This window comes from Adiantum capillus-veneris, chromosome 24, assembly GCF_014529385.1.
Source record: "Adiantum capillus-veneris isolate H3 chromosome 24, ASM1452938v2, whole genome shotgun sequence".
Lineage (NCBI taxonomy): Eukaryota > Viridiplantae > Streptophyta > Polypodiopsida > Polypodiales > Pteridaceae > Adiantum > Adiantum capillus-veneris.
In genome coordinates this window covers 96,842,503-96,914,591 of record NC_140954.1, presented here as the reverse complement: position 1 = coordinate 96,914,591, position 72,089 = coordinate 96,842,503, and the positions used below count along the sequence as shown (strand labels likewise).

Genomic DNA, 72,089 nt, shown 5'->3' with positions numbered 1-72,089 from the left:
TTTCAATGTTTCATGACCATTTTTAATGGGAGGAAGTTATTAGAGCCAATAGGCCCAACCAATTTCAGGTGTGGAGAGAGAGAGAGAGAGAGAGAGAGAGAGAGGGAGAAATATCGGTGTGTCTATTTTGGTTGGATTGTTCAATATTTTATAATCTTTCGAGAAATTTAACCTCGTAACAGAGCAGTCAGGGGTATTTTTGGAATTTTGAAAAATTTGAAGGGCATTTGAGATCCGTTTTGGGGAGCTTACCATGTAATTTGTAGCAAATCACTAGGCAAAAAAAGGGCAATTCATCTTCAAAGCCTACATAACCGACTCAAATTCTAGTTTTAGCATCTTATTGATAAACAATCAATCCTCTTCTTATGAAAAGCTACAAATATTTTTATCATCTTTGGAGAAATTTAACCTCGTAGCAGAGCAGCCAAGGGTATTTTTGGAATTTTGAGAAATTTGAAGAGCATTTTGGGAATTTATCACAAATATTGGGGGTAGTTTGGGAATTTCCACTCGAATTAGTAGATTGGCACGTGGAGGACGGAGAGACTAATGTGCCTTGGTGCGAGGGTGGGATTTTTTGATTATTCGCCATGATGGTATCTGACAAGCCTACGGTGCAGATCTTGGACCCAGTGGGAGGGGCAGAGAGAGAGAGAGAGAGAGAGAGAGAGAGAGAGAGAGAGAGAGAGAGAGAGAGAGAGAGAGAGAGAGAGAGAGAGAGAGAGAGAGAGAGAGAGAGAGAGAGAGAGAGATCCCAGTGGAGCGATGTCTTTGTCTGGAGGGGATCTCTCTTGCAGGCGGATGGGGGAAGTGTTGAAACCAGAATGGGGCAGCTGCCACCAACGCAGCAAGAGGGATGCGTCTCTCTCTCTCTCTCGTGCTGAGAAGCACGATGCTGATCCTGAGACAAGCCTCCCTCTATTTCTCTCTATCACCCTTATATGGGGAGCTGCAGGTTTGTGTGTCTGTTGTGCTCTTCATGAGTAACAAAATCTCTCTCTCTCTCTCTCTCTCTCTCTCTCTCTCTCTCTCTCTCTCTCTCTCTCTCTCTCTCTCTCTCTCTCTCTCTCTCTCTCTCTCTCTCTCTCTCTCTCTCTCTCCCCCCCCCCCCCCCCCCCCCCCCCCCCCCCCCCCCTCCTCTCTCTCTCTCGTTTGCTCGGAGGGTACAACCTGCTAGACATCAATCAGGGGACTAGGAGTATCACTATGCAATAAGTTGTTGTGCCATGGTGGAGGGGGATAAGAGGACCTTTGCTACGTAGATGCCTATGCAGGTTTGAGAAGAAAAGTGGGAGATATGGCACCTAGAGGAAAGACACAAAGAGAGAGAGAGAGAGAGAGAGAGAGAGAGAGAGAGAGAGAGAGAGAGAGAGAGAGAGAGAGGTGTCGGGATGAGTTGGAGACAGGGCTGGCACTGGGGCTACAAGGAGATGGTGGAGTTGGAGCTCTCTCGAGCACATAAAGCAGAACAAGGTGAGGGGTGTGCGTGAACAAAGGGTCCAAGCTTTTTGCTTCGATATTTGGTAGATTCCGTGGGATCTCCTCGGGAAATTAATGGGCTTTTTGAAGAGTAGACCGAGTAGGTAGCGATATGAGTGTCTCTTTCAATGTGTAGTGATCATTTTTAATGGGAGGAAGTTATTAGATCCCTTAGTGGATGGACAAGGACCTATGGCCTATGACTCCACCATCTTTGTAAATCTCTCCTTGTATGAGATGAGTACCATGAGCATGATGTATGCACATAGCTATGTACCATGAGGTATCCACTATAAAAAGGTATCATAAGCATAATCAAGAGTCCAGATAAGTCCCCTAGAAGATTGGGGAAATTTTTCTAACTTGCCTTGATGATGTCATCCTATGAGTAACCCCTATATGCTAGTTTCTCTTGGATAAAGACATTTGTCAGGCCAAGGGCCACCCTGGAGGTCAAGGACCTTGACCAAGGGCAGGCTGCCTAGTGGAGAAGGGATCCTGCAAGCCAAGGGGCTATAAAAGGGTGGTTGGGTGGAGGATTGTTCACAGAAGCTCCCAGGGTTCTACACTGGTATCATAGCTAAGTTTAGGCAGAGGGCATGGTCTTTTTGCATGTTGCATGTGCATGAAAGGCCATGGAGCTCCTCTTTTACAAGGCGGGGATGACGATGTAGGGCACCGTGGGCAAGGCCTCTTGAGGCGAAGGGAGTTGATGGTTGACCTGCTCAAAACCCAAAGTTGTGGAGCTTTACGGGACCGCAAGGGGCGACTGTACAAAATGCATCACTGAGGCGGGCAAGCCCGCACAACGCAGCGACAGGGTCTCCCTCTTTCTCTCTCGGCGGATTTGTTACGAACACCATCGTCAAGCTTGACGCCCGTTTCAAACTACAGCGCCCTAAGGCCTTTGGCCTTGGGAAATTTACTTAAGATAGGGTGCATGCCCACCCCGGCATAGACCCCATAGCATCAAAACACAACCCCGGCATCCACAGTACGGCAAGGTTGTGCATCTTGGCACATCCGACAACCACAAAATTCAAGGAAATTGTAGAGCTTTGAAAAACCGAGCTTGGGCAAATAATTGGCAAATCGTCTTCTTCCAACATTGCTATTGAGCAAGGGCTCGAAGAGAAGCTTATCGAATCACATCCCGCGTGTAATTGCCTACTAGCGGGACAACCACAAATTCAAGAATGACTTGTTTTGAAGGAAATTTTATTCTCGATTGAGCTTACGAATCTAATTAGCACGGCTAATTGTCACCGTTTGCCGTGCATACTACGGCTACGAGCCTTTCTGCAATCCAAGGTATTGTTTTCTCTTTTGTTCGCACAACACGTTTTTGCCATCAATGCAGAAACTGGTGATCAACACATGTTTGAATTCGAATACTTGGAGTCTGCTCCACTTGTGGATACCACTTGGCCGGATACTCTCATGGAGGGTATTGTCGTGGCAACAGGGACGGATGATACAAACTTAGGTGATCTATCTCTCTCTCTGCGAATATCTACCCCTCCTCCTCAGAGCGTGTTTGATATTCTGTGTTGGAATTAGGGTTGCAGAGAAATGCACACAACTTGGAGAAGATGAAGGAAGCTCAAGGCACACAATAGAGAGTGTATTACTTAGTGTGAAATGGAAAGATAGATAGCCCTAGAGTGATGGGCGTATATACAATGCTCGGGGAAAAAAACCTCCTAAAGAGGGAAAAATGCGGTGGTCCTAGTGTGTTCACACTCATCACTACCACATGTATATGGTACAAATCCCCCCTGGAGTGATGCGGTGAACGAGAGCTGGCACATAGGTAAAGGGAAGTGCCATGCCCTGAGGTCATGATCAGTCCACAAAGGGGAGTAAGCCCAAAGCTTTGCGGAAAGCTTCAAGCTTCTCACCAGACAATGCCTTTGTGAAAAGATCTGCAAGGTTGTCCCGTATTGGCACATAAGCCAAGCTAATCTCTCCTACTGAGAGCCTCTCCTTGACATAGCGGTAATGCACCTCAATGTGCTTTGTGCGAGCATGAAAAACTGGGTTCCTCACAACTGCCAATGCACTCTGACTGTCAGTGTAGATAGTGTTGGTAGTGTCCCGTCCAACGCCCAAATCAGCCATAAGGCGTCTGAGCCATACACACTCAACCGTAGTTGTGAAGACTGCCCTATACTCAGCCTCACAACTCGAAGTGGCCACAGTAGGTTGCTTCTTGCTCAACCATGATATACATGAACGAACCCAATCCGAGTTCAAAAAGCATGTAAGTCTGGCAGCAATGATCTCCCCTTGGGATAAAACAAGCCAAGATGTAAAGTGCCACTAAGGTAGCAAAAAATCCTCTCAACAGCCTGCCAATGCTTAGACCCTGGGCTATTCATAAATCTGCTGACCAATGAGACTGCAAACTGAATATTTCACCTCGTGTTGCATACATAAATGAGGCAGCCAACAACAGTTTGATAAAGAGTGACATTAGCAGGATTGCCAACACCATGTAGACTGAATTTCAAAGCTATTTCCATGGGAGTGGCAATAGGTTGCAATCCTCAAGTCCAAACTTACATAGAAATGTCTCTATGTAACTTTTCTGACACAAGGCAATACCACCATCACACTGCTTAAACTGCATACCCAAGTAGTGATGCGACAGCCCCAAATCTTTCATCTTGAAAGTAGCATTCAAATCACCCTTAAATTCAGCAATATGTCTCTCATTTGGTCCAGTGATCAACAAATCATCGACATAAAGAACCACAATGAGAAGTACATCACCCTCACGCTTTACATACAATGTGATTTTTGTTGGACTGTTACGAAAGCCTGGTTTGACCAAATGAGTGTCAGTTTTCTCATGCCAAGCACGAGGAGATTGCATCAACCCATACAAAGCCTTCTTACATCTGCACACTTTGTCCTCTTGTCCTTTTATGACAAAACCGCGAGGCTACGTCACATAAACTTCCTCAAATATGTCATCATTCAAGAAAGCAGTAACAATGTCTGATTGATGTACATCCCAACCAAAATGAGCTGCCAATGCACATAGAAAACGCACAATAGTCATACGACAAGTGGGAGCAAAAGTCTCTTCATAATCTATGCTTTTTGCTGTGCATAACCCTTTGCAACAAGTCGAGCCTTATGGCGATCGATCTCACCATCCAGCTTGCGTTTCAACTTATAAACCCACTTTGTAGCAATGGCATTTTTGCCAGGAGGCAAATCACATAAAGTCCATGTGTCATTTTCTATAAGTGCATCAGATTCTCATTGCATGGTAGCCATCCAATTTTTTGAATTTTGTGCTTCATCAAAAGACAGAGGCTCCTCAACATCATGTAAGCTAGACACAGCCAAAGCATAACAATATGATGCATAAGATGCATGGCTAGAGCCTGAACGAGTTAGACTAGACAAAGGTGCATCCAATTTACTGTCATGCAAAGTGTGCACCAGCAATTTTGGCATACCTCTAGCTTGCTCATTTTCAGCCCTTTCCTGATCAAGTACATTATGTACATCTGCATCAATAATAGGCTGATCTGTAACATTTTCAGAAACCCCCATAGGTTGTACATTTGCCTCATTGGAACTTACATTCGTATTTCCACCACTGAAAAGAGGTAACAAAGTGTCATAAATGTCCTGTGAGCTTACATTATTGTCTCTAGTACATGACAACAAGGGCTGAACAAAATCTTCCACAAACACTACATTCTGTGAAACCAGAATACGTTTTGTTTGCGGATGATACAACCTGTAACCTTTGCTTTCAGCACTATAACCAACAAAAATACATTTGACAGCCTTATCATCCAATTTTCTGCACTGTGTTTGTGGCAGCAAAGCATATGCCAAACAACCAAAAACACGCATGTGCTCAATAAAAGGCTTTCTATCATGCCATGCTTCATATGGAGTAATAGACTGCAAAGCTTTTGTAGGACACCTGTTTAGTACATAAGTGGCACACATAATGGCCTCAAGCCAAAAACAATGCGACAAAGCTTGAATTTTGACCATACATCGTGCCATTTCTGTAAGTGACCTATTTTTCCTCTCAGCAACACCATTTTGTTGAGGTGTATAAGGCACTGTACATTGGTGTTTTATCGCACGACTAGCCAGAAATGCATTGAATTCATGAGACACCCCTCGATCGGAACGGAGGGTGCCCATAGTACATTTCAAGACATTTTCAGCCATAGCTAGAAATTGTTTGAAGCACATAAAAACTTCGGACTTTGCTTTAAGTGGAAATACCCATGCATGCCTGGAGTAATCATCAATGAAAGTCACAAAGTAAAGGTAATTGCCCAAGGACGGAGTTTGCATGGGCCCACAAACACCACTATGCACAAGTTGCAACCTGCATGTGGTCCGAACTGAACCATTCTTTGGAAATTTAAAATGCTGCATCTTACCCAGAATACAGCCTTCACAAACATTTTTGACGAGTGCTTCAAGAGGCGGCAAAGAAGCAACCATATCAGATTTCTGCAAACGCAGCAAACTCGCAAAATTCAGATGACCAAAACGTGCATGCCAAAGTTTTGCATCTGAAATAGCCCTTGAATCTGCAACTGCATTTGCAAAATTTTGTCCACACTTGTCACACAAAGTGAGCTTATACAGCCCATGGCACAAAAGGCCAGATGCAACAATTTCATCACCAAAACTGAGATCATGAACTGTACAATTGTCATCCACAAATTTGACTACAAGTCCAAGTCTAGCAAGTGCGGATACAGACAAAAGATTCTTCTTGATCCCAGGTACATAAAGTGCATCAACAAGTGTGAAGGAACTGCCATTTGCAGCAGTAAGCACAATCTTTCCAACTCCCTGAACCGGATAAGAGGCAATGTTGGCACAAGTGAATGAATTCCCATGAGGGACAGACTCAAGAGAGGTGAACAATTCACGATGTGAGGTAATGTGCTCTGTAGCACCACTGTCAAAATACCAAACATGTGAATCTGCAGCAACTGACAAGCATGCATCATGGACAACAGGATTGTAAGTGCACTCTGTGCTAAAAGCCCATTCTACATCAACATCAGCAACACACTCTCCTTTCACAGAAGACTCAACAATGGTGCATTTGTAGTGGAACCAGCATTTGCAGCGGAACCACCCTCTTTCTTCTTAGCCTCTTTGGCCTTCAACTTAGGACACTGCTTGATCAAGTGATCATTAGCTTTACAATAATGGCAACGCGTCTTCTTTTTGCCCTTATCACCAGAATTTTCAGACAAATTGCTGCCAGCAGAACCATTAGGAACAGAAGTTTTTCCACTCACAACAAAACCATAAGAAGTGGCTGCGTTGTTGTTACCACCCTTTCTTTGAGAAGCAATAAAAGCCTGTTCAACTGCACGCTGTCTAGTCCTGTTTTTTGTGGAAAGTGACTCTTGCAACAGCAATGTGCATAATGCATCAAACTTGACAACTTGTAGATTTCCTTGGGTCATAAGCCTCCAAGTACTAGCAAAAGTCTGGTAAGAATCTGGTAAGGCATCAAGAACATTTTGCACAAGGGAACTGTCTGAAATGACTTCACCTGCAGAAATAAGATGCTCATTGATATCCTTGACACCAGTAAGAAAAGCGTCCATATCATCTTCCTCATGTATAATCTTCGACTCCAGCTCTTTACGCAGCAAAGCAATTTTATCCTCATTGCGGCTTGCCTAACGACCTGCTAGAATATCCCAAGCCTGTTTTGTAGATTTTGCTGAACGGATGTGAGGTACAATGGTGCGCTTCACAGACAATGCAATCAATGCATGAGCCTACACATCCTTTACATCCGAACGAGCTTGTTATGTCGTAGGCAAAACAACTCTAATAGCAGCAATCCTTGCAACCAGACCTGCAACATCCTCAACATCGTGTACATCATCAGAGCCAGGACGTACATCAATGCCCTGCACAATTTTCCAGACGTCCTTTGACACAAGTACGTGTTGCATCATATAAGCCCACATAGGGTAATTGTCCCCATCCAAAACCTGTCTTTAGCAACATCTTGAAGAAATCTGTGTTGTTGTCAGCCATGTTAAATGCTGCATCTAATGTGAAAACTGCCAAAAATAGGAGAAACGGAGTGGGAACAACACGTGCTATATAGCACAAACCATAGAAGACTGTAAGGCACCTCTTATGCAAAAAAGGTACTGACAAAAATTCTGCACAAAATGATGAAATTGCCTATGCAGACCTGTCTATAGTGGAAACAGAGGCCGAAATGAGCCCGAATCAAAAATTTGAGCAGACTAAGCTCAACGAGCTTTCCTGAAATATTTGTCGATCTACGAACGCTTGCCAAACGCCACTGTAATCGGAGAAAGTGAGTAGGAGTATGCTGGAGCAGCTGGCTACTAAGCCCAGGAGGACGTAACTTGCTCTGGTACCAATTTTTGGAATTAGGGTTGCAGAGAAACCCACACAGCTTGGAGAAGACAAAGGAAGCTCAAGGCACACAATAGAGAGTGTGTTACTTAGTGTGCAATAGAAAGATAGACAGCCCTAGAGTGATGGGCATATATACAATGCTCGGGGGGGAAAACCTCCTAAAGAGGGAAAAAATGCCCTGGCGGCCCTAGTGTGATGTGTTTACACACATCACTACCACATGTATATGGTAACATTTGCAAGCTAGCCGTACGGGTCCAAATATTGGCTACGCAAGTGGAAACTCTCACACTCTTAATTTACAATATGTTACCAGAATCAACTTCTCAATTGCTAGCAACCCAAAGGGTCGTCTGCCCACCAGTTATGACCAAAGAGGTCCAGCCGGCACAAGAGAAATTGGTTGTAGATACAGATCTGGTCATGACCAACATGGTCAAAAAGAGACTATCACAATCCGACTCGGTTGTAGATGCAAATTTGGTCGTGACCAACGTGGTCAGGAAGCGACTATCACAATCCGATTTTCAATGGGCAAAGAGTCAAAAATTGTGCTTTTATTGCTTAGGAACGCATCAAAAAAAGCAGTGTCCACATTTACGACAACGTAAGCATGATGCATGAGTTCGTGAGATTCGACATAAACTCCAGTTTTGGTGCAGGGCACAATAGTTATATGTCTTTTGAAGATGTTATGCTCAGACATTTTCTCATACTTGAATGTGGATTCTTAGAGTATTGTACGTTTTTTGAATTGGCTAAAGTTATGCCCCGATTTCTTTCATGGTATAGTAATTTTTGGTAAGACCAGTTACATAATCTCGGCTTATACGATTAGCCAAACACATCATGAGGTGCATACAAAGATCACTGAATTAGGGTGTATATGATACATGTGTCACACAATTTTGCGTTCCGCATTTACTTTGGACAGTATTGGTTGTTGTGCAAAGCCAAATGCTTGGCCAATTTCATGCGAGGCAAGGCTTCTGATTTGTGCTACAATTGACTCGACGTCAAGAGTAGTGGCAACCAAGTTTGGAGCACCTACATTAATCGGGACATCATCTCACTAAATCCCTACCAGTCTAGCCGGTGCAAGGGACTTATGGTGTTGACTTTTACGATTGTCACGGTAGCCAAGGGCTTCCACTTTTGTATGCAAGGCATGCTACCCATGTGGTATAAAGTATGCTTCTGCTCTCACACAATCACTCTATTAAGGACACTATTAGTTATGAATTGTTTCCCATAATTTTCTTTTCAGTTGTTGTCATCACATACCAACACTAAAAGGAACCTAAATTTAGGACTTAATTCATCGGAAAAGTGCCATATTTAAGTCATTTTTGTACAATCATGACCCCTGCAAGCTCGGTGGGTTGGGATGTCTTTTGTGTTTTTCTGTTCTCAGCAAGTCATACCAGCAAACTGTGGAAGGCTTAAGCTGCAAGTCAGGCATAAGATGCGTAAGAGCACATAGATTGGGTAGACACTCTAGAAACTCAAGGAAAGTTTCTTAGCCCAACATGCTCTCCTTCTCTCTCTCTTTTTTATTTCTCTCGAAGAATAATGAAAACTTTCTAAGAAGCTTTTGATACATGTTTTGCTCGTGAGTCAGCTTGAGCCACGATGCTCTAACTCTCAGCTAGCAAGTGGCCAAGACACCATCCAAATTAGTCTTCATCAGTTCGTCGATTGAACACTAATTGACATAAGGTCTATGAGCCACATAGGCTGGCTAAGGACCATAAGGGATGGCCAAAGTGAGATAGTCAATCTTACGATTCTCGATCGGCAAAAGACTTATGTTATATAAGTAGATCAACGCTCACAATGGGAAAAGTACCTACCCCTTGTAGGGTATGCCTACAATAATACTGTCCATACGTCTACGGGCAAGGCACCTTTTAAGATCATTGAGGGAAGACCTATAAGTCTCTTGCTACTTAAAGTACATGGCAAGATCTTCCTTACCGATGAGTATAGCGGTGACATACAAGAATATTTACAAAAGATTAAGGAGGCCATATCCATTTCTCAACAAAGGCAAAAAGCTGTTGCTGCTGACAAGCACAAAAGGGCCTTAACAGTCAAAGAAAATGATTGGGTCTTACTTAAGTTTCCCAAGGCTCGATTGAGGCAAACGATGGGCAAAAATCCTACGGGCCATCAAAAGTATTATGCTAAACTAGCAAAAAGATATTATGGTCCTTTTCAAATCTTGAAGCCAATCAATGAGATGGCTTATCAACTCAAGCTTCCTAACCATTGGCTCATAAACAATGCTTTTCATGTGAGCCTACTTAAGCCCTACAAAGGAGAGCCCCCAAGTGAACCAATTATTGAAGACCCTCTAGAAAGCGAAGACCAACAAGAGGTGCTACAACCCAAAGCTATCCTTTGACATGAAGACAAGGTACTATGACATGATAAGATTCTCCAAGGGTATCTTATTGAATCCAAAAATTATCCTTTAGAAGATGCTAGATGGATGCAAGGAATACAGCTTAAGAATAATATGAACATTGTCAATGCTTACAATGCTACATTAGAGTAAGCAAATGTACATGTCTCTTCTAAATGATCAAATTTTTTGTCTTATAAGACTAATTCTCTTTTTAATGTTCACAATTTAAGTAGTATGCATGCTTAGAATCATGTTTGTGATGACGATGTCTCTCAAACACCAAGTAGAATTTGTCACTCTACTTGGGAGAATGAAATGGCTAAAGAGCAGACATGCTTGCGGTAGCTACGTCTCCCAAGCCCCAAATGGAATATTCATCCATCTTGCAATGATGTCGTAGGGTAAAAAGGGATCCTCTACCCTCTACGAACTATTGACTAATGACTAAGGATTTATCTGTTCTACCGCATAGTCAAGGACGACTATGATTTCAAGAGAGAGGTAATGCCATAAAATCTAATATCTAACCAGCCCAAATGCTTTTCTCATATTAAACTGATCATTTAATATGGGAGAATAAACGAGAACAAGGGTTAGAATATAGACATGTGCTTACAAATCTATCTGAACATGGGGCCAAAGGTAAAGGGGTCCAAATGAGAGATGGTCTATCAAAGAGAAAGGCTAGCTAATGGAGCTTAAAGACCTTAGGGTTAGCTTCATTAAATACCTCCAAAGGTTAGTGTTAAAAGTCCTTTGACCTTAGGCAATTTGACCTTAGGCAAGCTAGGGCTGTGCTTGAGGTGGGAACCCGGCCCAAGCTGGAGGTGCTTGTCTTGCTTGCTGACTATGGTGCTTGAGGTGCTTAACCACTAAGGTGCTAAGGTGCTTCATGACTAAGGTGCTTGAGGGGTTAAGGTATTCAAAAGTCAAAGCACACCCCTACACAAGGGGGGCGAGCCCTCATTGTAGGAGCTAGAGAGAGAACACACACACTCTCACACAAGGCAACCTGGGTGTAAAGAAAGCAACTAGGACACTTGTGAAGTTCCTCTTCACGTTGCCCTCATGGTGTGCCTAAAGCCTATTGGTTGGCCTCTCAAGGGGTCCAATGATAAATTAACTAAATTAATTAATTGTGTATGCATTTATCAAGTCTTCTCTCTCAAAGTGAAAAGGGGGAGACTTGTCCCAAGGCTATCATGCTTGCTTGATATGCACTCTACATGTTATTGGCCAAGCTTCAAGGGGTCCAATGAGCTTCCATCATGAGCTAGAAGAGGGGGTCGACCAAGGAAGCTAGGGGCTTGCTTGCAGGGTATACTCTCCCAGACACACACACACACACACACACACACACACTCTCTCTCTCTCTCTCTCTCTCGTTGTGTGAAGTGCAAAGTGCAAGAGCTCCATCTCCTTCTCCAAGCTTGTTGAAAAGTTGAGAGCCTACACCAACACTCTTGGCTATGGAATGCAAATCCAACCAAGAGCCATGCTCCAATGCTTAAGCTTTCCATCTTCATTACTATGGTATTATGTATGCTAAGCAAGAAGAGTGATGATAAGTGAGAAACTATTTCTTCTTCCTCTTCCTTACCCTCATTCCCCGCTAGCTCTCTCCACCTTTGAAGGTGTTTGAGGCCTTGGGACTGAGGTCGGGGATGGTTAATGCTTTCTACAAAGTCTATGTTATGCTTGTGATGCATGAACTTTCCATATTCATTGCATCACCTAGGTCACAAGGAACACAAAGATTGTATTGTTCCAAGTCTCTCTTGATGGGAGAATCTATAATACAAAAGCCTATTGGAGGGGGGACCGGCTCCACATAAATCCGGCCCTCAACTATTGTCAAGTTCTCTAAACTCTCTCTCTCTCTTGCAAAAGTAGTGTCCATGCCAAGTTAATTAAGTACTATGGTTATGTTGCTACTACTAATTAAGTTCACCCTCTTTGTTTTCAAAGTAGTCTCACAAAAATGATCACTCTAATTCTCTTAATTCCGCTATTCTCAAAGTTCATAGGCCAATTCCATTACAATATTTATGGCGCAACATTCTCTTGTAGATATTTAACCCCAAAAATAATCGTCCTTGGTAAAGGGAAAAGTTCTTTCAAAAGAAGGGAAGACTATAGTGCACTACATGATAGTAAAATAAGCACTAGATTGAAAAAATGAGAGTGAAAGTGTTTACTTGTGTTAGACGAGTTAAGGGAATTTTATATTAATCCTAGGCTATAATAATTATTTAATAATTTTTTGAAATCCAAATAAAATTACATTTTTAAAAATTGCATTCCCCCTCTTTTCCCCAACGGCCACTTCTTGCACCCCCACGCCACCCCCGTTACCCACCACTCTCTCTCTATCTCTCCTCTCCCCTTATACTCTCTTGCTCTCCACTTCTTACACCCCTCACGCCAACCCCCATTACCCATGACTCTATCTCTATCTCTCCTCTCCCCTTATACTCTCTTGCTCTCCATGCCCCCCCTCTCTCTGTTCCCACCCCCTCCCCCCATGGGAACCACTTCTCTCTCTCTCTCTCTCTCTCTCTCTCTCTCTCTCTCCCCCGTCCCCCTCTCTTACTCTCTCTTTCTCTCTTATCCCCCGCCATGCCCCCCCCCCCCCTCTCTCTCTCTCTCTCTCTCTCTCTCTCTCTCTCTTCCCTCCATCCCCCTCTCTTACTCTCTCTTTCTCTCTCATCCACCACCACCCCCCCCTCTGTGTGTGTGTGTGTTTTCCCCCTCCCCCGTGGGAAGCGTCCCCCTCTCCCCCCCTCTCTCTCTCTCTCTCTCTCTCTCTCTCTCTCTCTCTCTCTCTCTCTCTCTCTCTTCCCATCCCTCCTCCGTGGGAAGCACCCCTCCCTCTCCCCCTGTTAGGGTTTTAAACCTACATCCATCCTATACCTATATGAACTACCCCTAATGGTGCTCCTCCCACACACTCTTGTGGGAAGCAATCCTACACTTTGCATGACTACCTATGAGCCACCTACATGCCACTACCTCTCACCTAAGAGTGCCACTTCCTATGCCATGTATTAGGATATGTGGCTCAATACGTGGCTTAAGGCTACACTCTCCTAGTGCTATATAAGCACACAAGGCATTGTATAAATATGCATATGATCAATTTATCTATTTTGTATTATTTGCACTTTGATTGCTTACATCAATTTTAAATTAGCGTGTTAATATAAATCCTAATTATGAACATGACTAATTATTATCCGCCTTAATTGAGACTTACAAGTGGTATCAGAGCCGATGGTTCTACCCCTAGGCCAATCAACTCCCATTACATTAGCATACCTAATAATCACACTCTCTAATCACCACTTAGGCATGATCCAGTACCCTTTGGTGATTAGGTGACGAGATGATTGTGCTTTACATTTTAGATTACAATTAGCGTGTGTATTTCATTGGATTTTCATTTCTTGATTTCATTTGTAAGTGATTTTGCATGTTTTTTATTTCCTAATTATTTGCTACTTAAACGTCAAACCATTGCATTAATTGTGTGTAGAAGAAGTGCTGCTCAAGGGCTTTTCATTGAGCCCCTAACCTTTGCATTTGGAAGACTCTAGCATGATTAATCAACTTGCAAAGTGTGTTTTTTTAACTCTCTAGATCTTTTGCTACAGTAGTTTGGCAATTGTGTGTGTGTGTGTGTGTGTGTGTAGCTTTGAAAGCTCCCAAAATCGTATGTTTTGAATGATGGAGTTATTCCTCTTGTTAGTTGTAGATGGTGGTTGGGCACCCTTAAGATAGGTCTTTGTAGTCCATTCCCCGAGCATCCCAACGATGTGTGGGTAGAGTTTGAGAGAGAGAGAGAGAGAGAGAGAGAGAGAGAGAGAGAGAGAGAGAGAGAGAGAGGAGAGCGGGATCTATCCCGATGATTGGATAGAGAAGCTCCATGGTAAGGAAACGTGGAGAGATTGTCCATGGTTTTTGGACTATGTGGATGGCGAGTTTCCCAAAGATGAAGCTAAAGAATACAATGGTAAGTTATGTTTTTCTTGTTCAACTAATGTGTTTGGTTTGCTATAGTGTCCTCAACTTTTTTTTGGACTTGCAACATTGCACAAGAAGGTTAGGGGAAAGGGCAAAAGCAAAAGTGTCACCATCAATCAACCTCCCACTGATGCTATTTCCCTTAGGATGACCAAGGGATGTCGAAGCTCAAAAACTGCAGTGGGCTGACTTAAACAAGGTAAAAAGAGAGAACGACTAAGTCATCGAAGATTTTTTGAAGTCCTCAGAGGAGTTTTAGAGTGAAAGGAGAGAGCATCAAGGTGGCGGGTCAGATTATGAGTAGGGTGACTTCGAGCGGCACTTGGAGTCACAAAGATCTAGTCCATCCCAGGCTTAAAGCTCCCAGGGCCACGAGTGAACCATATCCATTGCTACTAGGAAAAGTGAGGGTAGCCACCCAATTTCATTCTGGCCACTTGAACCACTTGCCTCCTTTCCACTAGGTGAGGAACACAACCACAAATCAATGCTGTTTTTTCAAAAATAACATTTGATTAAATTTTGCATGTGACACAGTTTTGACTCGCTCTAATGCAAAAATGGTAGAAATCATATGTGTTGGAGTAGTCCTTGTATATCTTACAGTACTTGCAGGCGCTCATGGATCCAAAAAAAAATGTTGAGTAAGTGTATGACACTTTGGCATCTAATTTCAATTTTGAACTTTATAAGCACTCAATCAATCTTCTTTTGCATGGTATTGTGTAATGCAAGAGCCTTCGAGTGATCCAACATTTGATTGTGTCTCTCTCACACTCCGGCAAAATGGAGCCTGATCAACGGCATGGAGGGGTGTGACTTGTGTGAGTAGACCTTCCCACACATTGAAAACTTGAAGCCAGCATCGGTGACATACCCCAATGGAATGTATTCTCTATCGAGCTCATTGCCAGTGTGTTCACCCTAGCTACAAAGTTTTTACTACCGGATGGCGCATGGATCCACAATATGCACCTCTATGTAAGCAAAGAAAAACCAATACACAAGTCACAGAAGAAGGAAAAGGAAGACTCAGAGTAGAGGGTGCACAACATGTAGACATTTGGACACATGGTCCCTCTATCTTCTTAATCCTGAGATGAATGCATCTCCTACATTTACAAATCCTATTGGTCTATTGACATTTGCTGGTGATGGAGAGTATGGGTTGCTTGGATATTACAAAGCCTTAACTAGCCAAGATGAAAATCATAGATGCATGCTTCATGCTCAAGAAAAGGAGATACTACGACTCTTTGATTTGCATTGCAATGGCTAGAAAACCATATTGCAGCACGTAGATGAGTTACAGGTCCTGCGAGAAAAGTTATAGAGGTTACATAAGAAAGATACAAGCTTGAGTGCTCGTGTGCGAAAGAAATCTTGAAACCTTGAAGGTTGGATCTAGTGGTTTGAAAAATAGAATCCAAGCACTGAGGTGAGGAGCTCAATCTTTCTATGTATTGGTTTAACTTATGCATTGATTTCTTTGTAGACATGCTAATCAATGTATTGGTATGACTTATTTATGATTTCTTTGTAGACATAATAATCAATGTATTGCTTTGGCTTATGTATTACTTTCTTTGTAGACAAGTGTAGAAGGCAAGGACAAACAGCAGGTGGGAACTGCCCCTTAGAAGGCCAAACAGCGGGAGGAGTCACACTAGCAGTAATTATTGCAGGCAGTTACTACAGTAAATCCTAGGAGCTATAAATCGGACCCGCTACATTGTAATTGGGGTTCTTGGCTTCTTAGTTTCTTGACTTTTGGCTTTAGCTTTTTAAGTACTTTTCGGTTTACGAGCTCTTCGCCTCTAGCTTCACCCTGTAATCATTGCTTCTGTAATCATTTGAGCTTAAACCCATTATACAATGTACTGGTTATCCTTGAGCTATTAATCTGAATTTGCAAATACTCTTTCCAGTTTTCTAGTCATGTCTCTCGTTTCAATATAACATTCCAGTTCAGTTCCCTATTTCAATTCAGTACTCTGTTCCAGTTTCACTAACTAAACTGACGATATAACCAATAGCTCTAAATTCTAACACTGGAATTAACTGTTTGAAGAGACCAGCTCCAATTCCATTTTGTCGATCACGGTGGTTAAAGCTGTTCGCTCTTCGACCAGAAAACTCTTATCTCCTAGTTAGAATTTTCAGCTGTACACATGGAGCCCAAAGCCAATCGTGGTCGCAAACCGTCAACCCAGTTAGGCACTGATTCCAACTGCGTCGACCCTATTCTTGAGGTATCAGAAAGAGATTTTGATCCCAAGAAGGACCCTGAGAGTGAGACTGAGGCTCAGGAGGAGCACAATCATGCTGAAGAGTTCAGGGACTCTCAACACTCCAGTCATTCCAGGAGGAGAAGGGTTGAGCGGGAAGAACACAAAACCAGGAGTTCTCGGTCCACACACAGGGTAGTTGAGGCCAAGGGTAGCAAGGGCAGTCATCACAATTCCAGCAGGAAATCCAGAGAAGAGACATAGACTGAAACTAAAGAAGAATTTGACTGGGATGCTGACACAGATCACTACAAGAAGTCTTCAAGATGAAGTCAGGCTCCCAAGGTTAGAAGAAGCAGAGACAATGTCGATCGACATGATTATACTTCTTCATTGAAGATCTCTTTCCGAGTGTTCAAAGGAGGGAAGAAAGAAGATCTAGATGTTCATATTCAAACTTTTGAACAGTATGCTGAGTTGAAGAATATTGATGAAGATGACTGGGGAGAATATTTTCCTCAGACACTGAAAGATGCAGCAAGGAAATAGTATTACCATTACCCGGCTTGCCAACTCAGATCATACAACAAATTGCTCAAGGCTTTTAGATTGGAGTATTCAGACAACAGGGGTGATGAGGACATCCTCTGCGAGCTAGATAAGATTAGAAGCTATGTTGAGAAGGTCAAGGAGTTAACCAGGCAGTTGAAGGAGCCACCATCAGAAAAGAGGCTACGTGCATGGTTTCTAAATTGGTTCCGAGTAAGAAGCTCAGAGAACATGAGGTACCTGCACCAAAAAATATATTTAATGATTTGGTGCAGAGAGCTCTGAAGCTTGAACAACAAGCTAAGAAGGAGAGAAGTCACAAGAAGAGGAGGTCCAATAGTAGCAGTTCTTCCACTGAGAATTTGGATTCTAGTGAGACCTCCAGCAGCTTTGACAACAGCTTAGATGAAAAGAGCAAGGACAAGGCCAAGAAGGGGTCTTAGTCCAGGAAGATTGATGAAATGGCCCGGTAGATTGCTGAAATCAGCGAGACCAGACAATCAATTAGGATAATGGAAACCTGATGCTCAAGGTGCAAATCTAAACATCACGTTTCCAATCAATGTCCACAATGTACCTATTGCAAAGCATATGGTCATTTATAGAACAATTGTGGCATTCGAATTCATCACTTTAAGAAGGCAAAAGGATCTGTCTCTAGTGGCATTTACCAACGCTTAACCAGCTAAGGTAGAGACAACCAGTGTACCCCAAGAAGAGAAAACAGGTACCAGTGGCACCGGTACTGGGCGTGGCAAATACCAGGGTGGTACTGGCTGAGGCCGGGGTCGTGGTAATTTTCAAAGTCGAAGCCTTAATTGTTATACTTGTGGCAAGTATGAGCTCTTTTCGACTCAGTGTCCAAAGGCACCCAGCACTGCGGCTACTGAGGCGAAAGCCCCAGAGCCAATTCCAGTACGAGCAGTTACATGCAGTAAAGGGGTAGTCATTGAGGAAATCCCAGATGAGCCGGCAAAACCAGTCAGTCCTGAAACTAGCAAATGGGCTCAGCAGAGAGAGGTATGGAAGGAAAAGGGCAAGTGGAAGGTAGTCGATGAATGGTGGGAGCAGAGAGAATTGGCATCTAAGATCACAGAAGATCTAGCCAAGAAGCTACCAGAGCAGCCAGAAAGTTCTCATGCTCGGGTCATTCAGAAGATACGAACCCAATCTTCTGAGAAAAGACAACCAGATCAGTTAGAATCTGGAATTTCTTAGACTCTGCTGGCTAGAGTCCAAGGACTGGTGGAAGATCTAGGAAATGTTAAATTAGATCTAACTGCAATGGGAAATAATGAAGAGGGCAAAGCAGACACCAGAACAGAGGAGTGGCACTGTGAAGATAGTCTCGATTCCTCCAGTTCTGATAATAACTCTGATTAAGAGAGAGAAGAAATTGATGTTAAGATTTGTGGAAGAATTCAGAGAAAGAATTTAGAAACTGACAGTTGAATTAGAAGACATCAGAAACACTTTTCCTGAAGCAGCAAAATCCATCAGATAGCAAAGAAAGGCTGAAGCCGATGCCAAAGCAGTTTACTTGGATGCTGACAAAGATGATGAAGTTCCGGCGATCCTAGTAGACTACAAAGTCAGGAAACAATGGGAGTCACTATTCGGTGTCATACTGGATGTAGGGGCAGATGTAAACATCCTGGGGGCACACCTTCAACACAGAATGGGTATCGCAAACTAGAAACCAACACCCTTTAGAGTTCAAATGGCCAATCACAGAGTTGTGTAGGCAGCTGGGATGATAGAGAGTATACATATAAGAGTGGGAAAAGAAACGTTCACGACCAGCTTCCTAGTACTGGATGTGCAAGGCGCATATGGGATGCTACTGGGACGCCCATGGTTACGAATGGCATAGGCTGTTCAAGACTATGCCAATATGACTCTGACAATACAGGGCACCAATAGAAGAATTCAAATCTAGACAAGCAATACTAGAAGTTGGAGGAAGGCACTATGACCAGAAGAGCTTTTCCACAAGTATGGGGTAAAGAAGATTGAGAGGATGCTGGCAACAATGAATATTTTTCCATTGGCCGAGATAGACCTAAATGCAGTATTATTTGACAAGGATCAAGCTAAAAAGCAAAGGAAGCAATTTCTAGATCAGTTCATTGAACGAAATCCTGGAAAACAATCAGTTCAGCTAACTGGACGGCCAGAGAAACCAATTGACTCCAAAGAAGAATTCTCAGATTCCAGTACACCAGCGGCCACTGAAGAGGTGCACTCTGAAGAAGTTGCTGAATTTCAAAATGATAATTCAAAACTAAAAGGTTCGTCTTGGGATTATGTTGAGGAGTCAACCAAAAGGAAGGGAGGTGGGCCTATTTGGTTGCTTCTAGATGATCAGGAAATCAAAGAATGGAACCTGGGTTTTGAGGAAAGTCCTAGATTGATCAAAGTAAACAAGCACTTGAACTTAGGAATGAAAGAAAAAGCAAGACTCATGTTCCAGAAGTACAAAGAAGTATTCGCATGGGAACATACTGATCTAAAAGGTGTAGATCCAGAGGTCTGTCAACATAGAATACCTCTGGATCCGGATTCCAGACCAGTGCGTCTGCAATGGTACATAATGAATCCAAATTATGCTAAGAAGATCAAAGAAGAAATCGACAACCTCTGAAGGCTGGATTCATCACAGAAGTTGCCAATAGTGACTGGCTGTTCCCTATTGTGTTAGTGCCCAAGAAGAATGGAAAGCTCAGAGTTTGTGTGGATTTCATCGAAAGCTGAATGCTCAAACCATCAAAGATTCTTTTCCATTACCTTTTACGGATATGCTTCTCGATGAGATTGCATGCCATGAGATGTATAGCTTTATGGATGGCTATAGTGGTTATAATCAGCTAAAGATTGCTCTTGAAGATCGGAGTAAAACCACTTTATTACTGAATGGGGTGCATTCATGTATCTGGTCATGCCATTTGGTCTTTGCAATGCTCCAACAACCTTTCAAAGGTGTATGATGGAGATATTCAGTGAATTCCTCCACCGATTTCTCGCCATATTTATGGATGACTTCATAGTATTCTTGACTAAGGAGAGGCATTTGCTCTTTCTGGAAATGGTTTTTCACCAGCGTTATAAGGAGAAGAGAATCTGTTTGAATCCATTCAAATCTGTTTTCTTGGTCTGGAAGGGACAACTACTGGGACATATAGTGTCCAGGAATGGCATGGAGATGGCCAATGAATAGATCCAGTGTGTCTAACAGGCCAAGGCACCCCGCACAGCATCAGAGTTAAGTTCATTCTTGGGATATATCAATTTTTATAAAAGATTTGATCATATGTTTGCTTCCAAGGCATTACCTTTATATGAGCTCACCAAGAAAACCAACAAGTTCATTTGGACTGCTGAATGTGAGGAGAGCTTCCAATGTCTTAAAAATGCCATTATCAGTAAGCCAGTGTTCCGACAACCGGATTGGGATGTTATTTTCCATGTGCATGTCGATGCTTCAAAACTGGAAATGGGAGTAATATTGGCTCAACCAGAAGGGATGGCTGATTATCCAGTGTATTTTGCCAGTCGAAGATTCAGTCAGGCTGAACAAGGATATACTACTACGGAGAGAGAAGCCTTAGGAATGGTTTTCAATGCTACCAAGTTTCGACATTATTTACTGGGCAAGCTATTTCATTTCTATGTGGATCATCAGGCATTATTTTTTTTAATTAACAAAGTCATCATCCAAGGAAGATTGATTAGATGTATGATGTTCCTGATGGAGTTTGAATTCCGCATATTTCACAAGCCCGACAAATATCATTGTGGTGCTGATTTCTTATCCAGAAGTACTGACGGCTACTCAAAAATATCCTTGAGAGATGAGCCAGTAGTTGCAGAGCTGTTTCAAGTGACAGCTAAGGAAAACACATATGATGTATATCAGTTCCTTTCCAAAGGATGATTCCCAAAAAATTGGACTCAGAATCAGAAGAAGGCTCTGATTATTAACACTAGGTTGGTAATGGGACACTTTTATGTCCTGGGACACTTTTATGTCCTATTAAGTGACCATTTTCCTTGAATTATGTCAAGAGTTTCAAAATGGATTTTGAGGTGCTATCTATCTAGAAAGTTGTATCATGAGCTGAAAAAAACTTGACATTTTTTTGGAATATCAATTCCATCTTTAACATTGTCCTTGCACAACATTTCACAACCTAAACTGTGTGAAAAAACGGGTCCTGTTTTTGGCTTTTTCCAACTTTTTGCAGCTATACCACTCTAGAATTCATGTTTGTGAGGTCTATAATGCTAGAGAACTATCTTTAGTAGTCCTCAATATGTCCTAATGCTTCTAGGGAGAAATAAATATTATAGTTATAAGTTATGGCCAAATTACAAAAATTGTCAAATCTTGTTTTTTAGCCAATTTTAGCTCTTCAATGATTTTTTTGGTGGATTTCATGATATCCAAATGCATTTTTGATTTTCTATGTCTCATATTGTAACATAAAGCTAACATTCCTTGAGTTTTGGGGAACCTAATACCCTATTTTGCATAGTACACAACGATGGTTGTTTTTTTCAATTACATAAGAAAATGAAACATTCTAGTATATCAAGTATATCTTTTTCAATATTGTTAGTTTCTTGTGACAACTACACGCATTTTGTAGGTAGCAACCATATATAGTCATAAGGATCAAATTTGGCTAGATATTGAATAGTTTCTACGGGATTCTACAACTCATAATGTTGAACCCAGTTTTTTCATGTTGGCTGTATTTAACACTTCATCTTTGTCCCCAAGATTCCCCTTGGTAAGAGATGTATTATTCTTTTGAGATGCTCCATGGCTCCTTATGAACATAAATTACAATAGGGAACTAAGAAAACATGCATATATTATTTGTATTGAGCGTGGCTATAGAAACTTTGATGATAGGTTTGCAGAATGGTAAAAATTCAACTTTTTTGTACCTATTTATTTTGGAAAAACAAAAAATAATGAGTGAGAAGCAATCATATGTTCTGATCACCAACCCATTGAAGTTAACTAGGGAATTTATCTGAAGTCCTACAAAAATCCCTAATCTTATTTTTATGCAACAAAACGTAAGAAATGACTGTTTTGAGGAAAATTCACTGGTCCATCAACTTTGGAGGCTTCGTGTGACCAAAAGATGAGAAATTTTACAAGTTTCTTATTTTTTCCATGTTTAGTAGGCCTTGAACTATAACCTCATGAAAGGATTTTACAAAATGAGTGGATCTACTATGGTTTTGGAGGTTTTTTTCAAAACCTTGAAAGGACACTTTTATGTCCTGTTAGGTTACCAACCTAGTGTTAAGAGTTTGAAGTTCACCATCATAGGAGGATTGCTCTATAGACTAGGAGTAGATGGGGTTCTTCAAACGTGTGTGCCAATGGAAGGAAGAATGCAAGTTATTTCTGAAGCACACAATGGGGATTCTGGAGGACATTTCTCCATTGATATTACTTATAAGAAGATTTTGCAGGCTGGATTATGGTGGCAAACTCTGATATTTGATGTTAGAATTTTTTGCAAAGCTTGTGATATATGTCAAAGAGTGGGCAGACCGACAACAGCTGATATGACTCGACTTACTCCAGTTCAACCATTGGGAGTATTTAGGAAATGGAGTCTGGACTTCATGGGACCATTCAAGAAGGTCACTCCAAGGAAGAACCGATATATCTTAATGGCTACCTATTATGTCACTAAATGGGTAGAGGCCAAGGCTCTTCCAAATAATACTACAAAGTCCACTGTTGTTTTCCTATTTGAAAACATTATTTGCCAATATGGATGCCCCATTGAGATTGTGTCTGATCAAGGGACACATTTTATAAATGATACCATGGAAATTCTGATGGAAATGCTCTCAATTAAGCACAGGAAATCAACTCCTTATTAACCTAGGTGCAATGGTCAGACATAGAGCAATAATAAAACCATCATGAACATTTTAACCAAGATTGTTTAGAAGGAACCACATCAGTGGGAAATGGTGTATGGTACAGAAGCTGTAGTGCCTATTGAATTCATGATTCCCAGTCTCAGAATGGCGCTGGAGCTGGTCTCTTCAGACAGCTGATTTCAGTGTTAGAATTTAGAGCTACTGGTTATATCGTCAGTTCAATTAGTGAAATTGGAACAGAGTACTGAATTGAAATAGGGAACTGAACTAGAATGTTATATTGAAATGAGAGACATGACTAGAAAACTGGAAAGAGTATTTGTAGATTCAGATTAATAGCTCAAGGATAACCAATACAATGTATAATGGGTTTAAGCTCAAATGATTATAGAAGCGATTACAGGGTGAAGCTAGAGGCGAAGAGCTCGTAAACCCGAAAGTACTTAGAAAGCTAAAGCCAAAAGTCAAGCAGCTAAGAAGCCAAGAAGCCCAATTACAATGTAGCGGGTCCTATTTATAGCTCCCAACATTTACTGTAGTAACTGCCTACGGTAATTACTGCTAGTGTGACTGCTCCCGTTGTTCGGCCTTCTAAGGGGCAGTTTTTGCCTGCTGGAACTATCCTCGCCTTCTACAACAAGCTATCTATCCAGATAAGGAAAGTATTGATCCTACACCCAATGTAGGGAAGCAATTGAAGCGTTTGATAAATATTAGCCTTGCAAAAGATATAATCCATGACAAGAAGTTTAAGGTTTTGTAGAGGGATGTTGTGGAACAATTTATCTCTCATAATGTAGTGCCTACAAACAGAGATACAAGGCTCACTTAGCTCCCTTTGGCGTGAGAAAGAGAGGGTATTCAACTATTCAAATCTATCTCCTCCATATTTGTGAAGAAGGGAATAAAATCCAAGCTGCTACCAACAACATCAAGTGTTTGGAGAGAGAGACTTTGGCTCAACAATGCACAAAACAACTTCCTTGGTTGTCCCTTTCATATTCAAAGTACTTACAAAGGTGAAGGAACAACTACAACTTATGATGAGCACAACAATATCTTCATGGACCTTATTATGTTGCAGGTCAAAATTCTACAATGTAACATTTGAAGAGACTGGAAATGTGCTACATTTTGTCTTGAAGCTAGATGAGTGTGAGCTTCTAAAAGAGAAGAAGCTAGAGCAAGTAACAATGACACTGATGAATAGGGCACTTTCAAAATGTCCTATGAACGATCCTTTATACTAAGAGGGCAAGGAGGGGTAGTATGCATGGTTAAGAAAGGACTGGAAGATTTTGTATCAACTGTGAAAGATGACAAGTACAGAATTATGTATGGTTGACACCAAAAAGAGCACCCATTTTGTATCCGGTTGCTACATTCCTCATCATGATTCCCCCTTTATGTTTACAGGGATAGAGATCAACCATTTCTTGATTTAGAAGATGACATTGCTTATTTCAAAGTGAAGGTGATGTTATTATCTTTGGGGATATGAATGCTTGCACAAAAACATTGAAATATGATACTCAACAATTTGATATGCCATACATTTCAAGAGAGTTGGAGGAAGTTTACTTGTATGATCGTACGTCAATGGATGAGAAAGAGCCGGATCACTATGGAAAGTTACTTTTACACATGTGTAATAGCATGGGTATGCTCATTGCCACTAGTGTATCTTTGTGGAGTGGAACCAATGGATTTACATGTAGAAAACATAATGGGGATAGTGTGATTGACTAGATTCTACTCTACGAAGCCATCATGTATCGCATAAAGAGTTTTATGTTTGGTCAATGAACCATAATCAAACCATTGGACCTTATGTATTGACCTTGCATGTGGAGAAGCAACTAAGCATGATAATCTCAGCCAAAGGAAAAAGAAGTTATCACTATGCATGGATTTCAAACGGGCACTAATGTACATTGAAATGGTTGAGCAAAAGTTATAAATGACAAGGCTTCAATATGACGCACCATTGGAAACTAAATGGGAAGCTTTCAAGAAAGTTATTTGTTCTCGTGCTGAAAAATGCTTTGCCATAAAGCATGTCTATGGATCAACAAAGATAGATAATGCAAAAGGTGGTTTGATAAAGAATGTCAAGATTCTTGAAAATCAGCTTGATGCAACTATGGACAAAGACAACTATCAAAGTCATTTGCATACATACAAGGCATTGATTCAAAAGAAGAGAAGAAGATGGGAAGTAAAGCAACAATTTTTTCAAGTCCAAGAAAAGGCACGTGCATGTGGAGAAACTTGAGGGGCAAGTCGGTTGAGAATTTTTGTGATTTGAGCCTTATGGATATGTACACACATTGCAGGCAACTATATGAGCAACCAAATGCTAAAAAAAAACTATTTTATGGTTCACTCCCATGTATGCCCTCTTTTTTTTTTACTATTGAGGATGTATGTGGTGCGATGCGATAATCATGATTTTGTTGTATGTGGATGATGCAGTTCTAGCACACACTTTAGAAGACGCACAAAAGCTTGTGGTTGTCCTTGAGAACTTTTGCTTGCATTGTGGGATGATTGTGAATGAAGCCAAAACAAAGGTTATGCTTGTGAAAACCAACCATAAGGAGAAGCCATGCATTGTGTACAACAATGAGATAGTTAAAGTTGTTGAGAGATTTAAGTACCTTGGCCTTGAGGTTCCGGCCAATCACAAGTGGCATGAATGTGCTATGTGGCATTGGAAGTGGGAAAGAGAGCATACTATGCATTTGAGAACACGTGTAATGCAAGAAACGTCAAGTGTTGGGTTCTCAAGATGTACCTTTTCAACACATTGGTGACACCGGTTCTTCTTTATGGAGTTGAAGTGTGGGGTGAAAGCATCTCAAAGTCTACTTGGAAAGAGTTTGAGAATGTTCAAAAGCATTTTCTTACGAGATTTCTCCAAGTTAAGGCATAGACACCATACATGCTCCTAGTTCTGGAGTCGGGATATCTTCCTATTGAGGTTATGGGCATGGAAAGGATCGTGGATACATGATAAAGATGTGTCAAAACCCCCACATCGACTTCCTACAATTGCATAGGAAGCAAGCAAAAAAGTTCAAAAGATGCATGAAAGCAAAATCTTGAGCATAGGATGGATGCAAGACTTAAAGAAGTGGTTTGGGAGATGGAATGCAATACACTTGCTGCATGATGCCTCAATTCACTCGCAAGTGAATAAAGCTTTTCTACAACGCCAATGTATTATGGCTTGGTAGGAATCTGGTGGGTCACACTTTATATATTATACCACCCATATTTCCCCCAACTACAAAACCATGTTCTTCACTGAAAGGGAAAATCGTACTTGCACTTACATGCTTAAGCATATCCCCTTGTCAGCGATACGCACTATCGAAGCCATTCCGCTTAGCTCCCACTCCCTTTGATGTGAGATAGGGCGTTGGGGCAATGGAGAAGAGTCAAAATGATTGTGCACATTATGCTCACTGCAAAGTTCAAGAGTCTAAGTACCACACACTACTAGAGTGCTCAGCTTTTGGTCACATTTGAACTTGCTTCCCTCACATTTTTAGCCATGACTCAAACCTACACACTTTCCTCTCACAACCACAATGTGGGCTCTCACTGTGACTCTCATCACCACAGTTTTAGAGCATCAAGAGTCACTCATCAGCCACACACATACTACATCACATGTAACTTTGGTCCCATAAGTCATATTTGACCTCCGAGAATGATAATAAAATCTCTCTCTCTCTCACACTCACTCACTCTCTCTCTCTCTCTCTCTCTCTCTCTCTCTCTCTCTCTCTCTCTCTCTCTCTCTCTCTCTCTCTCTCTCTCTCTCTCTCTCTCTCCACCACAAGAAATGATTGGACCGTTTGCGCCATGCACGATATCATATCAAATTAAAATTTCACGTGTGTCAAGGATGCTAATTATATCCATGTACCATTTGATGTTGACAACACTTGGTTGATAGTCGACACACCACAAAAGGGTTTACTTAATCCACCGGGCACAACTCTCTCCCCACCCTCATTTGACGGGCATGAGTATGACTTCTAAATAGAGGACATTTTGATCCTGAATCTACAAAATTTGTAGTACAGCCCATTGACTGTTTTAGAAATTGTACTTACAAATACTCTTTGAAATGCTAACTATGTACATTAATATGATTCTTTGTACCTGTCGATGTGGTGCCAATTATGTGTGTGTGTGTATGTGAGAGAGAGAGAGAGAGAGAGAGAGAGAGAGAGAGAGAGAGAGAGAGAGAGAGAGAGAGAGAGAGAGAGAAATTGTACATAAGACATAAAACTCTACATATGTTGTACTGAATGTAAAGAAATGACACATACTTGCACAAAGAGAGACACAGATAGACAGACAGACTCAATTAAAATAAAGATACAACCAAATGGTCGGAATCGTTTCACTGTTGAAATAAAAGATTTCAATTGAAATAAACATTACAATGGAATTCATGAATATAGATTTCAATTGAAGGAAAAGTTACACCCAATAGAATCCATCCAAGTTACGTTGGCACGATTTGAACTCGGCCACTTAGCTCTCTACAAACAATCTCTTTTTCCCTTCATTGCATTACTTTGCGTCCACCTAGTAAGAAATAGAACTGTGAGGGCTCATTGTCCGCAATCTACTCCACTATGTCATGGAGGAGTTGAAGAAGGTTGCAACTCCCTTATTGTGATCAATGTCACAAGGTTGAGCTCTTTGTCCACCACCTCATAGATAACTCAGAGCAGCCCTGCAACAAATTGAGAGTGTTTGTACTAGAAAGAGATGAGGAGTGCCTGTGTGTCGATCACGTACTTGGCCTCCAAAGTGTCCAACACAACCTCACAATGTATGCCGTCCACCTCTTTAACATACCATCGTCTATCAAGAAGCTTGTCACAGAAGCAAGAGCCTAGAGATTTACATACTAGCATAGTCTTCCCAACATGTATGTGGCAAGTGTTAAAAAGCTCCACAAATAAAAGTACAGGATAGAAATTAGCAATCTTCACCAATTTGGTGGGTACATAGTTTCTTAGGGACCTCTACACATCCCTAAATAGCTTGCTCCGGAGAGCTTCCTTCATTATCGTGTTCATGATTGGCCAATCCATGGAGTTCTAATTGGTAGGGAGAGGGAATTTAACCAACGTACTTTTTTTATTTCTCTCGTTGAGCTGAGAGAAGTGCTCATAGTAGAAGAAAATTCCCTCATCTACAAGGCTCTTGCTAGATCTTCCAGCATAGTGCAAAACACCAATGTGAGTGTAGATTACATATATGAGCCCTACAATACACTCCACTGGTTCCCATTCCTCATATGAAGAAGGATAGACATTTGCAAGTGTAATAACCAAATGTAAGAGACCCCTCAGCCTCTAGACCTCCATAGAATGCAGACATCTAAATATAATGTAAGAGACCTCCGTAGAATAAAACTCTTGAGAGCAGTGACTTATACATTTACACAACTTATCGCCTAACCCTAATGTCAGTTCTTTGTTATTTCCTTTTTATTTCTTCTAATACAATTCTACCTCTTCAAAAAGAAGACTATAAAGGAAGGCTAAGAAAGCATTTAGAGTTGCATCGTGGGTGATGCACCATTGAGACATGCTGCCATTTGCAATCATGTCAGAGTGAGTGTAGACATGTTGAACTAAAACCTCCTTCATAGTCTTCTTGCCGGCCTCCAATTTGAAATCTAGTACTCATGCTTTCCATGCTGAATGAAATAGATTTGCTGTAGAGGTCATTTTCCGCCTTCTTGGCTACACTAGAACCCATGAACTTTTGCATATCGTTTGCTCTTGTCATTGACTATCTATAGTAATAGAGTTTGAGATGGATATAGAGCAAATGTTGATGCTTGGCCTCCTTGGTAGACTAATGTTCAAGCTAGCTAGAGAGAGAGAGTACAACAACCCTTGGAGCTTTTAGGTCAGGAAGAAGGAGAAGAAAAAGCCATGGTTCTTTCTGAGTGGAAGAAGAAAGCCTCAACTTGCTTGCAATGGAGGGAAGATCAGTTTTGAACGCTTCCTTAATGGAGGAATATATTTTTGCGGTGGGAGTATGATAGCTTTTTGTAGCTGTTTTTTGATACCTTCAAGGCTACCAGAATCTGTTTACAACGGGTCCACATATGGATACTGCAAACCCCGTAAAAACAAGAAGTTAACTCACGGTTGATCAGTTTTTTTTTTTTTTTGTAGTTATTCATTTATTTCAACTATTTTCTACATTACGTTGCCTTGCTGCTCATTGGACGCGCTTCATTTTCTCTCTCTTCAATATGGCCCTCTGAAAGACCTCCAAAATCTCCTAATGGGGGAGAGAGAGAGAGAGAGAGAGAGAGAGAGAGAGAGAGAGAGAGAGAGAGAGAGAGAGAGAGAGAGAGAGAGAGAGAGAGAGAGAGAGAAGGTAAGGCTCGTCTAAATGGACAATCAAGATGTTTCCTCTTTCATGAATTGATATGCTGAAGATGTCTATTTAAAAAAAGGAGGGGTCCTCTTGAATTATAATCCTTTTTTGAGAAAAAAATTCATTAAATAGCCATGGATCCCTAAGGGAAACACATGGAGAAAGTGATGATCATACATTGATAATCTCTCAATGATCTCTCATCTCGGAGGCATTTGTGATCCTTTTGATAATTTGTTGTGTTCATTTATTCAAGGCCTCAATAAGTGTGACGTTTGCAAAAAGTTGCAAAGAGAGAACAAACAAGAGTTGTTGGAGAGAGAGAGAGAGAGAGAGAGAGAGAGAGAGAGAGAGAGTCTTGCATGACAAAAAGCAATGATATTCCTACAATGCACCACTTGAAATGGAAAACAAGAACAAAGGCATTTACCACAATATACCTTCCAAAATATAAGACCTAGGAGACTGAGATACCGGACCCACCTCCCTATCTCCCTATATGTAGGCCGACTCCTAGCAGTAGCCATAGTTCGGATCCCAATCCACATTGGTCCAGTCCGAGCCCCTGGCTCAGGTCCCTGACTTCTTAGGTCGAGCCTTGCTCCTTAGGATCCTTGTCCTGACATTACTCCCCCCTTGGAGAAGCGTTTTTGTCCTAAAAAATAAGAGTGGTGATACACTAATGTGTTCCACAATGGAATCCATATACAACATAGTGTGCAGACTCCATTTAGAACTCACTTGAGTAGGCTAAACGAGTTATCACGACAAAGATGTACTGAAAAGAGTACCTCTTTTCACTTTCCATGAAAGGAACATGCTGACGTAACTCATCAGCCAAGTTTAAATCCTTGACTTGTTATCTTCTCGTATCAGTAAACAACCCCACCATAACTAGTGGTCGAGGTTGAGAACTTGAATTATATATGAAGCTCCAATTAGAGAAATAAATGTTTACTAATTGGATTGCTTGGTGCTAACGTACACAATTTACATATACTTTAGCACACGATTACACTTTGTAATCTGCCTAATCTACCTATCCCCTTGGATACTGATAGTGTTGAGATGTATTTCCCCGCGGTTTACAGATAGTCTTCCAAAATGACTGGTAAATAGGGACCACAGTTCCTTACAACATTGCTCAAAAATCAACAATGTTATGAATAACCATCTTGGTTAACTTGAAAGATCCACAAGCATCCAAACTGAGCCATGACCTCTATTGGTGATTGGTAGATCCAAAAGTAATCTCATAGAGTTACTGCACATAAAGTGCAAAATGCTTCATAAGAAATTAATGTGATGAATATGCATGCCATCCCAAATCAGTATTTTCTAAACACTAGGGCCCATAACACCTAGTGTGCATGCATTTAGCAAATACAGTTTCGAACCTGCATATTCATGATCATATGTGCCAATACTTATGGAAAATGTGATGGTCGTAGCAAACATGAAAGAGAAGTGTAAATAGTTCAATAAAGAACTAAATACTATGTACTTCAATCATTTGCAAGCCTTACTGAAATGTTTGAACCATAATAGAAGGTGAAACATAAATCACTTCTAGGTACAAACAATGAAACTTTTTCATTAACAACACATAGCCTTGCTATAAGTATAAACAACCATCGTTAGAGTTGTTTAACACACTTGTAACTTAGCAAGTGGTTCTAAGTATCCAACACTTTCGGTCACTTAAATTGTTCTTGTTAAGTCACACTGAAAATGGTCTAGAAAATGGATTTGACCAACACCTAGGGACTTCATTGTGACACATAATTGATATGACAGGCGCCAATGCCAGTCCTAGAAGGATGTCTGAAAAAAGAATATCCTTCAAGTACGAGATGTACTTTTGGAGGTAATTCCAAACACTCTGCAATGTGAGTGAGAGGAACCCTCATCCCTTACTCCACACTGGCTAAGCCGAATTTCTTGAGTTCATAGTCCATGTTGTATCCCATGTGACAACATGTGCCAAAACTGCGTAATGCGCAATGCATATTGGATAGTATGGTCCAAAATACATTGCTCTTACATGACCTTGTCATGTCTCTTAAAGCACATTACATAATCTTGGGTTTTTGTGAACAGCCGTGCTGTCTGAAATGCTGGCTTCATCTATACACCTTGGTAGAGATAAGCCCTTATGAGTTTAAGACATTCAAAAACTCAACTTGATCTTCACACTTAAAGTGTGTAGTGCTAAAATAATACCCAAAAAATCGCTAATGGCAAGACTCTTGCTTGTCCATTAGAATCGATGGGTACTCAACTGAATAGAATTGTTCAATTTTGAAAGCAATCACAGATGGATTACAAACAAATGGCTCTTATCCGTTCCAAAATAGGTGGCTCTTAGCCCTTCTTGTTACCATATCGACTTAGAAAGATTTTAGGAAAATCATGCCTACTTTCACCTTTCCATAGAGAATTAGGAAGGGGGGGGGGGGGGGGGGGGGGGGGGAGAGAGAGAGAGAGAGAGAGAGAGAGAATGCTGGGTTGAGGAAAAAACCCTTAATTCGACTGTATTGTATACCCCCCCGCTTCTCCAACGGGGGGAGTAATGTCAGGACAAGGCCTTGAGACCTAACCCTATGCCCTTAAGTTAAGCCTTCTTTTAAAGTTTACTTCAACAAAAGTTTTCTCCAATGGTCCATGGCCCTCCTTGTGCATTAGTCAATTGCACATGATAACACTTTTGAATAAATAAATTCACATTGAAATACCTGCAAAGTGTAGAAGAGGGTAGGGCACATGCATTGACCAATATTCACAATTTGACACTTGTAAGGGCACAAAGAGAGAGAGAGAGAGAGAGAGAGAGAGAGAGAGAGAGAGAGAGAGAGAGAGAGAGAGAGAGAGAGTATTGTACGTGTAGTCTGGCCATTTTAAACTAAGAGATAGAGAGATAGAGACTCACCTTTTGATGCTGAGTAGGGGCAACTTATCTATGTGATTGTGAGTCCGGATGCATAGTGCAACAACTTGCTCCTTCTCTCCAGGCATTGATCATCCTCCTTTTGCTCACAATACAAGAATCTGAGCTCACTTGAACAATAGTAGAGAAACACATGCATTTATCTATGTGGTTGTGACTCCAGATGCATAGTGCAACAACTTGCTCCTTCTTTCCACGCCATGCTTATCGTCCTTTTTGCTCACAATAGAAGAATCTGAGCTCACTTTAGCAATAGTAGAGAAGCATGCGCTTTGTTTAAGAAAATAGAGAGAGAGAGAGAGAGAGAGAGAGAGAGAGAGAGAGAGAGAGAGAGAGAGAGAGAGAGAGAGACGTGGCGAACGATGAGCTCCTTGTTGTTTTTTGGCAGCTCAATGTTGTTTAGGATATAGAGAGATATATAACTTGACCCATCCTTTGAACGAGAGAGAGAGAGAGAGAGAGAGAGAGAGAGAGAGAGAGAGAGAGAGAGAGAGAGAGAGAGAGAGATGTGGCACATGGTTAGCTCTAAGGCATTTTTTGACTGTTGCGAGGAGAGGAGAGGAGAGAGGAGAGAAGAGAGATAGGGGGTGTACCTCAACACTATCTCACACGGGCATGGGCAAGAGGGGATCAATGGCCCACACTTTTTTCCGGGGGGTGTAGATAGGGGGTGTACCTCAACACTATCTCACACGGGCATTGGTAGGAGGGGATCAATGGCCCACACTTTTTTCGGGGAGAGCGGGCATCGTGGGCCATTGATCCCCTCGCGCCCAAGCTTCTGTGTGATAGTGAGGAGGGAGAGCTAAGAGGAGAGAGAGAGGGAGATAAGTAGAAATAAGTAGATTGCTACCAAACAATCACAAGGTAAAGACAGCTTTAAAGGTTTACTGGAAGATTATAACTAATAAATCATGACAAAAAACTCTACAGCAAATTTCTTTTTACAGGTACGATAAACTGCCTCACTGCAGCTATGGAAGAATGAAGTGAAGTTGCAGCAAATGTGTCGAACCCTTCCTGCCTACGCCACAATGCCCCGTTGTAAAAGAGACCTTTACCGTAGCAGAGTTGCCATGGTGAATGCTCTTCCTTTATTTGCTTCTCTATCTCGAGGAGGCAGCCAGGGAAAAGAGCAGCTTCAAGGGAGCCAGGGCATTCGGTGGGTCTGCTCCAACGTTGCAGTCTCAGGTAGTTTATTCGTCTTATGTCATACGTGGTGCCATTTGCTTTGAATGACTGCTGCGCCAACTTTGTACAAGGAGGCTTTGCTTTAATGGAGTGCTAGATAGACGCATGGATACGATTGATAATGAACTACACACATGATTATGAGACGGTAAGTGAGAACCAAAGCACAGTCAAATGGGCTATCATATGCATACACTGTTATTTGAAGAGATGGGAAGAGAACCCTTTGAGTACAGTGGATTCTTACTGTTAAAATACTTCCATGTTAGTTTAAGATACTGGCTGGGTAGACACATGAATACAAAGATGGAAAAACTCATTCAGGATGATGATGGTAAGTGAGAACAAAACGCTGTGGATTCACTATCATAGTATCTCTACAAAATTATGTGTCCGCAAAGTGCCGCGTCTCTAGTTACACTATGACGATCAATTATAGAGTGTGAGTAGGCTGCATGCTGATCTTCAGGTTTATGTATGTAATTTCACCAGCTCTCATCTGTAGCTCACCTTTGTAGGATGCTTTCCTATATACTCCTTAGGTGACGTAATGCTTTGAGGGACAGAATACCCATTGATGTGTACTCCTTGGTCCATAATTGATGTAGCTTGGTCTGTTTTCTTTCCAAGACACAGCAGTAGGCGGGTCGTTGGGATTTGTAAGTAAATAAACAAATTAATCTCTGGTCACTAGTGCATAGACTAAGTGGCCCACCCGAGCTTGTTAAGTCCACTTTGCTCTTCCAAGTATTAGCCATGTGTTTAGGTTCAAGAATGGCCAAGTGCTAGAGCCGCGTGTCAAGTCACGACCACAGTACATTGTGCTCTTGCAATGGAGGCACCTGAAATTTATTTCCATAAACTGAGAAAGAAGAATGACTTGAGTGTTGCAAGGACATATGCCTTGGAAATGCAAGCGTACTAAATGAACCTAGATGTCTGTTTCTTTGTGAGAAGAAGAAGAAGAGGGATTTTTACGCTGTAGGAACAATCCCAAGAGACCTCAAAGATCTATCCGATGAGTCTTGAACTCAAGACCTGATACTCCAGAGGTAAATGGGATAACCAATCTACCACATATGGGTGATAGAAAGGTTATTCCAGTGTCCTCTCTCTCTCTCTCTCTCTCTCTCTCTCTCTCTCTCTCTCTCTCGCGCGCGCGCACACAGTGGTACTTTAGAACTCCTAGCTTATCTTTTAATTAACTCACTTCAAGAAAGACCACACATGGACGTAGCCCATCTAGTTGGGACCTGTTGGGGTGGTATTTTTTCTGGCCACGATGAATATCACACACACACACACACACACACACACAGTTTTTTCCCGAGGCCGCTTAAATGCTTGGGATTCCACTGAAAACTACCGCCTTATATCTCCACCATGGGGCATAGCCCTTGTAGTTAACTTAAGTACTGCATCATGTTTTTTCCCGGGGCCGCTTAAATGCTTGGGATTCCATTGAAAACTACCGCCTTATATCTCCACCATGGGACATAGCCCTTGTAGTTAACTTAAGTACTGCATCGTGTTACTACCTCGGGCATGCCCGATCGTGAATACATTTGGGGGTGCCTCTTCATTACACCTCGCAGGCGGCCTCACCATCCCCGCTGTGGATCTCCCCACTCATGGCTATCTGCGCGCAAAAGGGCAACCGCCCTCCTTCCTTCCTCTATTTAAAAGGTGAGGGCGCATCTCTGCCTCTCACTTAGCTTTGTTTGTGCTCATTTTTTTTGCATAAGAAAAAGCGACTGCATGACTGTTTCTACACTGCATCAAAACATTGAGCTCTCAACTCAAATAACACAGGTAGGCATGGTTTTTTTCATACTTACTGTATGGCAATATTTGTTCTGCTATGTCAGAAGGCATGATATTTTAGGGGAGATCTTTGACATCGCAGTAAGTTACAAAAGGGTATATTTTCCATAAATGATTTAACCCAAATAGGGGGGTTCTGATCTGTATTGCGCTTTTTCTGTTGATGAGCCGTATGGGGTGTTTTCTTTGATACAGCGTACTGTCGATTGATGTGGGTTAAGAACTTGCTTCTTTATCATTGTGCAAACCTTTCTGTTTAGGTTGGACCACTTGTTTGGTTATGGTTTTTTACCCTGGTTATTGGCACAAACATACATGCGCACTAATTTGTTTGCAGACTGCTGGCTAACTGGTACTTCGTTATATCGGTTATGGCTCTATATCTGGTTAAAGCATGGTTGTTCACTAGATGGTATGAATGGAAAAGTGAGTTGAAGAGAGGGGCTGCTTTACGTTTACATTGGCTTTTGAAAAGGGTTTTTCTGTCGCTTTACTGAGCTTGGCTATTGCTCAGTTAGCAGTAACCGTGCCTGCTTTGGGGATTGATTGAGCATCAAAAAAGCTGTGGTTTTTACTTGATACAGTTGTTTTTTTTTCACGTTGTTAAAGTACCATTAGTAAGTTGCCTTGACTGGCCTGGAGTATTGGGTTGCCATGGGTACTTACATGGGTTTGAGGTGTTTAGTGTGCACTAATTATGATTGGGTGGTTACACATATGGATGGTGGTATCTCTCGTTTCTTATTGTACACTGTATTGGTTTTTAACAAATAAACACGGGCCTTTAAGGTGTTGTGCCCGGTTGCACACTATGGCAATTCTTTGTCTCTACATTGGTAAGATAAGGTTTTACATTATAGCTTTTTTCATTGACTTGGGTAGATGTTGCTCTTATTATGGCTTTAGATATTGACACTTTAAACATGGTATATCTTTCCCTTAAAAGACTTCTGGGTTAGAAGTAAAGCCTGGTTTTTAGCAGTGCTCCTTGTTTTTTGGATTACTTAGAGAAATACATGGTAAATGATGTAAGAAATGGAAGGATAAAGTACAGTCCATTCACAAAGATAGGTATCTAACCTTAAAACAAATTTTAATACTTATACTTTATTAAAACCGTAAATAAAAATCCTTTTTAAAATGGTAATTTCATAACTGATAAAAATAAAAAAAGGGTGGTGTTTTAGACATTTGGATTGGAAGGGGTGATGGCCTTCTAATCAAAATGATACATTTTTTTGAAACTTTGGTAAAAAGGAAGTATATATTTCAAGAAAAAAAACTATGGACTTAGCTTGTAAAGTTAAAAAAAGTTTGTAAAATGGACATGGATAACAATTGGTATGGTCCATTGATACCTAAAAACACATCCAAGGCTAATTGAATTGTTGTCTTGTTTGGATGGATGCAGGTAAGGACTCTATCTTATCTTGGAAATTTTTTTGACTTTGGCAAAGCTGTCCTACACTGAATTACACACTCACTTATTATTCGGGAAGTTCATCTACTATTTGTTTATTGGAATGGGACCTCATTCTTACAAACATTCTACAAAAATAATATTAAAACTGAGTTGTTTTTGTACGTATCTTTTCGTTTTTCCAAAGCAAACTGTCTTTTGAATGTAAAAGTTTAATTATGTCTTATTATTTATGATTAAAACAGTTACACACATATCCTATACACAAGGTTTTTTCTTTCTGAAAAACCGGGATGTTGGCTTTGGAAATTAATTCTGAAATCAAGCTCTAGGATGGACCCACAGTCGGTAAATCCCTTGATTGGTTGACTGGTGTTAGGTGGTTCTTTATAGACTTTTTTTCTGGTCTCCTGCTCACGGTTATTATAGTCTTTGACTTTGCCGGTTTAAGGATTGCAGGACCAAACTACAGTAACTGTTTTCGTTCATATCTAAACTGTTCCTTTTCAGGACCACATACCCTTTAGAAAGATAGCCTGCATGAGTACTAAACACAACCCTGAGAATCATGCAAAGATTCTCGAACAGATTAAGTTGTACCTTAAAGACTATAAACCAAAGAATACTTTGACAATTAGAACCAGACCTTTCCTTTCTAGGAAAGCCAAAGATTGTATTTCTTACTAAGGTGAGAAAAAATAACCTCACCCCCTTTTTTTTGGAATTATTGCAGACTCTTGCTCTCTCACAAGGATTGGAATTGCCCTCTGAGTCCCTTTCAGTAGCCCACTTCTCTTGTCCTCTGATGTATTAACAGCTTGGATGCATCTCAACTAATATATGACTCGGCTCTTACCTCTGACAAGAAATTGTCTATCTTACATATGTTGTCTTTTAACAATTTGGTTAAACTTTTGGCTACCTTGGACAAGGACTCTAAGGAAGGGGTTAATTTGATTGCCCTGTACATAACCCAACTTCCCATACTTTCTTCACAGTACCAAACAATATTCTCTTCGTCCTGTGCTGATCACACACACACATACCAGTGAGAGAGTCTTAAGATGATCTTGAATTTGCAACCTCAAAGTTATGGAGCACAAGCTTACAATTAGTGTAGCATGTTGGTGTTTTGTGTTATTGAAACTGTGGTATTTCATTTCATGTAACTAATGCGGCTTTTCTTAACAGATGGCTTCTCCATGGCTGAGGATTTCGAGGGCAAGTCAATTGGATGCTGCCCAATCAGACCAAAACGACATTTCTATGCTCAAGGAACAGTTAAAAAAAGTCTTCTCGATGATGGTTAGTCAAGCTCCAAGATAGTCTGGTTTAGAGAAGTGTTATTTGAGCCTGATCCTGAGTTAAAAAGTTTGCAGCCAAACCACTTCTTCTCAACATATGAACCGGAGTTGATGGCACTCCTTCATCTTTGTGTTTGGAGGTTTTCAATTTGGGCAGACAAGCCAACCCCTGGAAATGCATCGAAAAATCTTCGATACAAAAATGACGGGGCTTTTCAAGTACTTTTAAACACAGGAAAAGGTATCGTTTAGTCCAACTTGTTGAAAAAAAAGTTTAGTTAAAAAATGTGGCTTACCTTGGGGCAATTCTGTGCATTTATTGTGGCTTGCAGTGAAAACAGGATTAGAGGGGCCGGGCCTCTCAAAGATGCAAAAGGTTGGATTCCTTCTCTTCACGGTCGGTGTGCCATATTGCTGGGCTCGACTACAAAATGTTGAACATTCTGAATCTCAGGTACAAATTATTGTGCATGCTGGCTCTATTGACATGGGTACTGACATGTTCTTTTTTCTTGGAGCTTGCTATGCATGAAAGTTGATTTGAGCAATAGTTTTTGCACTTTGGCCGTGTTACCACTCAGACTTGAAAATATATCTACACCCACTATTGGACACTGGCAAAGTTAATGAGGATGTGGTATTATTTAATTATTACTTGCACGATGGAGCAGATGCTCATAGTATTGCAACCCAAGGAGCATAGTATTGGGTCAATGCGTTCTGTCTTGAGAGATATACAAGGGATCCTAATGTGGCTGAAATATTATCGAAGTATTCCTTGTCCAATAAGGAATCTTCGGGGGTTTAGGTAGTAATGAGCATGCCTCCCTCAACATCCATGAGCCATCCACTAAGCCTAAAGCCTTGATCCTTCATCTGGTAGGTGTCTGGATAACCATCTGACTTCCACTGTCGGAGTGCATGGGTGGACAGCCATCAGGAGTAGTGCGTTTTGGAGTAGAAGAATCCCCCGTCTTCGTCGTTGTGTATTCATGTCTGCTATTTTTATATCATAATTTTGCACAGAAACAAGTACAACTTAAACTATAGGTTACGGAAGTTTTGTCATCTTGAGCTTCTATGTTTGCCAGGAATGCAGTTAGATATTATGCAATATTTATTGTTGGTAGCATTTCTATTGCTTTTTTTGGTAAGGTACAATACAAACATGTCGGTTTTCGTGTTGTTGTGTAATGTCTATTTTAATGGAGTCAGGATTGTTAAGATGTATTCTAAGTATATTTGGATTTGTTTATAGGATATGCTAGTGAAACGCATTGAAAAGTTTTACAAGGTTGCAAACTTGGCGAACTTTATCTTATTTCTAAACACAGGATGGTAGGGACATCTACTCAATATGTCTACAGGAGTGCAGACGAGTTTTTTTTTTCTCTTTTTAAAAGACCAGTGCTATGCGATTAGGTATCGCACGATTATTGACCGAGTACTCAAGGCAAGGTTGGTATATCAGAAGCCGAATGTTATTCAAATCGCGACTTCGGAGCTTTTCAATCGGAAGCTAGTTTGGGATGAACTATCAGTAAGTGTGGATTGAATCTAAATGTTTGAGTTGTTTGGTTGTAATTTAGGCACTTGATTGCTCAGATAGTGTGCTGATATGAAGGTTTTAGCTACTTAAAATGGCTAGCTCATTGCATGTCTGATTTTTGTTTGTTTCTCATATAGTTCCATCATTGGGGTTGCATGATTGTTGATGTTTTTCCTTCAGTATATCTTTAATTATGTGCATTTATGTTCGACAATTATGACCAAAACATTATACTTCACATTGTGGGCAATGCTGCTTTTATGAAATTTTGGCTGCCCCTGATTTTTTCAAAGTTTTAAGACTTCGTTCTTTTCAAGTTTTCTGGTAAATTTGTTCTTTGCCGGCATGAAAGTTTTATATAAAGCGTCGTAGTCCAACTAGCATTTACATGTGTGAGTCATATGCAAAAATGCCACTAAATTGTTTTTGTAATCCATGTTGAAATTGCAATGAAGCTTAACCCCAACTAGAATTTCTCTTCATTTTTGCATTGACATTTTTGGCAATTATGACAGGAGCTTTTGCTAATATTCTTACCAATGCTTAAGAGAGCGTGCATGTGGATGCGGTCAAAGTGGGGTTCTGCAACAAGAGCCACTACTGAAGAAGGTTCTTGTGTTGTGTGTACAGCTAAGCCTATTACGATACCCTACATTGCGAGGCCTTGTGGGCATCTCTACTGCTACTATTGTTTGAGTAGCAGATGTTCGGCATATCGATCATTTCAATGTGCATATTGCAACCAAGAGGTGACCAGCATGGAGAGGTTCGTCGGACCGTGAACAAGAACGAACTCATACAAAAAAGTAGCGAGCAGTTCTATCTATACTTCTCTTATTCCATTGAAATGCTGAAAGATCCAACATGACAGCGGCATTCAAGGATGATTTTGCATCTATCGACTTCTGCAAAGTGCAATTGAGTTGGGGAGGAAATCAACACAAAAAACAGTAGCTTAGTGTTAAAGCATTTGTGTGGGGGTGTGAAGACCCTGGGATTGACACCCCCTCCCCCACACACACACACCCCCGCCCAAAAAAAGAAAAAGAGAATAAAGGGAAGTAGTGCTAATGATACTCATGTGGTGTACTAACACCATTGATTTGTTTACACTGTGATACCATTATTCCTGCATGCCTAGTCTAAACACATTATTGCAACGAATTGTTGCCTTATTACCTCATAAAAATTGCGCTTCTTTTCAATGCTTTTTAACCATGCCATGATGTGAAAAAAAGCACATCACTTCCAATAATTGAAAAACCAGAAAATTTGAAAAACCTCAATGTAGAAGTTTCTAGAGGTAAATTGAAGGTCCTTACATACGATTTGCACAAGTGTAAAGCATTGTTGAGGTAGGTGACATCTAGTTCTTCTCTTCTATTTGAATGCTCAAGAAAGCTACAAATCGCTTCAACATTAGAGGATAGAGAAAATGGTTTCAAGGCCAATTGTCCATTTTTGCCCTAAGCATTCGCAGGCATCATTGTCAAGCTCATCTTGTAGACTAAACCCTTTCGGCAGAAAGAGAGGGTGTATTGTTGAGGGAGTTTAACCTGGCTATAATGAAGTACCCTCCAAATTTTTAAAGGTATGGTTTATTTTTCTCTCTCTTAAAGCCATATTGTCCGTCTCCAATAGGAGTTAAAGACATTGTCTACCTCCATACGACTTGTTATTTAGGTTTCCACCTCCCAATCCAAAATTTAGAGGTAGATATCGAAATTTAAAGATGGGATGATTTTAGTTCTAGTTTTTTATTATAAAAATCAGAGCATTGCTGTTGAATCTAGTGGCCTTCACCTAATTTCTACATCCTTAGTTAGGACATGGGTTTGTACCATTGCATTCTCACCTTCAAGGTGGTAATACATGTCCACCATTGTTACCAACCTAGGCGGTCTATTCGGTGTCATGTCATCCCTTGTAACTCAAATTGTTAAGAGTGCCTTTCAAAAATTGTGACAACCAGAGTTCCTTCAACACCATTACATGCATAAGATAATTATGTGGGTGTTGAAGACAAGTAATTGAATGGCCTTGAGTTAGGTATGTGAACTTGACCCAAGCAACCAAAAATCAGTTGAAGACAACTAGCCAAAGATACATCAAGAATCTAGCCATGAAATGAAAGCCAAGTATGGAGGCAAGCACTAAAAGGGATTACAAAAACAAACCTCTTCACTTTGTGGGTTGGTGATATCATAGCTAAAAAACTAGTTGTTAGTTTGTAGCAGACCATGTGGGTGAAAGCATGTATAGGTGGTACCACTTTCTCCACCTTTTTGTGGTACCACAATAGCTAAGATGAAGGAACTTTAGTGTTTTTCAAATTTGTAAATGGGAGAGAAATTTCCCCCTATTAGACGAAGTTGGGGTCCTCCCATTAATCCTCTTGTTGCATCCCCCATTAATCCACTTGTCACGTCGCTTCTTCTAACCTCAAGACCTACGCATGTGTCATACCTTCTCTGCCACTGCCTTCCTGCTTCCCTCTTGCCAAGCGCTTTCACGCTCATTCATCCCTCTGCTCTTGCACCGATTTTCGTGCACAACGATGAGTGCTATCACCCCTAAGAGGAACAACCCCTCTAGGAGGAGCAGGAGACCCTCCGAGGACGCCGAATCTGTCGTGCAGACCCTTCACCGCCTCTTGAGCAAGGTGAAGACTCCCTGATGAAAATGGCTCCCCCGACTGCAAAGTTCGGCACTCAAAAAGGTATTGTGCTCTTCTTCCATGTTTGCTACATGCACATATGCTTATTACACGTCTCTTACATTGGCTTTTGTTTACACATTGTTTCCATGTTGGTGCATGCATGCCCCCTCGAGAATTAACGTTTGCTTGTTGTCTTTCTTATTGCCAGCATTGTTTGAGTACCCCAAGCTCTCCCAATTTTGCTACTCAGCTGTTGAGCTGCATGTTGAGTATGGCTAGACCTAGAGGATTTGCCACCTGATCAATGATTGATTGGCTTCAAATTTCTCGACAAGAAGAACTCCAAGGTCTTCCTGCGTATGGTGCATGATCATCTCTACGACGCTTGTCGTCTTTTGTATCAAAAGGTGTACCAGATTGCCCCCTCTAATGAGGAACTAAGGACAAATTTTGTTAGGGGGTTTTGCTTATGAGAATTGTGCAGCAACTCAAGCTAAACTCGGAACTCACAAGATTGCATGGGCTATGGTGGGTGGTATAGTACTGGAGACTCCTATGGCGCAACAATGTCCAATCACCCTGCAAAAGTGGGCGAGGTTGTATCCCAACCCCTATACATAGTTTGGGTGCATAAAATTGCCGAAGATCTTGATGGACATGTTCATGCTACCGAGGAGAAGGTTGCTTTTGCTAAATTGATCTTAGCAAAGAAAAGAGATTTGTGGCTATGAAATGAAGGGATCTACTCGGTTTATGCTCCATGTATAGCACAAATGGAGAGACTCGGAGTAGACATGCAGATATTACAAGCATCTTCCCTAGAAAATGAAGCTGTCATTGTCAAGATGGAAGCTGAGATAGGAGTGTTGGACATGGTCTTGTCAAGGGTTGTTGCCTTGACTGATGCTGCAAAGATGAAGGAGGAGGTGTCCACCCTACATGTATTTTCAACCACTCAAGAGTATTGCTATGCTGAGAGTAGTGGTCTAAGCACTTGCAAGTGTTAAGACTAGTGCTTAAGTGTTAAGACTACTTGCAAGTCCTACATGTATTTTCAAACACTCAAGAGTATTGCTATGATGACAGTAGTGGTCTAAGCACTTGCAAGTGCTAAGACTACCTGCAAGTGGTTAGACCACTTGCAAGTGTATGAAGCTCATGCATGCTCTTAAACTGCTTACAAATGCCTAGACCACTTGCAAGTGCTCATACCGCTAACAAGAGCTTAGACCACTCACATGCATGTTCTTAGCCACTTGCAAGGGCTCAACCCACCTAAAAGTGCTAAGACCACTTACAAGTGCGTAGACCCTTGACATGAGCTTAAACAACTTACACACATGTTCTTAGACCACTTGCGAGTGCTCAGACCACTTGCAGGTGCTAAGACCACTTGCAAGGGCTTAGAATTGTAGGTGCTAAGATCACTTACAAGTTCTCAGAGGTGCTAAGACCACTTGCAAGGGCTAAGACTTGCAGGTGCTCATATCACTTACAAGTGCTCATAGCACTTGCAAGGGCTCAGACTTGCACGTGCTAAGACCACTTGCAAGGGCTCATACTTGCAGGTGCTAAGACCACTTAAAAGTGCTCAGACCACTTGAAGGTGCTCAATGAAGGGTTTGGAAGCTATGGTGGGTGCCGGCGATGAGCATCCATGGCAAGTGTTGAGAGCATGCAGAGGAGAGAGAGAGAGAGAGAGAGAGAGAGAGAGAGAGAGAGAGAGAGAGAGAGAGAGAGAGAGAGAGAGAGAGAGAGAGAGAGCAAAGATCGACACCAAAAGTAACAAAAAATATAACGCTCTATTAATTTTTGAAAGCCTTTCTCTCTCTCTCTCTCTCTCACACACACACACACACACACACACACACACACACACACACACACACACACACACACACACACACACACACACACACACACACACACACACACACACACACACACACACACACATATTAAAAAATAGACATGAAAACTTCTAGAGTGTATTTGCATGCCTACATGCCATAAAGTATGTTCCCATGGGTACAATGGGCTTGAGAACCCAATATTCAGACCACTTGCAAGTGCTACCACCAATTACAAGTGCTAAGACCACTTTGAGAGTGCTAAGAGAATTTGAAAGTGCTTGAAATTACTGACGGTTTTTTTCCATTATGTGTAGGCTTTGGTTGAGGAGATGGATCGTGTGATATGTGAGCCGAGGAGACATGCCTCCTTCATGAAGGAGGCATGCACCTTCTTGAAGAGAGAGAGCAGGGCCCTTCTAGTGCCTACCCCACCTGCCAAGTCTATCTTAGGTGTTGGCACTGTCCTGATTGGTGGATCTTGTGTTTCCTGTGGCCACCTGCTGTCAAGCAAACATGTGATCGACTACCATGTATACACAAGTATCACCCTTTTCACTTTTCCATTGTCTATGCAACCGAGTCCAAGTGCATTGTCTTGGACTAGATACCCGCTATACCAAGATGTTGGGTTATATGTGTTTGGAAATGCATATGAGGAGTCCATAGGTAAGGGATGCCTCCCTCATAAAACAAGAATCATGCTACTTTTGATATGTATAGTAATTGTCTGTTATGTCTGAGGTGAGCCAGAGCGAGGGGGATTCTACCTCATTCACGAATGATGTGGATGAGCCCTGTAACATTCAATGGCCTAATAACTTATGTGTAGCGGAAATTAGCATGAACATAGTGGGAATTTCATTAGAATAGATTCCTAATGAGAATTACAAGAGTGCTTGGGTGGAGAGAGCAACAAAAAGCATAAAACCTAGTTAGATAGCATCGACAATACTTTCAAAAGAGAGAGAAATTAAGCTATTGACAACAGTTGAGGACCGGATTTGCATGGAGCCGGTCCTCCCTCCAAAAGGCTTTGTATTATGGTTTCTCCCATCAAGAGAGACATTGTACAATACAATTCTTTGTGTTCCTTCAAGACTAGCTAGTGCAATGAAGATGGAAGCTTCATACACCAAGCAAAACACTTAATCAAACACAACTTGAATTATCCCCGTTCTCAGACCCAAGACCTCACACACCTTCGAAGATGGTGAGAGCTAGCAGGGTATGAGAGTAGATTGAGAGGAAGAAGGAGTATCTTACGAGAAAGATGTACATCTCCTCACATAATCACTCATATTAGCATAGCTTTAGCTTAGTAATTAGCTTGGTAGAGGAGATGAGCATGCATTGAAGCTTGGCTCTTGGTTGGATTTGCATCCACATGCCAAGAGAGTGTTGATGTAGGCTTCTATCTCACAAGCTTGGAGTAGGTGATGAGCTCTCCATTAAAGCTTGGGAGGAGATAGAGTATTCTTCCTTCACACATGGTCAAGTGTGAGTGTGTGTGTGTAATTTCCAAGCAAAAATCAACCCCCTCTCTCTCTTGGGCGAGCCCTAGCTGCTAATTTGGTCTGGCTTTTGCCTCATTGGACCTCCCCAAGTCAAGCCAATAGGTATTAAGCAGCATAAGTGATAGCCTTCTGACATGTGTCCCCCTTTCCCCTTTTGTGAGAGCTTTAGGTAATTAAATAATTAAACTAAAATCTCATTGGACCCCTTTGTCTCCTGGCCAATAGAAATCAAGCAAGCCATGGGGCTTCTGAATGCTCATTGGACCCTTTGGGAGACTGCCCAATAGTCTTCTAGGAGACTTAATTCTCATTGGTTTCTTTTATTAAATGTTTTTAAATTAATTAAACTACATTTACTCTAGCTTAATTCTCATTGGTCCACTTCAAGGGTCTTCCAATAGGAATTGGGCACACCTTGTGGGCATCTGGCCTAGGGAGTTGACATGTGTCCCTCATTCCCTTTGTGTAAAGGGAGCCTGTGTGTGTGTGTGTGTGTGTGTGTGTGTGGCTTTCTCTCTCATCCCATACCTTTGGGGCTCGCCCCCTCCCATGTAGGGATGTGCAAAGACTTTTAGGGCACACACAAAGCATCCAATTTTCCCTAGGGTTGACCCTTGGACACAACCTTTGAATTTTGGAACCTTAGCATTTTGGAAGTCTTAATGGGCTGAACCTTAGGGTCTTTTTAGCCCATTGTTGCACATGGCTCTTTTGCAGATGGCCCCCCCTTTGGATCCCTACTGTGGCCGGTCTGCTAGCTTAACCAATATTCTAGCTTTTTCTCCCTTGGCACTTCCCCACATTAAATGACCAGTTTAATATGAGAAAATCATTTAGGAGAATTAGATATTGATTATTATGACAAGCCCTTCGACCTAGATGCCCTAATGAGGAAATACAAAAACTTTGAGGGTTGTAGTTGGTTTGTGGATGTTGGAAAAATGATGAGCTTGGATATGTAGACATCCTGAAGGAAACACCAAGTTTTGCGAGCACACAATATAATATTGGTCACTGTCTACATGTTGTCCTCAGACATCTGATTCTCCATGGTCAATGTGATCACCACCAAATACCTGTGCGCCTAACTTGATTTCCTGCCGCCAATAGAGATATTGATGTCAATAAGCGATTGACTCAGGTTACTGCTCCAACTAGAGAGCCAAGCCTTTTCGATAAGGGTGTGCAGTCTGAAGAGGAGATGTTGGACCCAGACATGGAAGAGAATCTCCATTTTGTTGCAAGAGAGCTGTAGAAGAAGAACAGGAAAAAACAGATGGAGGATGGGCTTCCTTGGGACCCCAAGAAAAGTACTAACGCACTTCTCCCCAAAACCCGAGCGTGTGAGAAGCTTTAGCTTCTTGTAGCTTTTTGCGTCATATTATTTTGTGGCACTATAATATATAAGTCCTTTGTCTCAATGTCTCTGGCGTGTATTAAGTTCATTTGTTTTGACCAACTTAACTATTGTGTAGTTGAAATTCAAGTTGTTGGCTCGAAGACCCTTCAATCCACTAATGAGATAGAGCACATTGAGTGCTTCCCTCCACGCTATCTGTTTCAATGCTTCAATGAATCTAGAGACTTGGCAGTCATTGTTGACTTCAACTATGCTTTTGCATGTGTGCACGATAAATGCAAGTCAAGGATTCATCTAGATGTCTTAATGTTATACTTTTTTGTAGTCTCTGAGTATGCAAACATCACCTATTATCTACGGCAGGATGCAGAGTTGTTCTTGCTAACTTTGAGTTGGGTTGCATAGGTGTTTGTGTGGAACTCACATGTAGGACAAAAATTAGAATCTACCATGGATAAGTGCCTAGCTCAAGCCAAAAAATGTTTGAATGGATGGCTCTCACAAAATGCTTGCCATATTAGTAGTGGTTCTTTGATAATCCTCCTAGACCAATGTTCTTTAAAAAGCTGAATACCTTCTGGCATCTCTTCCCAAAGTTCAATAAGTCAAATACACTTGTGCTAGATGACTCCTCGTATAAAATATACTTTAATGATCTTGCATACTGTGTAATTCTTCGTGAATTGGAAAGACAAAATGAGGAGCAATGGAAAAATTTCCTAAAAGAGGATGTGGCCGAGTTTGTGATGTAGTGGGCAAAAAGTGATGACAGTGTAGAAAGTGTCAGGGAGTTCCCTTTTGATGCCATAGATGAGTATTTGTAACGGAATTTCACTATTTTTGGAGACAATGTTGGAAAAAGGAGAAATATTCAAGCTCCCATCTTGCCGAAGATAACTATAGAGGACCGCATGTAGCCGCTACACTCCTTGTGTAGCTAACTGCCATGACACCAAGCCCCCATTCACTATGTAGCTTGTCATAATAACTAATATCTAATTATCCTAAATGATTTTCTCATGTTAAACTGATCATTTAACATGGGGAAGTACCAGGGGAGAAAAAGCTAGAATATTGGTTAAGTTGGCAGACTGGCCACAAGAGGGATCCAAAGGGGGGGCCATCTGCAAAAGAGCAATGTGCAACAATGGGCTTCAAAGACCCTAAGATTCAGTCCATTAAGACTTCCAAAATTCTAAGGTTCCAAAATTCAAAGGTTGTGTCCAATGGTCCAACCCTAGGTAAAATTGGATGCTTGTGGGAAGACTCAAAAGTCTTCCCACATCCCTATCTTGATGGAGGCAAGCCCTTTTATTAGGGGATGAGAGAGAAACACACACACACACACACACACACACACACACAGGCTCCCTTTACACAAAGGGAATAGGGGACACATGTCAACTCCCTAGCCCAGTTGCCCCCAAGGTGCAGTCAAATCCTATTGGATGGCCATAGAGGTGGATCAATGAGAATTAGGCTAGAGTATAGAGTACATTTAGTTTAATTCATTTTAAAACACATGATAAAAGAAACAATAGAAATTAAGATCTCTAGAAGACTATTGGACAGTCTCCCAAGGGGTCCAATGAGCATTCAACAGCCCAAAGGCTTGCCTGATTCCTATTGGCCAGAAGACAAAGGGGTCCAATGAGAGTTTAATTGCGTTAATTAAATACCTAAAGCTCTCACAAAAGGGGAAAGGGGGACACATGTCAAAAGGGTATCACATATGCTTCTCAATTATGATTGGCTAAGCTTTGCAGGGTCCAATGGGGTGCCAGCATGAGTAAAATCCAAGAGGGGTCGACCAAGAGAGAGAGGAGGCTGATTTTGGCAAGGCATTATCACACACACACACACACTCACACAATCTCATGTGTAAAGAAAAGAAGACTCTCTCTCCTTCTCAAGCTATAATGGAAAGCTCATCATCTACTCCAAGCTTGTGAGAAGGGAGGCCTACACCAACAACTCTTGGCTTTGTGATGCAAATCCAACCAAGAGCCAAGCTCCAATGCATGCTCATCTCCTCTACCATGCTAATTACTACGCTATGCTAAGATATTATGAGTAATTACTTGAGGAGATATACTTCTTTCTCGTAAGAATACTCCTTCTTCCTCTCAATCTACTCTCATACCCCGCTAGCTCTCACCAACTTCGAAGGTGTGTGAGGTCTTGGATCTGAGACCGTGAGGGAATTGATGTTGTGTTTTATAAGTGTGTGCATGGTGCTTGAAGCTTCCATCTGAGACCGTGAGGGAATTGATGTTGTGTTTTATAAGTGTGTGCATGGTGCTTGAAGCTTCCATCTTCATTGCACCAGCAAGTTATTGAAGGAACACAAAGTATTGTATTGTAAAATGTCTCCTTTGATGGGGAAAACCTATAGTACAAAGCCTTTTGGAGGGGGGACCGGCTCCATGTAAATCCGGTCCTCAATTGTTGTCAATAGCTTAATTTCTCTCTCTTTTGAAGTATTGTTCATGCCTATCTAACTAGGTGTTATGATTTTTGTTACTCTCTCCATCCAAGCACTCTTGTTTTTCTCATTAGGAATCTATTCTAATGAAATGCTCACTATGTTTATGCTATTTTCCGTTACACACAAGCTACTAGGCCATTAAATGCTACATTGGTATCAGAGCACAAGGTTTCTCTTTTATTGCTCAAGAAGGGAGGTCCTCAAGCTAGTTGTAAATGGTGGGTATTATTAATTGCAATTGAATAAGTGGAACAGGGATTTTCAGCCTTGTAGTGCGCCTGCTTCCTGCAGATAACGGGGCATCACCGTCGAGAGCTATGGTCTTGATAGTGGAGTTGTACGGGGCTTGCCTACGGCTTAACCACTATTGAGCTATTAGAAGCTTGATAGGAGCCGATACTATTTTGGTGTTGAAAGAGTCTCTCTTCTATTCCTTGCAATTATGATATTCGAGCCACGGGTACATGAGCTGAGTGCTTTTCTAAAGGGGTAAAGAGGAGTAGCAACTAGGGCTTGAAGTGCCAAAGTACACCCAAAAAAGTTTACACCTAAAATTTGTTAGAATGGTTGACAATAGTAAAGAGAATGAAATTAATGTTGATAGCTTTGATTTTGCTAGTGAGCAGGCTACTAATGATGCCCCTATGCTTGTTAACTACCTTGTTTCTAGGCTTCAACAAGCCATGGGCAATCCATCTCTCCAAAGTGAAGTGCAACGGCAGCTTCGTGCTCATGGGATTCTCCAAACTCCCCACCAAGAAGAAAGAGTACCTAGGAAGCCTCCTTGTGAGACTTTCAAGAGAGGCCTCTCTTTGATTCGGGAAGAAGAAGAGGATCCATATGAAGGGCTCAAAAATTTACTTCTTGATGACACATCTCCTTCCCAAAGGAGAACTCAAGAGCCCCACCAAAAGAACGAGAAAGAAGTGAGTCTCCTGCCACCTCGGCGGAGATGGCTCCACGAAGACGACGGGAAAAACGCTCTCCATTACCTCCTAAATAGAGAAGACCATCGCAAACCTCTCCACACCATAATTCAAAGAGGGAGGATAACACACAAGAGAAGAAAAAGACGAGAAAGAGGTCACCCTCTTCTCCATCTTCTTCATCCTCTTCCTCTTATGAAGAAAGTGATGGTGCAGACAAGTAGGACCAAGGCAAGAAAAAGGCGAGAAAGAGCTTCTCCATCTTCCTCAAATTCTTCATCGTTTGAAGAAAGTGATGATGCAACTTTTGAACCACCAAAATAAAGAGGCCATAGGAAATCCTGTGCCGCGTGGAAAAGGTCGTGCAAGCTCAAGAAGTTCAAAGATGGAAAAACTTCTCTTTCCTTACCTACAATGGCACCTTTGGTGCTACGGACAAAGTCTTGGCTTTCATCCAACAATTCGATGCGGCGTTTGGAGATGAGGGCTTCACGGAGTCCTCTAAGCTGCACCATGTAGCTATGCATTTTCAAAAGTCCGCCAGGCAATGGTGGTTTAGCCTATCGGCTAGTGGTGAAGCCCCATGAACATGGAAAGCTTTAAGAGCTTCCATCATGAAGCAATTTTTGGCTACTGATGCCAAAGACAAAGTACTCACCGAATGGCGAAGCTTGAAGCTCTCTCCCTACGAATCTATTCACAAATATGTAGACAAGTTCCGGGACTTACATCTCAAAGCCACTATGTTCTCTTACCTTTCTCTTACCTGTGCGGGCTTAACTGAAGATATGGCGGAGTATGTCAACTCCCAAAGGCCACTCACCATATCTAGGGTCATACACCATACCATGGCGGCTTCACTAATTAAATTCCAAACAGGAGCTAAGAGAAATCTTAAGCCCACGGAGAACAAGGACCGTAACAATGAGCCTAAGGAGAAGGACAATGTCCAAAAATCTCCTAAAGGCAATGCCAACAACAACAAAGCTAAGGAGAAGGGAGTTTAAAAGGACAAAATAAACTCTCTCCTGAAGAGCTTGAGCGTTATCGTAAAGATAACCGTTGTTTCAAGTGCAGGGAGCAAGGGCATTCTTATTGTGCTTGCCCCCACAAGAACACACGAAACAAGCCTCCTAGATCAACCTTGGTCAAAATCCAAGAAGAGGAAGCTCACCACAAAGGATCTCCTATATGCCACGCTTGGGGAAAGGTAAGAGGACATGATGCTTTTATTCTCTTTGACCCTGGTTCTACTCACAATTTCATATCTACAGAGTTGGCCACCAAGCTAGGCATTCAAGCCTATGAGATGGGAGATGTCCTACCTGCTGCCGATGGTGCTTTCAAGGGGCAAGAAGCGTCAGTCACTCCCTTAATTGGGAAATTGAGGCTCCATGTCTAAAGCTATGTGGACAAAGAGGACTTCTTTATCTCTCCTCTCAAGCATGAGGATGTAATCCTAGGGGTACCATGGTTTGATCGCATGGCCGCCAATGTTAAATTCCCTGAAAGGAAAATCTACTTTAGGTTCATGCAAAAATATATGTACATAGATGCCAAAGAGTTGGGTAACACCATACCCATTGTACATACGCAAGCTTTCAATAAGTCAATAAAGAGCTCTATTTCCATGTACATGATTTTTGTTAAAGATTCTTAAAATGAACCTAATGCTTTAGGAAAACAAAAAATAAATAATCACAAGGAATTAGATTCATCCAATTTTCTCAAGGCATTTCAAGATGTTTTTATTGACGACATCCCTTGTGAACTACCTCCTAAACGAGGCAATGATGACCATGCATTTGAACTTCTTCCAGGAAGTTCACCGCCTAATAAACCTCTTTATAAAGTTTCTCAAGCTCAACAAGAGGAGATTATGCGGCAAGTGCATGAGTTAGTTGAGAAGGGCATGGTTAGGCCTAGCTCATCTCAATTTTGCTCACCCGTGTTATTAGTGCAAAAGAAAGACGACACATATCATATGTGTGTTGACTATAGAGCACTAAATAGGATCACTAAGAATAGGTTTCCCGTTCCATGGGGAGAAGACCTATTTGTTGATAAGCTACAAGGGTCGATCTACTTCAATAAGATTGACCTAAAAAGTGGCTACCATCAAATAAAGATAGTTGATCAAGACATTGTAAAGACCACATTTTGCACTACGTTTTGTCTTTACGAATACATTGTCATGCCTTTTGGTTTGACCAATGCACCGGCCACATTTAACCGCTTGATGGAGAAGCTATTCATGCCTCACCAAACCTTTACTAGAGTGTCCTTTGATGACATTATCATCTACTCTAATTCATTAGACAAAGACAAGCAACACCTCCGGGTAATATTTCAAGTCGTACGAGAGAATAAAATTTATATTAACCGAAAGAAAAGTGAGTTTTTCTTACAAGAGATTCAATATTTAGGTCACATTATCTCTCAAGATGGAATCCAAATGGATCCCTCAAAGCTAGAGGTAATAAAAGGATGGCCTAATCCAAGGAATCTTCATGAATTAAGAAGCTTTACAGGTATGTGCGCATACTATAGATGCTTCATAGAGAAGTTCTCACAAATTGCGGGACCATTACATGACCTAACAAAGAAAAATGTTAGGTATAAATGGTCTGCCAAGGAGAACAATGATTTCAAAAAGCTCAAAGAAAAGCTTATCTCTCAACCTGTGCTTACACTACTGGATCTCTCAAAGCCATTTGAGGTCCAACATGACGCTTGTGGTGATTGCCTTGTAGCTGTCTTGCTTCAAGAAGGGCACACCATAGCCTACGAAAGTCGAAGGCTCAACCCTGTTGAGCAAGCTCTAGGCATATATAAAAAGGAACTCCTTGTAGTTCTACATGCCTTAGATTCATGGAAGCACTATTTATTGGGGACTCCTTTCATTCTGCGGACGGATCATCAAAGCCTTAAGTATTTCATGACGTAGACCAAGCTCTCCGACAAACAAATGGGGTGGGAACTTTTTCTTCCACAATTTCATTTTCATATTGCTCACATTGCTGGCAAGCATAATCTAGTAGCCAATGCACTCTCAAGACGGCCAAGAGTGAATGCGGTTTCCATAGCAATTCACAATGATCTATCTTCTATGATAGATAAGTACGCTATTGATCCTGATTTTAGAGATGTGATTTCAGCCCTTGCCTTAGGAAAGAAAGAGGAACCATTTACTTTACAAGATGGTTATCTTCTCTATGGCAATCAATTATGCGTTACTAACTCACTACATGAGAAAGTAATGTATGAATCTCATGCTCCTCCTTCTGTGGGGCATAGAGGAATCCAGTCTACCCTAAAAGGGATTGAAACATATTTCTAATGGCCTACCATGAAAGTAAACTTATAAGAGTATGTTTCTAAATGTGTGGTATGCCAAAAGACAAAGTTTGATAGAGGGAAGCAACCTGGATTGCTTCAACCATTGCCAATCCCTAATTCACCATGGGAGAGCATATCCATGGATTGCCCAAGTCTATCCATGGGAATATGGTAATATAGACGATAGTAGACAAGTTCAGAAAACAAGCTCATTTTATACCTATCAAAAAAATTATCAAAGCCCATCAAATGGCAACCCTCTTCATCTCACAAATCTTCAAGTACCATGGCTTGCTGATGTCCATAGTGTCGAATAGAGATCCTAGAACGACCATTAATTTTTGGAAGGGTCTCTTTGAGAATTTAGGCACAATGCTAAACTTCTCTTTGGCCTATCACCCGCAAACGGATGGCCAAACTGAAATAGCTAACCTAACAATTCTTGATTTACTAAAAGCCTACGTAACGGAAGTAGATCAAAGGTCCCAATGGGAGAAGTACTTACCCTTAGTGGAGTATGCCTACAATAACACTGTACATACTTCCACGGGAAAAGCACCTTTTGAGGTAATTGAGGGAAGATCTAAAAGTCCCCTACTACTTAAGGTACACGAGAAGATCTTTACTGCAGATGACTATAGCCGAGACCTACAAGAATCTTTCCGAAAGATTAAGGATGCTATCTCTATCTCACAGCAAAGGCAAAAGGCTGCTGCTGATAAGCACAGAAGAGCCCAAGTCTTTAAAGAAAATGATTAGGTCTTTCTTAAATTTCCCAAGGCTCAATTAAGGCACACGATGGGCAAGAATCCTACGGGACACCAAAAGTACTATGCTAAGTTAGCAAAAAGGTACTATGGTCCCTTCCAGATTCTTAGACCAATCAATGACATGGCCTATCAACTCAAGTTGCCCAGTCATTGGCTCATGCACAATGCTTTTCATGTGAGCCTACCAAAGCCTTACAAAGGACATCCACCTCAAGAACCAACTATTGAAGACCCACCAAAGATCGAGGACCAAGAAGAGGTGCTGCAGCCTGAGTCCATTCTCTGACATGAAGACAAGTTATTGATAAGTGGTAAGATTATCCGACGGTATCTTATTAAATTTAAGAACTATCCTTTTGATGATTCTAGATGGATGCAAGGCATACAATAAAAGGATAACCTAAACCTTGTCAATGCTTACAATGCTTTCCTAGAGTAAGCAAATGTACAAATGTTTAAAATGAACAAATTTTTTGTCTTTATAAGACTCTCTTTTTCTTTATTGTGCACAAATGTTAAGTAGTATGCATGCTTAGAATCAAGTTTGTGAAGATGACATCTTCCAAACACCAAGTAGATCTTGTCACTCTACTATAAAAGATTGATAGGACTAATGCATAGACATGCTTGCGGCGGCTTAGGCTCTCAAGCGCCAAATGGATTAGTCATCCATTCTGGAACAATGTTGTAGGGTAAGATAGGGATCCTCTACCCGGTAGAAAAAGGACTAATAAATAGGCTTTATCTTCTCTACCCCATAGTCGAGAACGATGATGATTTCAAGAGAGAGGTAATGTCATAATAACTAATAACTATTTCTCCTAAATGATTTTCTCATGTTAAACTAATCATTTAATATGGGGAAGTACCAGGGGAGAAAAAGCTAGAATATTGGTTAAGTTGGTAGACTGGCCAACAGTAGGGATCCAAAGGAGGGAAAATAGGGATCCAAAGGGACGGCCATCTGCAAAAGAGCAATGTGAAAAAATGGGCTTCAAAGACCCTAAGGTTCAGCTCATTAAGACTTCCAAAATGCTAAGGTTCCAAAATTCAAAGTTTGTGTCCAATGGTCCAACCCTAGGTAAAATTGGATGCTTGTGGGAAGACTCAAAAGTCTTCCCACATCCCTATCTTGATGGGGCAAGCCCTTTTAGTGGGGGATGAGAGAGAAACACACACACACAAACTCTCTCTCTCTCTCTCTCTCTCTCTCTCTCTCTCTCTCTCTCTCTCTCTCTCTCAGGCTCCCTTTACACAAAGGGAATAGGGGACACATGTTAGCTCCCTAGCCCAGTTGCCCCCAAGGTGCACTCAAATACTATTGGATGGCCATAGTGGTGGACCAATGAGAATTAGGCTAGAGTAAATTTAGTTTAATCCATTTTAAAAACTTGATAAAAGAACCAATAGGAATTAAGCTCTCTAGAAGACTATTGGATAGTCTCCCTAGGGGTCCAATGAGCATTCAACAGCCCAATGACTTGCCTGATTCCTGTTGGCCAGAAGACAAAGGGTCCAATGAGAGTTTAATTGCATTAATTAATATACCTAAAGCTCTCACAAGAGGGGAAAGGGGGATACATGTCAAAAGGCTATCACTTATGCTTCTCAATTATGAGTGGCTAAGCTTTGCAGGGTCCAATGGGGTGCCAGCATGAGTAAAATCCAAGAGGGATCGACCAAGAGAGAGAGAGAGGGCTGATTTTGGCAAGGCATTACCACACACACACTCACACAATCTCATGTGTGAAGAAAAGAAGACTCTCTCTCCTTATCAATCTTTAATGAAAGCTCATCATCTACTCCAAGCTTGTGAGAAGGGAGGCCTACACCAACAACTCTTGGCTTTGTGATGCAAATCCAACCAAGAGCCAAGCTCCAATGCATGCTCATCTCCTCTACCATGCTAATTACTACGCTATGCTAAGATATTATGAGTAATTATTTGAGGAGATATACTTCTTTCTCGTAAGAATACTCCTTCTTCCTCTCAATCTACTCTCATACCCCGCTAGCTCTCACCATCTTTGAAGGTGTGTGAGATCTTGGGTCTGAGACCATGAGGGAATTGATGTTGTATTTTATAAGTGTGTGCATGGTGCTTGAAGCTTCCATCTTCATTGCACTAGCAAGTTATTAAAGGAACACAAAGTATTGTATTGTAAAATGTCTCCTTTGATGGGGCAAACCTATAATACAAAGCCTTTTGGAGGGGGGACCGGCTCCATGTAAATCCGGACCTCAACTGTTGTCAATAGCTTAATTTCTCTCTCTTTTGAAGTATTATTCATGCCTATCTAACTAGGTGTTATGATTTTTGGTGCTCTCTCCATCCAAGAACTCGTGTTTTGCTCATTAGGAATCTATTCTAATGAAATGCTCACTATGTTTATGCTATTTTCCTCTACACACAAGTTACTAGGACATTAAATGTTACATAGCCAATTGCCAATTCTCCCTATAATACATAAAAAAGTAAATGAGTGTGGTTTTGGAAAGTTCTTGTGTCAATCTAGCATCATTTTTATATTTTAGTTTATACTGAGCTTGTTAAATAATGGGAGAAATATTACATTTTTCCTTGATGTGACATAAGAATGGCTATAGAAAAATATCTTATATGAGACAAGATCTCAAGGTAAACACATCGCAATTACAACTTTACAAGGTGAGGCCAAGGTCCACATGAATAGCTTAGAAGATGCCTGAAGATGCCTATTAAAGATTCCACCGAGTCCCACTAGACAAAGTTAGATGAAAAAATATATGAAAGAAAAAAACACAAAATCATGCACACATTTGAAGCAACCTAAGAGGTAAAAGCATAAATGGTACAATCCAAAAGATGTAAGCAAAAGTAGGACACTGTAGAATTTGCAAAAATGCTACGTTGAGAGAAGGATGTGCCAACCTTCAATTGAGAAGCTATATACAGATGTTGTACCTTTGCTAGCCGCTTGCCATCTTGAGTTTTCTTCTTGAAATCCATGATTCTCCCCTTCCAATGGTGTGCTTGAGAATCCATATGTCTCCTTGACCCTTTGAGTATACCTCTTTAGGTCTGCATAAATCATTTGTAGTTGATAGCAAGCCCCACTATCATCTTGCACATTGCGTCAACTTATTGACTCAATTAACACTCTTGGATTGACGAGCACCTAAAGAATCCATGAAAGCAATGCAGTACACCCTGCAAAAAAAATCAAGATTTGTTCATATACACAATTATTCTTAGTGCGGCATAACCAACAATGATAAAATGTATAAAAGACAAACAATGAAGCCGCTACATATGTCTACATGGAAGATGGAAACAAAAACCAATAGTTATGAGACATTTGGAAATAGGAATGACTTTACCAACGTATGTGGTCAAAGAAGCCTAATGACCTTACCAAATAATGCTCCTATGCCTAATCTTGAAAACAATGTTGATGTGTGAGGGGAGACCATTTTGGATTAGGATGACGAGATGAAGGACCAAGGAGGTGTTGAGGAAGATACTCTAGAAGAAACCAGTTCTTGAGATCTACAAGTTTACGTAGAGGTGTGAAGGTGAGGTTGAGTGATATATGGAAAAGGGAGGTTTCAAACCTCTGCTACAAGAGGTATTTGGAGGGAAAAGTAGATTTGAAGAAGGAGATGCAGGTTTCATAGCTAGAGAGGAGAGAGGATAGAGGTAGTAGCCTTGGAGAGAGTAAAGAGGAGAGAGAGGCTTGAAGAAGGAGATGCATACCTCACATTTGGAGGAGAGAGAGGATAGAGGGAGAAGCCTTGGAGAGAGTAAAGAGGAGAGATATGTTTGAAGAAGGAGATGCATATCTCATAGTTGGAGGGGAGAGAGGATAGAGGTAGCAGCCTTGGAGAGAGTAAAGAGGAGAGAGACAATGTCAGCATGTTTTTTGAAAGACCCTCTTTTAGGGGGAGGGGGAGGAGTCAACAAACTCTAGAGAGAGAAAGAGTAGGGTTTTATCCCAACTTTATGGAAAAAGGTTCATTTTTAAAATTTTCTCATTTTATTAATAACAAAAAGACTCCTCAACCTCTAGGCCTATAAGTTTGATCACTCACTTTTAGGACCTGCCACACCCACCATTTCAGTCCATATGAAAGTCTCCCGTTTTCTCATTCCTTAATCTGATTTTAAACCCATGGAAAATAAAGAGGCCCTCCTACACTCCATTCTCTTCCTAATGTTATGAAAAGTGGCATGTCTTACTTTAGTGACAAATTTTGCACTTTGGTGGAATTTTTACCATCTTAGCTGCAATATAAACACAAGCTTGATTATGCATATGGATTCCATATTATATCTTCCTTGAATTTTGGGGCACCTAATACTTCATAGAACAAAAAATGCAACGCTAGAGTTGTATGTTCATTTTACTAGAATCAAGATAATTTTAAGAGACAAATATATTTAGTCCGGTATTGTCCATTTGATACAAGGAACATGGTAAATGTGTAGCTGACATCAAATATTCATTAAATTTGTTCAATTTGGCCATGCTTGATAGCTTTCCAAGGGATTATAAAGCCACATTACAAAAGCTAGTTTTTTCATATATGCAATTTTAGTACTTCACAATTATGTCCAAAATTATTGTAAGATGGAATATTTTGAAGATTCTCACACTTTATATGGGTATATCTAAATGTAAAGTACAAAAGTGTACCACAAAAATACACACTTAGTGGAAATGATGAGTGTAGCCATAGAAACATCACTAATATGTTTGCAAAATGAGGAAAATGTGACACATTAGGAAGGGAATGGGCTCTAAGAGGGCCTCTTTATTTTCCATGGGATTAAAAATGAGATTATGGAATGGACAAATGGGTGGATGCCATGTGGACTAAAATGGTGGGTATGACAAGGCTTAAAAATGAGTGGTCAAACTTGTAGGCATAGCTACTATTTTTTAAAATATAAAGACAAAATCTCTTATAAAATAAAAAATGACTTTTCTCTAAAAATTTGGCATAAAGACCAATCCTTCTCTCTCCACTTGTTTCCAATTTCTCCCCCCTCTCTCCTAAAAGGGGGTCCCCCCCCCCCCCCCCCCCCCCCCCCCCCCCGCCCTCTCTCTCTCTCTCTACTGTGCTATCTCTCACTTCTCTTCACTCTAACTTGCAAATCGCATCTCTTTCTTCAATGTGACTTTTCCCTCTCATAAAGCTCTTGTAGCAGAAGTTTGAGCCTCCTTTTCCTCCTCAAGCTTGCTGCATTGTCCTCAAGCTTACCTCCTACTAAAGCTTTCCATTGCTCTGTGAACCTCACTACACATTTCTCCCTAAAGCTGAAGATTTGTAGAATATCCTACTCCTAGATATTCTCTTTTTCTTTCCTCCATAGGGTACTTGCTCCTTCTTCTCCATTTAGCTCTCTAAAGTGGATCTACTTACCTGTATAGCTTCATTGTACCATCTTCCCCATTTAGCCAACTTGTAAATGGAAGGGCATAAAAGTGGATGTCATTGACCATCTTTTTATACCTTTTAAACTTGCTCTTTATGCAATTGAGAACATGGTTGTGCATAGACTAAGCATGAGTTTCTGTGTGCCGGTGGTGCTACTACTCTGCATGGCATCAACAAGTACTTGATGACCTAGGAGTGTTATTGACTCCATTTCTTGCAGCAACAAACAAAATGATAGTGGTTGTTGGGTGACTATCAACTACAAACAATTGATGTTGGTGACAATGCAGCCAAGATCAAGAGGTGCATACAAGAAGGTGCATCATGTGTATGTCGCGTAACACTTGAAGCTAGGGACAACATTGGCTCTGTTAGGGTTTCCTGCAAATTATAATTCCACTTATCTATAAAGTTGCATTTTCACCTTATATGTTGCTTCTAATGACTGTAAGATTTTCATTGCTTGTTCATTCTTGCAAATTGTTTCCCAAATGATTTTGTAGAGTGGGCTCTAATAGAATCCTTCACATGGATCTTTGAAGCTATCCATGTAGAACTTGACAAATTACTCTATGTTGGTTGTCCATCCTTTGAGCTTGCCTCATAAGATTTTTTTTAATAGACATACTTATGCCATGCCTAAGCAAAATGGATATGGTAATCTATATCCTATTCACTCACCAAGCTTGTAGAGTCTGGAATGGCCTATTCTAGACAACGCATTGCTAGCAGCAACCAAAAGGATAATCGAGGAGGATTTTCATGTAGCAATGAAGTGCACCTATGGTTCCTGCAAAGCAATCGTAACATGGTTTATGTTTCTTCATGTGTTTGTCTATATCTTTTAATTGTAGAGTATCCACATGACATCAACAATGTGGATTTGCAAAGGTGATAGTGCGATGAAAGAATTCCTTACACTTGGATGGGAGACCAAGGTGGTCAACACTAGGAAGATAACATTAAGTGGTCTGTAATTGGGAAGAAATTGGTGTTCAAATACCATATTGCAAAGCAAAGCCTACCAATGGTCTTCACCTACAACAGGTGGAAGCTAATGATGGGAGAATGGGAGGCACTAGACTTTGATGTTTCTATAGAGAAATTGTTGATTGGATCATCACAAGGAAGAATATACCATAGTGCTTGAGGGATCCGACACGACGTGGTCGCCAGTGAATTTCCTCAAACACCTCTACGTGGTCGACAAAACTTTTGCTTTCACTTATTGAGGTTTGTCAAAGGGTTCACTGAACACGACTACAAGACAAAGGATGAGGATGACCTCATGGGCATGGGCATGGGCATGGTGTGCATAGGCACCCAATTCATTGCTTGATACATGTTTGCACCCTTGCCTTCAATTCCCGTTGAGATTTTACTGTGGTAGCAATAAATGCATGGAAAGAGGGTCATTGCACCTTGCTTGTACCCTAACATACACTTGAGAGTTTTCAAGTCTCCTGCCAAATGCCATTCAACTTGGAGTGTACGCAAACCTGAAACCTGCAATCTTTGTCCTTCTTGGTGTTGTTGAATGATATCAGCAATTGGCGTCTGATTAAAATACCATTTTAGGGACTCATGTGTCTCATGTGGGAGATGAAAATCTATCAACCACAAAATATTGTTCTCTGATTGAACCACTAAACACATGTTTCTCTTCTTTTTAGGATTTAGCTCAATATCAACAGAGGCCTTGTTCATCAATGTAATGCTTACTCTTTTAAGCCGTTGACCTTTGATATCCAGACACTCATCAAGCTTCATAACCTTACCATCACACTCTTCTTGTGTTACCCCATAGAACCTAATCATTGACTCTTGAAGCTTCAATAAGTCAACATACACATTGTGAAACTCGTTGTAGCAAAAGGATTTGCTATCTTCCAAGGGCATGATATCCTCCACATATTGAAATCCACCTTACAAGCTTGCAACATCGTTATTGAAATATTTCTTTGCAACACTCACATTATAAGTGTTGGTAGAATCCTAAACAATCCCTTTGTCCCGTGTCCTAGCGTAATAATTCTAGACAAGGTTTTGTAAGCCTTGAAACTTATTCTTGCACTATCACATACCTCCATCATCTCCTGAGGTGACACAATGTTCTTCAATCCCCATTAGAATGCTTTTGAAGCAAAACTTTGGCAATGCTAGCATTTGATGGATCATCCAATAGCTCTACCAACTGCTTTGGCTAGATGATATGATCTTGTAGAGTACGTCCTATTGCTTTGTGCATTGGAATTGATCCCACCATCATTCGAGCAAAATTCTTACAGATTAAAATAAGGTTATAGGAGCCTGCAAAAAATGTACCAAATCAAAAGAGTACATTCTTGTCCTTACCTAGTTTGACGGATACGTTTCTTTTGAGCACCATCACTCTTGAAGATACCATGGACATTGCCTATCTCTTGTGCTTGTGAATGTGAAATCCAAGGGAGATGTGTATGAGATGACCGATTCAACGATGCATATTACATGCAGGATACTATAATTGAATGTAATTTTCTAATTGACACTCTTGCTCCTTTTTTTGCTGCTCTAATTTTCATTGAAGCATCCCCAATTTCATCCTTGAGCTGCTTGGTCTTCTCATTGGCTTCCTCTCTAACTTGCTGAATGTCCTTCACATACTTATCTTTCAAGGAAGAATATGTAGCAAAGATTTGATTTCTTGCTTCCACTTTATTGAAGAAAGCTCAATAAAATTTGCAATAGCCAAATAGGCCATCTCTTCCATCACCTACAAAAAAAAAATAGCTTAGTGACATTCCGCAATGGTGGTGATGCATTGTGGTTAGAGGATCACTCACATAAATATGACTATCAACCCATAAATTGATTGCTTTGAACCTAACCATCCGTATAGCTGATTTGTAACATTGGGATTGGATGTGCCAAGCCGCACAATAGCATACTCCTGTTCCAAATCAGCATTTAGGTCACACCGGTTTGGCTTGTTAGTAAATGTCTTCAAACAAAAGGGGATTGAATGAAATTTGGAGTTAGATTGATTAAGAAAATTGGAGAGAGAAAGTGTAATGGTAACAACGAAGAGGATGTTGGCTATGCGGGAAGAAATAGAGAGTACTCAAAGATATGAGATTTGGATGATATTGTGGAGGGAATGCTGGTTAGTTTCCTCTGAATTCAAATGATTTCTCAAGAGTGTGTTAGAGAGAAATATGTTTCTGCACACAAAAGTAATGGGGTATCCCATTGCTCTGAGTTAGAGTTGGAGATGGAGAAGCATGAGAGAGAGAGAGAGAGAGAGAGAGAGAGAGAGAGAGAGAGAGAGAGAGAGAGAGAGAGAGAGAGAGAGAGAGAGAGAGAGAATTTGCAACCTTGAAGGATATCCTAGCAAAGAATTTCCCTTCAATGATTGAGAAAGGAAAGTGACAAGAGAGAAAAGGGAGACAGATGGATAGATAGAAAGATAGATAGATAGATAGATAGATAGATAGATAGAGAGAGAGAGAGAGAGAGAGAGAGAGAGAGAGAGAATGCAATGAGAGAATGTGAAAAATTTACTTTTCTGGTAGGGGGAGGACTGAAAAGTCCTTCCTTTAATGACCTCAAGTGAGAGAGAGAGTGGTTTCAATGTAAGAGAGGGAGGATAGGGCTAGAAAAAATACATATAAAAATTTAAAAATTTATATCATTAAACGCAATTACCCACCTCTTTGTCTGGTAAAAATAGTCTAGTTTTTAAAACAAAATATAGGAATGGAATTTTTAAAAAGCCCATCATAGGCCTTTTTTGCCTACTCTTTTAGGCTTGATCAAAGGGGCTTAAGCCTTAAACATTTTCTTAAACTGTCAAATAAAGAGACCCTCCTATATCCCATTCACTTTTGAATGATTTTTGTATTGAATTTTATGTCTAGAATAAATTTTGGAGCTTCAAGAAACATAAACTTTGATGAGCAACTTATTGAAGTCGTGGGGAAAATTAGTATGATGATCTAGAAAATTACTTGAAATGGCATTGACCTAGATAATTTGCCATTTTCAGTAAAATGAAATAGTAGATCAACTTTGGACCATGACCAAATAGTGAGAAATTTTGAAGGTCACTTATTTTATTCCATTAGGAGTAATATTTTAGCTTAAGTAATGATTTCCAAAAAATGACATGTCTACTAGGAGTGTCGCATTTGTTTTCCAAAACCTTGAAAGACCACTTTATGTTAGGTGAGTGTTAGGTTGCCAAACTAGTGATAAGCAAAGGAAGTTGGCTCTAAAAATAGCAAGACATGTCACCCAACAGCCATTAGATTCAACTTCAAGTATCTACAAATGGAAGTAAGGCTTGGCATGATATGTGTAATGAAGGAGCCCAAGGAGCCAAGGAATTGACTCAGCAAAGGCAACTAAGGACGGATGGAGGAAAAGAGTTAGATCAGCTCAAGGAGAACTTTGTCAAAGTCAAGATGGACTCATAGAGCTACTAAAAGGATTTGCCTTGAAAGTAATGCGAAAGCAGTGGTTCAAATGATTAGCCCTTGAAAAACATTATAATAGAGCCCCGAGTCAAGAGAGACAGAGTACACCTTGGGAGGTGTTAATTTTGGTCATCCTCATTATTATTGAGCTATGGGTTGGGCTTGTTGGCTCCACGCATGTATTCATGGGTGATCATTGATGATAGGCACACGCCACATTTAGTAGAGAGAGAGAGAGAGAGAGAGAGAGAGAGAGAGAGAGAGAGAGAGAGAGAGAGAGAGAGAGAGAGAGAGAGAGAGAGAGAGAGAGAGAGAGAGAGAGAGCATACTAATTGTTGGCCAAGTGTGGGTGCCCAAGTGTGGTTGGGATGACTCACATAAGGGCTTGTAACCCTAAATTTTCTCTTATTCTTGAATGTATGGTTTGCTTGCTCTCCTTCTCTCCCACGTAGACTCTTGTTGTGTGTGAGCATGAGAGAGAGTGTGTGTGTGAGAGCAAGGGTGAGCGAGTGACGATAATGCACTAGCGAGGCGGTTGAGCAGCGGTGGCGAGTTCCCTCTTCATCACGGCGGTGCAAGATTCCTGCATCGACAGCTTACAGAGGTGAATGACACACCGTATGTGTCTGTGAGCTTCCTTGCACACATGTTGTGTGTTTGTAGCCTTAGCAACTCACACACAATGTACATCAAGTCCCCTGAAATACTACACTTTTGGCACCGTTGTCGCGGGGAGGCGTTGTGCGTCAAGGTCCAGATGCAACTATGCTACTAGTCTTATTGTAGTTTTCTATCTTTTTCTGTAGATCTTCTAGTGTGATTATTGTTTTGCATAGATTAATGGTTGTAGCAGGGTAGATCCACTGTTTTGGCTGAGAAAAAGTTTAGGGTTAGGACATATTCTATGTTTTTTGCACATCTTTAGGACATTTTTTGAATTTTTGAAACAAATACTTACGTTTTTTAATTTAAAAAACAAAAATATTTAATTGTTGAAATAAAAAGAAAACCAAAAACTGAACAAAGGAAAAAAGTTAAAAAGAGAGAAAAAGAAATAAAAGCGTTGTATAAAAGAGTAGTCGGGATCATGATCATTCCCCAAGTCTAGGCCCAGGCCTTAGTCCTCAGTTCTATGATATAGTATAGACCCAAGAGTATATATATAGTCTACCCCCACAAGAGGGAGTGAGGGCATGTGAGACAAGTCCTCCACCTCCCCTTCACGCTTGCACAAAGTAACCTATTCTTGGACTGTAAAGCACGCCATGTCCCTCTGATCGAGACGCTTGTTTTGAGCTGTCAAACGCTATATTCCATAGCTTTGTCAGAAAAAAGAAAAAAATTGAGAGTAAAACCGGGTTGAAAAACACCCCAGAAAACTAGGTGAGTGGCCTCACGGGCACTCACCAACACTTCTAGGGTGTCAAGGTCACATGCACCTACGCTCTGGTCGTGTGCTAGAGCATGAGCATATAGAGAGTGCATCTGTTTACATGGGCATCCATTATCCCTCCACATTAGGCTCTAGTCTCTCAACGAGAACTGAGTTTTCCTCTTGACTTAGTCGCGATGGAAGGTTATCATGTACAAAACCCTGAGGAAGAAGGACACGCGTCCACCGGGTTTCCTAGTGCTAGCATGTATAGCCGTTTTATGGAGACATTTAGCAGAGCTACTCGCTCGGAACCTGAGGCCAATGAAGGGTATGAAGGGGGTGGGGAAGTAGATTCTGTTCTCATCTCATTTGGATCCCACATCCCTTAAGAGTGTCCATGTGGATATTCTACCTACCTCGTTCTATGCAGGCCTTACCGAGCTACCTCCCTTGGAAGTTCTCTCTCAAGTACTGACCACAAAAGACAAAACCACGAGGAGCAACATTGCTTCCACCTTACGAGGGACCTCTAACACGCAGAGTCTAGGAGGGTTACTCCTTAATGAAAATTGGAAATATGACCTCCATACTGAGATGGTGATGGATCTATACTCTAGCCACTACTACCATGTAGGTTGGATCGAGATTGTCTGATCCACATCTAGAGCCATTAATATTGAGAAGAAAAAAGAATGATCTGTAATTTCATCCATGGCATCATCTACTCGGAGAGGCAAAATCAAGGCATAAGTGTCGCCTCAACTGGCCCCATGATATTTCTAGATACAAGCTAGGCCAAACAGCCTACTCTATCACAAATGGAGACTCCTATGATGAGTCCCATGGACCCCTCATATGTCATTTTTCTTGAAGGCTTGATGCAGTCAAAGCCCATGAACATCAAATTTAGTTTCCCTAGTTTGGCTCAACTTCCTCTCAGAGAAACCACGACGTCTACTCCAGTGATGGGCATGACAAAGAATGCATCCATGACCTCTAGGGCTAGTGGAATACTTCTATCTAGTGGTGTAGTACCTACCACTGGGCCTCGATCATATGTTCGTGTAGCCACTTATACACACATGGCTCCTACACCTCCGATTGTACTGATAGCATATGCTCCATGAGTGGCATTCTGGAGATCTTATCTGAGTGGGCCTATGTGAAGTCATATTCCATATCCTACGTTGGCTACATTTATTCTAGGGCTAGTACACCCCCGTCCCACATATGATTCCAGGAGTGCCTCCACCAAACATACCTCCTCACATAGGTGATTTGACAACATTTTCTCAAACGATAGGTCGATCTATTGCAAAGAATATGCATCAGGTGCCTAAGAGAGAACCTAGGAGTAAAGCGGTACAAACTACAAAGCTTACACAAAAATTCAATGGGGACAAGGATGCTCAAAATCACACAAAAGTATTTGAACAAGTATGTGATTTCCTAGGAGAACACAATGAACTACATAAGTGCAATGATTTAAGCTTGAATTTGAGTGGGAAAGGTGGGGATTGGTATAGGACCTAAGGATGGAAGAGAAAACAATTCACCCTACTCTTTGGAGATTGTTCCTAAATGAGTATATACAAGAAGGTGTGCTTTGGGGTGTAGCATCTCAACTACAAAAGGCCAAGCATGAGGAAGGCAAGTCAATGAGAGACTTAATTAGTCGTCTAAAGTAGTTAAACTCTCATTTTTCTTGTAAATGAGTGTTTTAGCAATAACCAATTTCTCAATAGATTCCTCTAAGTATTGCAACATGAAATTATATGTAATGGCCTAGTCATTAGAGGTATTACTACTTGGGAGGCAGTCACTACCAATGAAATCCATTTGTAAGACAAGTTAATGATAGGTGAAAGAGTGTCCTCTGAGCCAAAGTCTAGTAGCTTGCAAGCATCAGGGCATGAGCCAATAACCATAAATCCTATTGTTAAAGAGACAAAGATATCTAAGATGACTTTGGTAGATCTCACCAAGGCCATTCAAGAAAGTCTTAGAGATAATCGTGCTCCACAAAACAATCATATGTATCAAGAAAGGAACAATAGTGGTGCTCAATTTTCTTTGGTCCACATAGCAGTAGTGAATGCCCTACATTTAGAGTGAAGTTCAACAAGAATTGCAATGCATGTGGTAGGTACGGTCAACAATCTAAGGATTGCATAATGTTCAAACGTGTGATGTCGAATAGACCACCCTCGGGCTAGATGGATTCACCTCGAGTTCCTGCATTGATGCTTCTCCCACTTGTTTGGAACATATGGTTTCTAGAGCCCAAAATGTTGTCAAGCTACACCGCTACCACCTCCAATGCTAGGACCACATCCCTCGCATCCAAGAGCCACCCCTGTGAATCATATGGGTTGAGAGCCATCTAGTGCTTGTTTGGAAGGCTATGAGGAAGATATAGACCCTAATATTTCCTATGGGATGGATGCCTTGAAGAGTGTCCACAATACTACATGGATGACTATTGGGGACAATTCAATCCTGTTTATCAAGTAGCTTCTCTTGCAGTAAGAGGAGAAAATATCAATATCACTGCCAAGAGACCACGGCTTCAATGCTATGAGTGTGGGGTCCACATCGTGTAGCTGAGTGTCCTATTAGACTACAAGAATGCCATATTGGTGCATACCAATCAAGAGAGCACATCTACAATGCCAATACTCATGTGTAATTGATGTGGCATAGATCATTTGATTGACCAATGTCCTAATAATACAAATCCACCAAAGATCACGCCATTAAACTTAATTGAGATTACTAAGGCGCCATCACAAAGTACACTGATGGTACCAGTAAATATACTCACACGATCAATGCTCCAAAACCAAAATTATATTCTTGAAGAAAGAGATTTGGCATCAATTGCCCAATCCAAGAAGAAGAAGAAAACACGAAGGAAGAGATCACAAAAGGTAGCGAAGTCAAACCCCAATATAAAGACTAACATAGGGACTGGTGACAACCCCGTATATATGAACAATGTTGAAAATGATTCAAATTTAGATGAAACCATGGAGATTAAAATAGCCACTAGAAAAGAAAAAAACAAGGAGGATCATGAACCATCATGGACACAACCCAAGGAACATAGGAAGAATATTGAAACTTACCCAACCCCTATAGAGGAGATCGAGCGAGTCAAGAATTTAAAGATTTTAGTAAACGAGACGCAAAGGGAGCTAGAACCAACACCTAGGAAGATCCAGATTATAGACACAATGTTTTCTACACAAAATCAACCTCACAAGGACCATAGACCACTACTCATACCTAGTGTTATCCAAGAAGAAAGTGACTTCAAGTCATTGGGAAGTGGGCATACTCCCTTCTTGTTGGGAAGAATGTTTATAGAGGGATTACTTGACCCTATTGAAGAAATGGAGATTCCATACCTAGAGTGGCCGAGTCTTACAATGTGGATTGGGTCCACCTAGAAGCAGCCATAGACACTTGGGGAAATAGAGGGAGGACTTGGGTAACACATAAGGGGGATAAAGTGCCACAACTCGTACCTTTAAATATGATAGGAGCAATGCATATAGCTTCTGATGACCTACAAGATGAAGGTTGTGATTCATCTAGTGACTCTGCACTAACGATCGGCCATAATAAAAAATTAGACAAGAGGAGTAATCAATATAAGAGGCGATGATATTGAGCCAATATACGTGCTAGGATAATGAAAAGAACTTTACCGCGAACTTTACTACAGATGACTTAATTATATGGGGGCATGTGATGCTCATCTCGGAAGCTGGTTGATATTTGGGGTGAATATCTTCAAAGCATCATGTGGTGCAACCCACAACCCATTGACATTGCATAGTTAGAGGCCGCAGAGAATCCAAAGTTGAGCCGTACTGTAAGGAGACGCCAAAATTGAGAGTTAGCTCGACAACTAACGGAAGCAAAAGCAAAATTACATTCCACAACACAACAAGATCCCACAACTTACACCTTGCACTTGATCATTTCAAATCCTACACCACCGAGGAGCGTAAGGTTGTGTATACAAAGGCCCAAAGAACACCTACTGATGGAAGTAATGGAGTCTATGATGGTCTGGTGATAATGAAAGAAATAGAGATAGTAGACACAAGTGAGGAGTCCAATCCTGTTTTCATTGCCCAAGACTTGATAGAGACTTAGGAATATGTACTTAAGGAGCCCCTCAAGGAATTCAAGGATATATTTTCTTGGACATATCATGGTGTGAAGGGCGTTCCATCTTTTGTAGTGCAACATACAATTCCACCAATGATTAGCACTGCTAAACCAATCCAACAAAGACCCTACCCAATTAATCCTACACCGTGCAAAGATTACTCAGGTTGAACTCAAAAAGCTTATCAAATGTGGTTTCATATACCCTATTGAGCACTCAGAATGGGTGTCTCTAGTAGTCATTGTGCCAAAAAAGAATGGGAAACTCAGAGTACACGTGGATCTCAAGAAGGTTAATGTTGCCACTAGGAGAGACCATTCCCCCTTGCCATATTTGGAACATATGCTTGAGAGAGTTGTAGGAAAGGAAGATTATAGCTTTTCAGGTGGGTACTCTGGTTACAATCAAATCACGATTGCACTAGAGGACCAAGTTAAAACTGCTTTATAACTGAATTTGGAGTGTTCGCATTTCGTGTTATGGAGTTTGGATTAACCAATGTCCCTGATATATTCCAAAGATTAATAAACACTTCTTTTAGGGAATGTTTAAGGGAGTTTGTGAAGCTTTTTTAGATAACCTTTGTGTTTCTTCTTCATGGAAAGAACATCTGTCATGTTTACAAAAAATGTTTGAAAGTTGCAAATTGTATCACATCTCATTAAACCCTTTCAAATGCCAATTTTGGGTTAGACATGGAGTCATTTTAGGACATATCGTGTCCAAGATGGGATCTCCACAGATGAGAGAAAAATTAAAACCATTTTCAATTTTCCACCTCCTACAAACTATAAAGGACTTCAAAGGTTCATGGGCCATGTTGGTTATTATCGATGATTTATTTTAAACTTTGCCAAGATAGCCCGCCCATTGTACAAGATTCTTATTGAGTTTCAGTGGACCGCAAAATGTGACCATGCTTATGAGTTATTAAAATGGGCCTTGAAAAGTGTCTCAATCCTCTGTGTGCCCGATTGGGTTTTTCATGTGCATATCGATGCATCAAACTCTGCTATTTGGTGTGTTTTAGCTCAACCAAGAGGACATAAATTGGACTACGCCATTAGCTTTGCAAGTCGCCAACAACTGAATGATGCTAAGTGGAATGAAACCACTACAGAGTGGGAAGGCTTAGCTATGATTTATGCAGTAAAGAAATTTTGTTATTACCTTTTTGCCAACAAGTTTGTTTTTATGTGGATCATCAATGGTTGTTGTATCTAGTAAACAAACCATGTTCCACCGGAAGAATTACACGATAGTTATTAATTCTTCTTGAGTTTGATATTACCATCGTGGTGAGACCCAGTAAAAGGCATGTCATGGCTGATCATTTGTCTCGCATACCCAATGGTGAAGGCCCTACTGAAATTGATGATGAATTGCCTGATACTTTCCTATTCCTAGTCAAGACCATGCATGAATGGAGTGAGAAGATTGTAAACCTTTTTAGGTAATGGATTTCCATCCAAGGAACCGTGTGTACGAATATAGCTCAAAATCTACTAAAGGATATGAACCTTATTCTCTAATTGCAGGTACTCTCTACAAGCTAATGAAGGACGATATTCTTAGACATTGTGCTCGTGAGGATGACTATTTGTACATACTGCAAGAAACACACATGGGCATAGCCGGAGGATATTTTTTAGGAGAACTAACTGCTAGGAAGGTGTTGCAATTAGGCTATTGGTGGCCCACCTTATTTAAGGATGCATCACTTTTTGCAAAAGGATGTGATGAATGCCAACGATACAAGACCACACAATGAAAGGGCCGGATTCCCTTACATCCTATCAATGTGATCCAACCATTTGAAAAATGGGGTTTAATCTTTGTAGGCCCAATTAGTCCGACAGCCCATAACACTCAATCCCGATATATTATTGTTGCAATTGACTATGTGACAAAGTGGGTAGGAGCTAAGGTGACACGCAAGGATGATATTGATGGGTGCAGCTAAGGTGGGTGGTACTTGTTGCAAGCCATGGTGAGGAGCTGGGCGTGCAAAGAAAAACAAGAGAAAGAGGAGCGAGAGAATCGACACAAAAA

General features: G+C 41.0%; 1 protein-coding gene across 2 annotated transcripts; it reads left to right on the top strand.

The window, feature by feature from the left end:
- Positions 1 to 33,413: 33,413 nt before the first annotated feature.
- LOC147426821 (peroxisome biogenesis protein 2-like) lies at positions 33,414 to 41,186 on the top strand. 2 transcript variants are annotated; one of them, XM_086498878.1, is made up of 7 exons: positions 33,414 to 33,595; positions 38,031 to 38,144; positions 38,219 to 38,384; positions 38,476 to 38,597; positions 39,402 to 39,481; positions 39,566 to 39,683; positions 40,208 to 41,172. In XM_086498878.1, exons 1-7 carry the CDS (start codon positions 33,488 to 33,490, stop codon positions 40,472 to 40,474), a joined length of 975 nt encoding a protein of 324 aa, XP_086355004.1. In that variant the 5' UTR covers positions 33,414 to 33,487; the 3' UTR covers positions 40,475 to 41,172. The 2 variants fall into 2 exon arrangements, with proteins under 2 accessions (XP_086355004.1, XP_086355005.1); XM_086498879.1 differs by lacking the exon at positions 33,414 to 33,595 and adding an exon at positions 33,722 to 33,743 and having other exon boundaries at positions 40,208 to 41,186.
- Positions 41,187 to 72,089: the final 30,903 nt, after the last annotated feature.

Coding starts and splice junctions, on each gene's coding strand:
- LOC147426821 (XM_086498878.1), top strand. CDS start 33,488: ATGCTCTTCCTTTATTTGCTTCTCTATCTCGAGGAGGCAGCCAGGGAA. Junction 38,598..39,401: donor TTGAACATTCTGAATCTCAG/GTACAAATTATT, acceptor ATTTGTTTATAG/GATATGCTAGTGAAACGCAT. Junction 39,482..39,565: donor TTATTTCTAAACACAGGATG/GTAGGGACATCT, acceptor CTATGCGATTAG/GTATCGCACGATTATTGACC.